The sequence below is a fragment of the Micropterus salmoides genome, unplaced genomic scaffold (genome assembly GCF_014851395.1).
Source record: "Micropterus salmoides isolate LMB-PRFRI ecotype aquatic unplaced genomic scaffold, ASM1485139v1 Ms_hic_scaffold_14, whole genome shotgun sequence".
Classification (NCBI taxonomy): Eukaryota; Metazoa; Chordata; class Actinopteri; order Centrarchiformes; family Centrarchidae; genus Micropterus; species Micropterus salmoides.
The window spans coordinates 16,555,708-16,616,655 of record NW_024040485.1 but is presented as its reverse complement, the minus strand read 5'-3'; the positions used below and the strand labels follow the sequence as shown (position 1 = coordinate 16,616,655).

Genomic DNA, 60,948 nt, shown 5'->3' with positions numbered 1-60,948 from the left:
AGCTGTATTGCCCAGTCTCTTCAATCACTTTCTGGCAAGTGAAATAGCTTACTGCATTTTATGGGTTGTATTGGCCATTTAAAGGTATTTTAAGAGGTAAAAAGTACTAGGTGAGCTATAATCTCTGAAATATAACTCTTTTGAATGAAATCAACTAATTTCAGAAATAACCTTTCAGTCAATAACAAAAGGCTTCAATCATTTTCTGGCAAGTGAAATACTGCATTTTATGAGTTGTATTGGCCATTTAAAGGTATTTTAACAGGTAAAAATGAGTGGATTGGTTGGTAGGCCTACACAGCAAGTAAAATAATGCAGAGTCATAAGGATAATTGCAAAATTGTCTTCATTTTATATCCAAGTTGGCAGTAAGTCATGTTAATTAGGCTACAGCCCGTTTTCCAAATATAAACAAAGATATTACACATAGGCCTACCAAACATCACTTTTCAGCATGACACCTTTACCGACTTTGTCAAATTCATGACATATGTGTCTGATTCAGATGATATCCTTACTTGAATGAGGGATTGTCGTGTCTGTGGAGGAAATGAATAGATCAAAACGCCTGTATCACATGACTAAGGAAACGGCATCACATTTTTATTTTCCCGGAAGTTACCCATGCGACTTGGAGGCGCACCGGCTCCATAGACCAGAAACAGCGCATTATGGCCTCGGTCTGAGCCTCCTGATGCGACAGTTGTGTACATACCTAACCGGCAATCCGTCACCATCGACGCCTTGATCATGGACCTCCGGTCCAGAGGCTTTTTTCGGGGCCATCGGAGTTGTCAATAGTACTCCCGAAGTACTATATTATTTGATTTTGAGCACTGTCATTTTGCACGCCTGGGGATTTAAACCGAAGTGACAGTAGTAGCACTCACCCCATCTGCCGGTCAGCTAACTAGCACGCTAAGTCAATAGCCAAGAAGGGCATCACTTTTCTTTTGGAGTAAAGGACAAGGGAACTGCAACACCACTACTTTCATTAACAGAAGACTGATCAGAGGCTGACTCCCCGAGTTCCCATCTTACAACATATTCACTATTGATTCCTGGTAAGAATAAATCCAAATGACTATGCTAGCTTGAAGTAGACCCGAGCCTGGCTTCATATTTGTGAAAGGCACACATGCTAGCTTATGCTACCTGGTTGAACAGGCCCTGCCGGCTGTCAGTCCACACACTAGGACCGCTAGCCAGATAATCTTACCCGCAATACGAATCCAAACATATTAACCTAAATGTTTTAGCGCTAGTCACGCTGGTTAGTTAATTTTGAGACCTTATTCAGAGCAGAAATGACCAGCTGTCCTCGCTCTCGTGGCTAATCTTCATTTGGTTATCGTTATCACCGTAACGTTAGGCTTCGTGGGGTGACGCTAGCTTAACTCTTACTGTTTCATAGTTTTAAAACGGGTTTCACTGCGTGGCACAGGTAACGTCTGACCGGTAAAAGTTTTACTTTAAACCCTGCTCTTACTGTTAGCATGGTATTGGCTCAAGTTAAATGTCAGTTGAAGGTTTCATTTGCTCGCGGATTTTGCTGGGCCTGTAATTAAATACTCTTCGTAGGACAGGGCTGGGCGAAACCGCTAACATTAACCAACAATAGCTTAACTGTAACCTAATCGGTGTCAAGTATTGCAACATCATTGCTAGGACCGGCTTATTTGCTGTTCTGATTAGTAAACATGTCGTCTGTCGGGGCAGTAAAACTATCAGACTGAGGACTGTGTGAGTTAAGGTTAAATGTGGACTCAGCCACGTAGCGTAACTGAACCAAATGTCTGTGATAGTGGGACACGTATCGTTAGCCGGCTGTTGGCTAACGATTTAACCTGCTCCGGCCAGGAAAGCTGCCTCGCTAGCGGGCCAATAAAATGCCTACCATCCTATAACTTAACTATCCATGACAAGCTTTCCCCAGACTACTTGCCATATTTAATGACTGTTGATGTGACTGTTAGCCGTCTCTGCTGGCCACAACCATATGGTAGCTTTGTACATTGATGCCCTGTCTAAAAGAAGCATGGCACTAGCTAGCAGCTAACGATAGTTCCTGTGTCAGCAGGTGGATGGTGCATGACACGTCTGCTAGTAGTATTCGTCAGTTTTTATTAATAAATTCAGCATGACTTGGCTATTCCAGTACCCGTACAACAATCATTTATCATGATGAGAACACGGCATTCAGTTGTGAAATGGATATTGACTTTACGTTATTTAAGTGGATTATGTGCACATGGAGCTAACACAAGCAGAGGGCATTGAAGCCACTGTTAACACAGTAAATGAACTTTGACCTGAGGTATCCATTTTCTTAAATTCTCTCAAAACCGGACCACTCAAAGTGGTTTGCTGGCAGTCAGGTATGAGCTGGAAATACTTCTCAAAAACAAGTAATCCCAATTGGTGTTTGTCCCCTGTTTGCTCTTTGGCCAGTGGTCATGAGCATTTGGGAATGTTTTTTTAAAATTTATTTTACAGTCAAAGTCCCCCCTTTTTGATGATGATAGCCACCTTCATCTTTGTCTTCTCAAAATATATACTGTTTCGGGTGGAGGTTAAAACACATGAGTCATTGCCATTTCTTCAAGGAATTCACAGATGATATTAACACTAAGTGTTATAGGACTGTAAGCATGTGCCATGCAATTTGGAAGGAAAGAACATTGTGGGAGGTGGTGGCGTTATCATAGGCGAAACCAATGGCCACACCCTCACTGTTTAGTTAGATGTTGCCACGCTGAAGGTTCAAGTCTTCGTACAGTGTTGTCTGATATCCTGTGTGGCTGCAATTATCGTGGGTATTAAATTTGAACTGAATGGAATTTCATTTCAAAGCTTTAGATTAACATTTGGCTAATACTTAATTGTTCTTTGTTGTATTTCCTGCTCCTCTCTTCCTCGGAAAGGCTGGCAACACAACGCCACCCTAATGCAGAACCATAAAAGAACGTGAAATGAACAAACCACCACAGCCTATAACGGGACCCACGTCTGTCCCAAACCCTGCCCCATCCCCTGGATTGACACAGGTGAGAGGAACTGACCTTGTGAAATCAAAGTTGTTTTGGTAGATTTAAGGTTTGTAACATCTATTTTTTTCCACCGTGTTCTCTTCTCAAGGCTGCCTACGGCCCTGGACAGCCTTCTCTTGTTTTTGCCACCCCTCCACCTCCACAAATGAACTCTGCACCACAGCCAAGACCGGTATTGTTCATAGCCTGTTTTTTTTCCCCCAACAAGTATGTGATATGTATTAGGGGTGGGAATCACCAGAGGCCCCACGATACGATATTATCCCGATATTTATGTTGCGATTCGATTTTATTGGGATTTTAAATATATTGAGATATATTGCAATTTATTACCTTTTTCCAACTTCCAATTAGGTCCCTAAAGTCAAACTTTGTCAACATCTGTTTATCTAAAAAGATACATTTCTCTGTTTGGTCCTGTTAAGTTTTCTAGTGGACTAAAAAAAGCAATACATTTTATTAATCTAGTACCAAAAAGTTAAAACTCCCATCTGCAATTTACATAATAAAATATCGATACTTGGCATTCGTGTATCGATGCAGTATTGCCGTGGCAGATATCACGATACTATGCTGTATAAATTTTTTTTCGCCCACCCCTAATATGTATTGCCTTGAATGAGGACCCTCCCTTTCCTACTCTTTCACAAAGATTTCTGACATGGCTTCTTCTGCTATAAGGCTTTGGCTAAAACTTTCTCCTTAAATGTCAATCTTGACTTCCTTCCTCTCTTCTGCTGTTCTCCCAGTTTGCTGCAGGGCCCCGTACTTTACACCAACAGGTACTAACACTTCACTTTTCCTTACATCCCCCTTGTCTCCTTAGTGTAACGCATGCTTTCAGTTCCACATGTTGGAGAAGTAGATGAGAACGCAGTAGTGTGCATTAGATGAGTTAACTTTTGCTGAGGTCCAGTAACATTAAGGTCTATATCTCATTCTAGAAATGCATGTTTCTCTAAATGACATTGTGCCTTTTTTAAGTTGTTACCCTGTCACATTGTTTTAAAAGCAGAGTTTATCCAGGCCTTATTTATTCTTTATTCATCCTGCATCTGCACATGCCCCCTATACTTTACTGTATTTGCAAGACATCCCGTACCCGCTGTCATAATGGCAATGTGAAACCGAGACTGTGAAATGTAAAGTCTTTCAAAAATCGTATATTAAAATATTTTGTCAGGTCCAATTTAAAACAAGAAAATGCTTTACAGTTTAATATTAAAGTTAGTTGATTTTTGGTACCTGCAGGATTCTTATTTTTTTTCACTACCCACATGCCCCTGTCACCTATAACCACTCAAAACTGGGACCTGGAGGACTTCAGGGGATCCTACTTCTATGCAGTCCTGTACAGATTTGCATGTGCCGCTATGGTTGTTTGAGCTTAATGTTCATGGATTAGAGATATTTTGCTTCTGCCTCTCATACTCTTCCTTCTTACACCTTGTAATCTCAACCTTCCACATTGTCTTGTCCTCATTTTCACCTTAATCTCACTCCCTCTCTTGCTCTCTGCTCATGTGTTGTGCGGCTGAAGGGTGGATACAGAGCATTACAGGTAACAGCTTTTCTCTTTGCCCCCCCGTTCTTAACTTGGGCTAAACTCAGTGTAGCAGAGAGACATGACATTCAGTGCAATTTAGACTCTGTGTAACCCAAGAACTGACCTTGCTGTACACATTGGCAGTTGCTGTGAGTGTGACTGCATTCTAACACATGGGTTAGGACTACCACTGTAAATGTGCACACAGATTCAACAGGTTTGCTTGTGCTGTGATACACTGTTTATCCTCTTTCCTTCGTTCTTCCTCTGTTCTCTAGAGTTACTACCAGAACCGACCAGCCATGACCACCAGTGCTCCACGGGTACAGACGAGTAGTGGCCCAAGACCTGTTGGACCCACTCATGTCTACCCGCCCAGCTCCCAGATGATGATGATTTCTCAGCAGCAGCTGTCTTTCGCTGGCTCCCCTCAGGGCTACTTCATCCCACCTGGACAGGTTGGTTCACATTAGTTATCATCAATTTGTTAAAATGACACACATTTTACTGTTCTGCCCCACAAAAATACTGAGTATATGCTCATCATACTCTGGCCTGAAAATGTATTACATTTGAAAGAATTAAGACATTTATGTGTCAACAACCACAACTGAAGAGAGTACCTACTCCTGCAGAGTGAGCTTATTACATTAAGAGAGTGTTGCGCTATGGGTTGGTTGTTGCCCTAATGTTGCTAGGCATAGTTCTTAGCAATGGTTTTTAGATTACCTTTTAGACTTAGATTGTCCTAAAATTGTTTAGGAAGCCCAGTTTAACCTACTGAAGTTTTTGACAGCTGATGTATCTTGTTTTGATGCCGCAGAGAAATTATAATTTGATTAAAAAGTCAAAAGCACCGCTCAGTGAAATGGATCGAGGGCCGAATCATATGTCCAAGAGTCAAATTTGAAAAAAATCCAAGAATTACCGGTGTCACAGAATAACATGACAGGACACCCAGTCTGAACAGTGCTAACAGCCAGAGAAAGTTTTTCTGACTGCTTGTATGAGGCTGGCCGGAGAGTGTGTGAGCATGTGACTGATGGACAAGGAAAAATTAGCTTCATTTGAAAACATATTTATAAGAGCTACACAAATGTAAGAGTTCCTTGTCTTCCAAAAAAAAGGTTTTTGGAACAGGGTGGCATTTTATTCAAGCTTTTGTGTTGTTGTTTAAGCGCTTTAATTTATTTTGGCAGTACCGGGCGCCATATATGCCTCCTACTCAGCAGTATCCTGTGACCAGTGGTACACCAGGCTTCTATCCGGGAACTAGCCCTGCTGAATACCCTACTTATGGTAAGGGTTTCTACCCAAGACCACCAACAACAGCCGAGCACAACCATAAACATGGAGGGTTATCAATTAAAAGAGATCAGTTAAAAGGGGTAAAATCTCAAACAAGAGAAGCCCAAATTTAACTGAGATTTTAAGTGGAAGCATTTAGTCACTGTGCATTTTCGCATCTCTTTGTCCATAAGGTATCACTGGTGGGGTGGGGGTGGCGGGGGTGTCATGGTTTTGCTTGGCTGGATGGTGTATTTAATGACTTTCTGCGTCAAAACACTGCTGTATGTGGTGGACTGCCAGTTGCATGTGGTCTTGTTTGATTCTGCTTTGGCCTGTGTTCTTTCTATCTGCAGTCTCACCTGACACTGCCTTACAGGTTCCATGAAATGGCAAGAAATTTGTTCTTTTGCTGGATGTATGTCCAAAAAAACCATGATGTTGGGTTGGGATTTAATGATGAAGAGGGATCTTAGTTGAATATTAATGAGATTTCAAAATTATCCAGGACAAAGACCAAAATAGAAAGCAGTACTCGCGTATGGCCGCAACCACTATTTGAAAAAAAAAAATGCCACCCCAAACACTCTTCTGACCTGTGTTACTGCTACAAAATGCACATTTGCTTAACAAATGTTCTACAGATCTGTTTTTAATATGTTAGACATTGGGTGGGTAAAACTAAAACATCCAATTATTTTGGCCTATGCCCGACCCCTGAGTTCAAAGTGGTTCAGTAAACACAGCTTTAATCTCTCCATGAAGAAAACTATGAATTTATGAAGATATACACACAAAAAAACTACAAAGAAAAGTTGACATAAAAATAAGCAGCAGGAACACGAGGTAAGAATATGGTAAAAACGTTGTTCATTTCGTGGGACCTTTTAACACCCTGCTTCCTCTGGATCCTCTCATTAACTCATTCTGCATCTGTCTCTTCCTGCCCTCTCTCCTTCTTTCCTCCCTCTCCCGCCCCTCACTCCCTTCCTCTGTTTGCTGCGTTGGTTCAGAGCCCTCTCTTGCTGCGAGGGAGAGGCGGGGTGGTGGGGGGAGAGGGGGCGGGCGAGAGAACGGCCGTCTCTCTCTCCACGGTGCTCCTCTCACCTCCCAGCGCTACCCTGGTGAGTAGTGTGTGTGCTTGTGTGTTGGTCAGCAGGCTTTAGTGGCAAAAATCTCTGTGGCACTTCCTGTCTCTGATGTCTGAAATGTGTGTTTTTGTCTTTTTGGGACACAAAGGTCACATACATCAAAAACATTCATAATGTGTTTTTAGTGAAATAGTCACTACTGCCAGAAAGATTTGATTCATGTGATGACAATGAAATAAATCATGGATTGCAGATTTCTGGATTTATCTTCATTAGCTAGCAAGTAATGTTTGCTGTGTTTATTTACCACAGAGCACTAACATGCTGCCTCTGTCCAACCATCACAGTCTGGATGTGAAGGTTATTACTCCAAAAGCCTGTGTCATAACCAATTTCATGCAAGTTTGTATTTTGTTTATCTCTTGATCCACGCACCTCATGTAGGCTCTTGTGATGGATTCTTGCTTTTGTGTCCCTACAGGAATCTCCACTCTCAGATGTAAATTTTTTATTATTTGTTTCGTGTAAAGTCAAATATCTAAACCCACAGATCCCATAAACCGCCTTGCAGAGTTTTCAGAAAGACACAGCAACTAAAGAATTTTGGGTCACAATCCTGGATGGATTATTTTCGTGTGAAGCTGCGTCTTATGCTCAAGTATAGTTTTCTTTTTTTATTAATGCTGTATTGTGTCATTCTAACCTTACAGCAGGAGCCTACTATCCAGCTCAGCCGCAGTACCCTCCGTCTGTCCAGCCTGCACCGGTAATGCAACAACCACAAGCCCCGCCTCCTCAGCAACCCCCGGCACAGTCACAAGGCCCACCAAAGAGGGAACGCAAACCGGTAGTGTGTCACAACAAAAGGGCAGCGAGCCTCTTGTCTGAGGGCAAAAAAATTGAATGGACTGAAAGTGTTTTGTCCGCTGAATGTGGAACTTTCTCTTTTAGCTGAAAATAACAATAGTTTTTATGATGAGTGGCAGCTATAGATCAGCAGCGACAGGATTTTTCAACATTGTATTTTAATGTTGGTTACATGATTTGTGGAGACTTGACAAATAGCTCACCCTGTCTCCTGATAGATAAGAATACGAGACCCCAACCAGGGCGGCCGCGATATCACGGAGGAGATCATGTCAGGTGGAAGGTCCACCACCACACCGACTCCCCCACAGGTAAGATCGCTTTTGGGAAGTCTGATTTCCATTGACTGATTTTAAACTTGTATCTGAAGCTAACATAGTTGTGTACATAGTTTAAGACAGAATTGCTTTATTGATTGTATTACTGATTGTAAGTCCTGAGTACTAATGATAAGTAATGTTTGTGATAAAGATATAGTTTTTCTTATTTTAGAAATCTAAGTTGTTATCAGCCATTCTGACTTCAGCTACTGTAGGTGTGGAAAATAAAGTGAATGAATGAGTACAGTAATGGACAGAGTTGTAACAGGTGTAGTTTTTTACTTATTCTGTCTACAGAATAATCTGAGAATGCAGTGATTTTTGAAGTTTAATGTATTAAGATTGAATTGCACATAACTGGGTAAAAAACATACAGCTTGACCAGATCCTTACTGTATTATTTTGAAGAAAAGCAATGACATTGGTTTGTATGAACAAAGGACACATTGTCGGGGAAACAAAACACAGTTTAGGAGTTCTTTACACCTCCCAACTCATTTATTTTTCATAGAGATGATTGCATGTTTTCACACTTCTGTGCTAACATCGTATTATGACCACAGCACAAATCTAGCACAGAGTTTTACTGATCAAATGAAAACCAAAGCAAATGCATACAAATATGTTCTGAGCTGTGGTTATATGTTAGCGGTTATATTTTTAGGCTAGTTTGAGCTACATTGAGTTGCTGGTTGGGCAAAACATTAGAAACACTTTTAAACTAATTGGTTGACATATAAAAATCACACTGCAAAAGCACACTGAAGTAAAAATACTAATTGTTTATTTTAAAAAAACACTAAACGCTGTTTTGTGACTGTAGGCCTTCATAGCAGATGCAAGTCCTGCACAGACCAATGGTGAAGTTATACAGTCAGTCACTACAGTGACTAGAAGAGGTGAGTACATTTTCTCACTTTTGTTTACGTAAAAAAAAAAACCGCAAGATGGCTGTGTTCCACATTTTCCTTAATGTGATTATTTCACTGTCCAGATGAAAATATGGAGCCTCCTGCTAGCGCTGAAACCCCACCACCTCCTGCCACAGCAATTACAGAGCCTGTGGTGGAGGCCAAACAGGAAACGGACGACCAGATTACACCACCTGCTGAGTTAGCCACACAATCTGTAACCCCTACAGCTGCTGCTGAGGTGTCAGCCCCATTGATAAAGGACCAGCAGTCTTCATCACCCCCTCCTCCAGCAGCAGCAGCATCTACTACTTCTACTCCTGCTGAGGCAGAAAGTAAGGTTGATACTAAAGTTAGTGACACAGTAGATGCTCCTGTTGGCCCTTCGGCATCATTAGCAGCACAAGAGGCGCCTGTCAAAATGGAGGAACCACGGGTTGCTCCAGCTGAGACGGCACCAGAAAAGGAAGAAAAGAAAACTGAGGAAGTGAAGGAATTGGAAAAAGAGGAGCAGATGGACAGCGCTAAGTTGGAGCCTACAATCGAGGTTGTTGCGACTGTTACCCCTGTTTATGAGGCAAAAGACGAAACGACAAAAATGGAAACTGAAGTCTCTCAGCCTCCCCCTCCTGCACAGGAACCTGCTGCTCCACAGACCCAGAGCGCTGCCCCTGAACCTGAACCTGAACCTGAACCCACACCGTCTGAAACGGCTGAGCCTCTTCTCTCCAACGGCCTTCCTCAGGACATTGAGGATTTGTCAGACACTACACCCCTTGATAAGCCTGACGCTTCTCAATCTCAGGAATCCACACCTGTGGTTAAAACGGCAATGCCAGCCCAGGAGGAGGAGGAGGAGGAGGAGGAGAAGGAGAAGGAGGATGAGGAGAAGCAGAAGCAAGAGGAAGACGGGAAGGAGAAAAGTGTGGATGACCCTCCCACCTCTGTTAGCTGCCCTACAGAGGAATCTACTACTATGCAAGGTAAGGTGGAGTTGATTATCGCTTGTGTTTATGATCGTCATGTGTTTCATGCTGGTCTTCTGTGAGATTTTAATGTCCACCCTGTGTCCTCTTGAAGCTGCTATGTCTGTGCCAAAGAAGAGGAAGAACATGAAGGAGTTCAACAAAAAGGAGGCCATTGGAGATCTCCTCGATGCCTTCACAGAGGTGAGTATCAGTCCGGATGAAAATAAGATAGGAATGAACACATGGTCATGGTGTTTAAGTCCTCAGTTTCAGCTGTATCATTATTTTAACTATAGGTTATTATAATACTTAATCTCTTCCTGTTTTGTTTTGACGCAGGAGCAGGATGCCAAGCCTGCTCCTGAACCTTCGTCCACTCAGGCAGACCCTGTCCCTGTTGCTCCAGCTGAACCTCCTGCTGAGGTTGTAGATGAGACCTGGGAGGAGAAAGAGGACAAGCAGAATGCAGAACCCGACGGGCCTAAAGCCTCATCTGAGCCAACTGGGCAGAAATACCAGTACAAAGAAGGTAGATTGTGACTAAGATTCTCCATTTTCCCTGTGTAGTTGAGCGGTAACAGCTGCCGTGTTGATGTACAACTATAGCCATGACGATGATTTTTAGGCGTCTATGCATCATAAATGCGCTTAAAAAAAACATATGGGCACAATCAAATTTCATATTTTTGTTTGATGTTAATGCAACACTGTCATAAGATTTGCAAGATGTCAAAATATTTTTAGACCATTATATTTCAGAAATGGGCACAAAAGACAAAATTGAAGAAACGTTTACATTAAAGGTAGGGCTGGGCGATAAGGCCAAAAATGTTATCATGATAAAAACATTTCATCTCAATCAATATCGATAATTATCACGATATATGTAAAATCATTATTTGTTTCCCGTTTAAAGGCAGATTTTTGCTCCTGAGTAAAAATTGAAGAAGCCAGATGGTTAAATATGTGGTTAAACTTATCTTTATGGTCAGAATGTGACACTTGATGCCAAACAGTGGATCACTTCACAAGTCTGAGGTAGAACATTCAAAACTGTTATAAATCTTTTTCAACAAATAGGATTAGTTAATCTTTCTTTAGGCCTCTTCTCAACAAAATAAATATTTTAATAAAAAAATAAATGCTTATTTGTTCGTGATTAAAATTAATTAAAGGTTCTATTTTAAATACCTTTCTGTTATAAATGGTGTACATCCCTTGATTTTAAAACAATTTGTACTACAAGAGTGGAATAATAGGGCTTCTCACTATACTGTAGGTTCATGCATGAAGACTGTCAAGCATCCACCCTCTCAAAGTGTCTCATTCAAGACTCGGGACACATTTTCCCTACCATCCGCAGTGCTACATAGCTGTACTAACTCGGAGCATTTTCATGTTTAAGAGAGGACCTGCATCCTTGCATATCAGTTTTCCACACTAAATTTTATCCTCTGCAATCTCTCAGAACAATGGAAGCCGATAGACCCAGAAGAGAAGAAGCGGTACGACAGGGAGTTCCTCCTGGGCTTCCAGTTTATCGGCGCCAGTATGCACAAACCTGAGGGCCTGCCTATCATCAGTGATGTGGTCCTGGACAAGGTAGGTGGTGGTTTGTCATTTTGCTTTGTAGTAGGGCTGAACGATTCGGGGGGGAAAAGTTGTGATTAGTTGCGATTTTTCTACCAGATAGATTGCGATTACAATTGAATTTGCGATTCTTTTTATATATATATATATATATATATATATATATATATAATTTTTGCTAAAGATCAATATTCACTGCCAGTCTATTTTTGACGGACACCACATCAAGCTGCACAGAGCAGATTAACCAGGCAGGAAGTCAGACACAGAACGGCATAGAGAGCCTCCCCTCCTGGTGGGACCTTACTTCGTAACAAATATGTACGGTAGTTAATGGCAAGAGACAACTACTTTTTTGATCCTGTTTGAATTATGCTCTGAATACGATGATGTTCAATTTAAAATATACATTTGAAAGTCAAAGTTGCAGTTTGATGTAAAACTGTTGAGGTATAAGACTGTGAAAATACATAATTACACAAACGCAAAAGTCGCGTATGTGATGTCGTAACTTTTTCTCTCAATGACTGAAGCTAACGTCAAAGAACGTACATGAGAGGATGATGTGATACAATGACTGAGAGTCGTTGGATTAAACACATCAGGTGAGATATATTTCTGTGTGGAACATAGCTAAGTTATCTAGCTAGCAGCAACCAAGCAATGAACATTAGCTAGCATTACCGCACTAACATGTTGGTGACGTATATATTTTGCGAGACAAGAGATGGTGAGGTTTTCACACAAAAAGACATGTAACTTTACTGTTTTACGACAAACTGAAACTTTCTCCTAAATTGACAAACGTGTAATTCAGGGCACAGTTCAAACAGGATCAAAAAATAAGTTGTCTCTCACCATTGACTACCTTAAATATTTTTTTCCTGAAATAAGGTCCCATGGGCTGGAAGCGGAAGCAAGTGACTTAGGCTCTCTATAGAGAATCCATTTGATTTTCAAAATAAAACATCCATTGCAGACTCCTGATCGTACATCAACAATAAACACAGTTAAAACGGACAACAAAAGAAACAATTTAACTATGTAGCCTACTTTACCATGGTAGAAGCACAAAAATAAAGGACAAATAAGCCAAATCTGAACAAGTCAGCAAAATCAGGCAGGTAAAACGCTCTTATTCTGAAATGCTCCATGTGGATGTGTAATGTTAGCCTGCAGAGAGCAGAATGGAAAGGGCTCACAGAAAGCTGTTATCCGTAGTTGAAGTACACAAAATGACAAATTAACAACGTGTAGGCTGAACGCTCCGCTGCTGAAACTTAAGTGTGAGTTGACGCTGGACAAATCCGCGGCACAGCCGCTGCCTCTGTCGGTTCGGCTGGCGCCATTATCCCACACGTTTCCTCCAGTTTCGTTTGTTGTAAAATGTGCACGCCCAACAGGAGGTACATGGAGCTTGTGATTGGCGAGCAGGTCTGTCACACAAGGATGACAATGGATTGAATTTGTAACTGCATGACTGTTTAAAATGGGTCAGATGCACTGTATAATTAACCTACATTTTAATCGCCATCTTCACGGTTAGCTAATCGCGTTCTTTCAAATCGCAATTTCGATTTGAAAACGATTAATTGTTCAGCCCTACTTTGTAGTGTGCAATGGTGATGATGTCATTCAAGCATGACAATAAGACATCATAACTAGTTTTTGAATATATCCTGGTACCTGGTAACCTGACGTACCTCTTCAGTTTTTTGTGTTTGTATGGGCACAGAGGTCATTTTGTCTCTTACTTTAACTTAAGGCGAACAAAACTCCACTGCGGCCTGCTGACCCAACTCGACTGATGAATGTCGGTCCTGATTTTACTCCCTCATATTTGGGGAACCTTGGTAGCAGATCAGTGGGAGGACCAAGAGGCCCGGTGAGTAAACCTTTTTTATAATCGTGAATATGGCAATAACCATAATCCAGTGTATTTGTTTTGTTGAATAATGTTTCCTTTCTAAATGTGAATCCCCTCCCTTTAGCCACCTGGGCCACGTCGCTCCCAGCAGGGTCAGAGGAAAGAGCCCAGGAAAATCATCAGCAGCATGTCACTCAGCGATGACGTGCAGCTCAACAAGGCTGAGAAGGCCTGGAAGCCCTCGACAAAGAAGTCCACTCGCACCCGCGTCGGGGAGGAAGTCGAAGAAGGAGAAGATCCCGAACAGGCAAAGACAAAAGAGCTGTTCAAGCGTCTGCGCAGTATCCTCAACAAGCTGACCCCTCAGAAGTTTCAGGATCTGATGAAACAGGTGTCGGACCTGACGATAGACACAGAGGAGAGGCTGAAGGGAGCCATTGACCTCATCTTTGAGAAGGCCATCTCAGAGCCCAACTTCTCTGTGGCCTACGCCAACATGTGCCGCTGCCTTATGGGAGTAAGTGTGATTGTGTCCTGATTGTGTGCTTTCATCATTTGCTCCAATGATGACTTCGATTTTGGACCTCGTGTCTGGGCCACTGAATGTTCATGATGGTGTTGAGGAACTGATGGAGCACTCTTTATTCAGGGTTTATTTTCATTTTATTGTTAACATTTTTATAATCACATTTTTATGCCTTGTTGTTGTTGTTGTTGTTATTATTATTAGTGAGATTAAAAATGTATATGGGATAACAAATTGTGATCATACTCATTGTTTTCCTCGTTCAGTTGAAAGTCCCCACCTCAGACAAGCCAGGAGTTTATGTGAACTTCCGCAAACTGCTGCTCAACCGCTGCCAGAAAGAGTTTGAGAAGGACCAGGATGATGATGAAATCTTTGAGAAAAAGCAAAAAGAGTTGGATGCTGCCAAAGCTGTAAGAAACATGATCTTTTACTGTGACTGTCCCAACCACCACAGTTTTTGTTGTTTATTCAGACTAAACGGATCATTTTACCCCACCACTAAGCACAAACACCCACTTGTATCTGCCCTCAGGGAGAGGAGCGTGACCGCTTGAGGGTAGAGCTGGAGGAGTCCAGAGACCAGGCTCGCCGTCGTTCACTCGGTAACATAAAGTTCATAGGAGAGCTCTTCAAGCTGAAGATGCTGACAGAGGCCATCATGCACGACTGCGTAGTGAAACTACTGAAGAATCATGATGAAGAGTCTCTGGAGTGTCTCTGCAGGCTGCTGTCCACAATTGGCAAAGACCTTGACTTTGAGAAGGCCAAGGTAAGTAAAGCATTAACACACACAGATGGAAGTCAGTATAGAACACATTCAGCCATCTCCTCGACTGACTTTTGTTTTTATGCCACGTTTCTGGGCCACTGATTATTAGTGGTAGGATTGAGGAGCTTTGGAGACTGTTCTCTACACATAAATCAGTCTGTTATAAATTTACTTGGAGATGGACATTTCGTAGGCATTACTCTTAAAAGATGCTTTTCCTGTGTTGCTGTTAGCCTCGTATGGACCAGTATTTCAACCAGATGGACAAGATCATTAAAGAGAGAAAGACTTCATCCAGAATCCGCTTCATGCTGCAAGACGTCTTGGACCTCAGAAAGGTAAATTTTGATTAAACCAGAACAAGATAATGCGATGAAGAGCTGCTAACAAGCATTCATTGTGGTGACTAATGCTAAGATGTATTACTGGATGAGCAGAATTGTTTTATCTGTGTGTGTGAAGTAATCCATGGGGATTATGAGTCACATGGGAATCATGAATGTAGACATTAAACGACAGGTGTTGGAACAGTTTAAGGTTGTTAATCATCATCCATCTCTGATCTACAGAATAACTGGGTGCCTCGCAGAGGAGACCAGGGTCCTAAAACTATTGACCAGATCCACAAGGAGGCAGAGATGGAGGAGCACAGAGAACAGATCAAAGTTCAGCAACAGCTCCTTTCCAAGAAAGACGGAGGAGGAGGCGGCAGGATGGGAGGGAACATGGGGGGCCGAGGTCCTCACACATCAGGAGGTGGCCGCAATAGCCAGCCTCAGGATGAGGGATGGAACACAGTGCCCATCTCCAAGAATAGACCCATCGACACCACCCGCCTTAGCAAGATCACAAAGGTAACATTCTGACTCTAACACAGACATTTTCGCTAAATTTCATGTTTAAAACCTTGGTCTCTTATACCCCTCTTTGGAAAGAGACCAACTTCTAGGTTGAGAAACCCTGGAATTAAGATTCTGAAATGTATATATCTGAATACTGTATTTAGAATAGTTTAAAACTAGCTTCACCTTGAGGAGCTACAATCGAACATTTGGTTTTTATTTTTTGGGTGCACAGTAAGAAATTGCTGCAGTCAAGAATCTGCTGTATGAAACTGTCTAAAGTTTAACCTGATCTGGTAGTCGGGTAAATGTGTACATAATAAATAAATAAATAAAATAAACTTTTGTGTTTCCATTGTAGCCTGGTGCTCTGGACTTCAACAATCAATTGTTGGCTCCAGGGGGAAAAGGCATGTGGGGTAGCTGGGGCAAAGGCAGCAGTGGAGGAACTGGAGCTAAACCAGCAAGTGGAGAGCAGGGTAAAACACCTTATTCAAAAGAACAGCGTGGTTTGAAGTTGTTTTTCAATGGTTGGAATGTTGATCTATCCTTTTCCTCTTCTAGATTCTGGTCGACCAACTACCCTCAACCGCTTTTCAGCCCTGCAACAGTCTGGTTCGGCATTGTCTTCAGCAGATTCTGATCGGAGAGTTCCTCAGAGGTATTAAGCAGCTGCAGATACTTTCTCGAGCTTTGCTTCCATTTTCTGCTTTACCTCCTTAATGGCTTCTACAAGCATTTCCATATTTAAACTCTGGATTGTCTTTTATGTGTGCATCCATTGTAAATGTGATTATATAAGCCACCAATACCTGATACTTGGATATTTTTAACAGTTGTTTTAGGCACTACAGAGATCTATGCACTCATTAGTAAGCCCACCCAAACAGATAATGGCAGTACATTTTCTAACATGTACATTTAAGTTTGAAAATAATTAGTTACCTTTTGCCCTCTCAGCCACTTTCTAGCTGCTCAAATCCTCCACTTTCATTTGTTTGTTATTCATGAAACCCTTTAGAGACGCCACAGAATCTAACGCTCCTTCTTACTGCACAAACATATGATTACTAACTAATAACATCTACATTGGAGTTGTTCAGAAGTAACATTGAAGACTATTTCCATACTGGCAGTTAGCGTTTTAAAACCAAATTCAACAGAACTTTAGTAGACTTTCCTTTATCCATCATATATACGTGTTTGCACGTGACCTGTTTGAGATCCCCTTTGATGACATTTTGATAAATGTGTGGACCTTCTTGTCTCTCTTTCCAATCTTTAGGTCAAGCTCCAGCCGTGAGCGTGGTGGAGACAGAGACAGGATTGACCGCGACAGGGAACGGTTTGACCGGTTTGATCGCAGTGAGGGACGGGAAGGTCGTGATGACAGGAGTAGTCAGAACCAAATCACCAAGAGAAGCTTCAGCAGAGAGTCGCAGGAGCGCGGCGGGAGGGGTGGAGACAGCCGGGCCTCGACTGATCCTGTGCGTCGCGTTGCCAGCATGACCGACGATAGGGACAGGGGAAGCAGAGACAGAGGAAGCCGGGACAGGGGAAGCAGAGACAGAGGAAGCCGGGACAGGGGAAGCAGAGACAGAGGAAGCCGGGACAGGGCTCCAAGCAAAGATCTCGCAGGTGAAAAACTTGTGGAAGTGAACATTTTAAATAGATATGATGGTAGAAACATGTCCAGGATGATAGGCTGATTGTGTGAGTTGTACAGAGAGATTATGAAGCCAGATGTAAGTGGAATGATGTTTAACTGACTTGTACTGACTTTTTTTTTTTTTTTCTCTGCAGTTAAGCGTGAGAGCGCCCCAACTCCTCCTCCTTCTCTTGCAAAGCCTGCATTGACTGAAGAGGAGTTGGAGAAGAAGTCGAATGCCATCATTGAAGAATACCTCCACATCAATGACTTGAAGGTACAAACATGATACCGTGTATATGATCAGGTGACCAGCAAATGCTTTGAATACGAAACCGCTCTTACGATTTCTTCTTCCTGTGGTCCTGTAGGAGGCGCTGCAGTGTGTTGCAGAACTCAACAGTGCCTCTCTGCTCTACGTGTTTGTGCGGAACGCCGTGGAGTCGACGCTTGAGCGCAGCACCATCGCTAGGGAACACTTGGGCTTGTTGCTGCATCAACTTGTAAAGGCAGGGACATTGTCCACGCAGCAGTACTACAAAGGGTGAGCGTTGTCTAAAGCGTTTTTTCACATCTTGTGCTTACTTATTCATCCCTGACGGACTGATTTGAGAAAATTAAACCAATGAAAGTGTGTGTTTCAAGTGAGATTGAGTGCTGTGTGTTTTTTGGGACCGTAGGCTGGAAGAGACCCTGGAGGCTGCAGAAGACACGGCCATAGATATACCTCACATCTGGCTCTACCTGGCTGAATTCATTACTCCCATGCTCCACGACGGAGGTATCCCTATGGGACAGCTCTTCAGGTGAGCTACATGCTTGGAATCTGCAAAAATGATTTAGGAACTGATACCTTCGACCCATAGCTCTCTGTCCATATGTAGCAGTGGATCCTCTTCTTGCCTTGATTTAATTTCAAATTTGTTTGTATTTTTTGAAGTCAGTGAGACCTAAATAAAGCACCGTTGTAAGGGTGTTTAGCAGTGCTTTGGTGCTAAACACATGATGGAGGAAGACAGAATTTACCATCAGTAGGATTATGGGATGCTGGGATGCCTTATTCTGCTTCTCAAACATTGGAGAGGTCTATTTACTCTATTGTCTGTCATTCTCCTTTCTTCTTTTTGCATGTCACATTCTGCCTCAGTAGGGTTTATGAATATATCTAATACATTAAGGCCAAGAGTCACAATCTACTGCACTCACCGCAGGAACTGAAAGATGCTTTTATGCTACAAACAATCAGCTGACTTTTTTGCCTAGAGTATAACTGGTTGTATTAACAATGGTAATAAATAAAGCACCTGAATAATATAGTTCAAAGAAAGTGCAAAGCCTAATTCAGTGTAATTGTGTCTTCAGGGAGATCTCGAAGCCTCTTGTGCCTCTGGGGCAAGCTGGTGTGCTGCTGGTACAGATCCTCCATTTGCTCTGCAAAGGAATGGTACGTGCTACATAAATCCCTAGATGAGGCTGGATGTCCATATTGAGTTTGAACCGACAAGCTCTTTTCATTACTTCCTGATGTACAAATTCCTAACACATTGTGCAGGTTGACATTTTAGACTCACTGTTTCTTTTTGTTCGTCAGACACCCAAGAAGGTCGGGGCCATGTGGACGGAGGCTGGCCTGAATTGGAGTGAATTCTTGCCAGAGGATGAAGACGTCAACAAGTTTGTCACTGATCAGGTCTGTGTGCTGCAGTAGGACTAGACAGTAAAACAACTGCTAACAGCCACTCGGGCTGTGTTGGGAGATGTGAGGGTCAAACAGGGAGGTGACATAAAGCAAGATTGTAAGCACTCATATGGAGAAAGCAGATTGTCAACACAAATGCCTATATCCACTTAGATTTATGCCCTACACCTGTAACCACATGGCTGCAGAAAAGAAACCTTAAACAAATAAAAATAGAGTGACAGTGAGACACTTTGTTACTCTGTTTTGGTGCTTTTCTTCTGTTAAAAGCAAACAACTTACAAGTTGAATTTTCTTTCTTATGGAAATTTAGAAAGTGGAGTTCACCACAGGTGGGCAGATGGAGTCAAAGGAAGTCGATAAGAAGAAGGCCCTCACTGGAGAGGAGCTCAGCAACCAGCTGGACAGACTCCTCCAGGACAAAGCCGACAACCAGCGTGTCGGAGACTGGGTTGAGGTGTGTGTGACCGTACAAGCGATGTAGCTTGAATATTCCACGCATGGTTATTTATTTAATATAAAAGGTATAAAGAAAAGTTGGATATAGCTTCCAGTCTTCAACTGTTTTCTTCCTTTGTTCAGGCCAACTTGGACGAGCAGCAAACTGCTTCCAACCAGTTTGTACGAGCCTTGATGACTTCAGTGTGTCAGTCTGCCATCATATGTAAGTATGACTAATACAGCATGTAGAAGTAAGGACTATCTGTTTTTGGCTCATCCTATATCTGTGTGTGTTGGTCTTTTCATCACATATCACAGCGACATCAGTTCTCCACTTACACGTTTCAGTATTGCTGATATTCCTACAATGTATAATTAATTGTAGAAATGCAAATGGTTTGGCAGCCCTAGAAACGGAACATTTTTAATGCCACACAATATATTTTAATTGTTTGTCTGAACAAGAGTTTGTCACTCCTCATTTTTAGGTGACAACCCGTACAAGGTGGATGCGCAGCAGATCACCCTGAGGGCCAGTCTGCTGCAGAGATACCTGAGTGATGAACAGAAAGAGCTGCAGGCCCTTTACGCCCTTCAGGCTCTGATGGTGGACATGGAGCAGCCAGCAAGTGAGTGTTGTGCTGTGTGTTGGGACTAAATGTACAGAGGTGGACAAAAAAACAAATACCTTGCGATACAGTAGCCTTGTAACAAATGCTGAAGTTGTAGTGTGAAGCTTGTAATTTGTTGTGACCATATTTGTGGTTTCCCTAATGGCCATATTCTGTTAAGTCAGAGCCCAAATTGTGAGGGTGAAATTTATGCACTGTATGAAAAAATTATCTAAAATCTCAGTTTATTTCTTACTACAGAGTAAATTTACTAGTGTTTTTGCTGGTTGCTATATTAGGTAGAAAAGTAATGGTAAATGGACTGTACTCAACCGACCACTCGGTGCTTTTACATTTCACATTCACACACATACACTGATGGGAGTAGCTGCCATGCAAAGTGCCAGCTGCTCACCAGAAAGGAACTAATCATTCATTCATACACTGATGGCAAAGGCTTCAGTATCTTGCCCAAGGACACTTCAACATGCAGACTGGAGGAGCCAGGGATCGAACCACCAACCTTCTGTTTTAGCACTGAGCCACATCCACCGCTAAGTGATTGGGAAACCCACTAAGTGACAGGGAAACCTGATTAATAGAAAAACAATAATAGAAGAACGCAAAATCATCATGAATACAAGTTAATGACAGCTTTGTGACATGACACAGAAAGTAAGAGGAGATGGGAAAAGCTGTTTTTTCATTGAGAGAGATTGGAGAGATTGTCTTAAGACCTCTCTGAATACTGACACTTGGTGCTACTTAGTATTCGAGCAATGTTTTTTTTATTTTTGTGACTATCTGTAGTGTAACCCTTTCTCAGTTGCAAGTACAAAATGATGTGATGTGACCAGAGAAAAGTCCAAGTCTAATGATCCCTTATGCCAAACACAGGACATGTGCATTAGTATAAATTACTTTGCACTGACGGCCTCAACAACAATGTAGTTCTATTAACACCAAACGCAGCACCAACTAAACAATGAGTTTGCATTTACTGCAGGGCTGTTGTATCGTAAGGCTTGTTATATGTTTTTCCTCCTCCTCTGCAGCAAACCTTGTGAGAGGTGAGACTGCAACAAAACCATCAGATCTTTCATTACCAATCAATGTTGACCTCTTGTCTTCTGTCTCTGCAGACCTGCTGCGGATGTTCTTCGACGCCTTGTACGATGAGGATGTCATCAAAGAGGAGGCCTTCTACAAATGGGAATCCAGCAAAGACCCTGCGGAGCAAACGGGAAAAGGTGTTGCCTTGAAATCAGTCACCGCCTTCTTTACCTGGCTCCGTGAGGCAGAGGAGGAGTCAGACAAGGAGTAAAAGACTGAACTGAAAGCTGCTGCCCCCCTTTGGCAAGGCGGGGGCTCTGCAGGCGGCTGTGGAGAGTCATGGACTATATTGCCAGAGAAGCAGACTCAAATCAATCCTCAATGAGGATCTTTATTATGTTTTCTTTTCTTTGAGGGACGGACTCAGAAAACAATCATTTCTCTCTACCCTTCCTCTCTCGCTTCCTCATGATTTCCCCACATGCTTGTGACAGCAAGTGTCCTCATCAAATAAACTTGAAAACTGATTCAGCAGGATTGCTTGTTAACGAGGTGTGAAGTATCCCACGTCACTACATAACGTTTGTCACAATAGTACAAAACCAACCGGCTGCTTTTTTTTATGGTTCTAGATCATTCTAATCCCTAAAATCAGATCTGCAAGAATAAAAAGCAGGGCGTGTTGTGTAGTGGGTTCCCTGATACGCGGGTATCATCATGCCGTCGTGTGTGTGTGTGTGTGTGTGTGTGTGTGTGTGTTCAATCCAAACTCAGCTCTTATGTCTTTGTCTCTTACTGGAGTGTGCAGCATGACTGAAGTGTGTTTCTATTAATGATTCAGTGGACGAAATGTCGATAGACAAATGTACGTGAACTAATCTTAATTTGATGGGTGGAGTTTTTAAAGCAAAGGTTGTCTATTTTCTCTTGTTTCCCATCATGAACTTACAAAGGACAGAAACACGGAGTACTGATGTTGACCTTTGACCTTGACTACTGGGGGTTGGTCTTAATGCTTCCTCTAAGCCATCCTCTCCCATCCCCAGTAGTGAACCACACTGACTGACTCTATATCTTTACCTCTTCTGTACTTAAACCTGAGCTGTCGTAGAGGACACTTAATGACCCAATCACCGTTAAAACTTGAAATCTACAGAAAAAATTGACTTGATGAAATATGTAAAGTTTAAAAACTAAAAACAGAAATGATCCGAAAGCCTTTTCTACTTTAAGTGGAAACTTGTTTCAGGAGCGTTCTGTAAATATATAATAGTAATAATAACGATAATTACAAAACTTTTTTCAGTTTTATTTTTCAGAAATGATAAATTGCTGATGTAATTGCAGTGTCCTTTTCCAATAGAAACCGCAGTTGTCCAGATGCAGAGAGGTGCTTTAGATAATCCATTGATTATTAGTTGTATTGGAATTTTGTAAATATTTTTTTTTTTTTGCGTTCTTTATTTAAGAAATTATTGCTTCTTTTGCATCGGAAACTGGAAAGATGAGGTAATGGAACATTGCAAATAAAGGACTTAAGTTGCTGAGCAACGTTTTGCATGAGTGTCTCTGAAACGTGTCGGACGCCGTAAGAGCTGGGTGAGTATCTGTGCCAATGCTGACCTTACTGAAGTGACAGGTTATCAGCTGTGATGTCACCAATCTCTATTAAATGCAGTTTGTCAAGAACCTAAAAATCCAGTGCCTCAGTTATGAGTTTCAATCAGTCGATGCAGCACAGTCCCAGGTCTCATGTTCTTTACCTTTTACGTTAAAATAATTCCAATGTGTTGCATTTAATTTGTAAATGCAACACATTTAATTTTTAAAAAACTGTTGGATTGGTGCCTCTGTACAGGTTGTTTCATGGCTGGAGTAACCCACTAGGTCACCCTGGTGAAGGACTGAACAGTACACCCCCAAGTGATCCCTCATATCTGTGAGTTCTGAATATACTCCGATCCCTTTAAGTGCCCATACAGTGCACACAGCAGACAATACATGATCGCTTCATTAAAATTTGTAGGGCTGCCACCAAGAATTATCTGCAGTTTTATATTGTTCAGTCCATAAAATGCCCACAAGTTCCTAGAACCAGAGATGAGGCCTTCAAATTTAATTCAAAAGCAGTCTTAAAAATACCCAAACGTATTCAATATACAATGATACAAAATGAAGTATGGGAGCAAATCCTCACATTGTAAGAAGTTAAAGGTGGATTTTTTGATAAATTACTTCATTATCAAAATGGTCTACTGATTAATCAGCTAATCACTTCAGCATTAATAATTTGCCTGGTGCCCCAGATACAATCCATACTGGTGTGCTGAAAATGTGGCCACAGGTTAGTTGATTTAAATTAGTTTGTGGTATTTTGATTCAAGTGAAAAATAGGGGGCTTTAAAATTTTACACAAGACTACTGTATAAAGTCACTGTAATTTTGATTTACCCACCCCACACACACACACCTCTGCCTCCCCATTTAGCATTTATAAGCAGTAAATAAGAGGATTTGTTTATTAATGTATTTTCCAGAGCTACAACTCGTGAAAAATCCACAATGGCTACTTGCAAATTATGAATGAAAAAAGTAAACAGTTGTAATAATAGACTATGTCTAAGTAATGTTAAATTGCTGAAAATACTGTAGCCAAATAACATGTCTTTATATCTGTTACATTACAGTGTTATAAATCACCTTAAGTGTTTATATAGTGCTTTTAAATGCTAAATAGGAGGGTGTAAAGTGTTACCCAAAACTGATTTCCAGTAAACCAGCAGACAGACAGTGAACATGTCTTATTTTCAACGCAAGTCTCTTGTGAATTATAATGCGGGCTACGTAATATATAAGGTCAAATTGGCAACATGGCAGTCTTTATTTTTCTATCACAACATGTTTTTTTGATCTCTCCAGCATTTTCTCGATACTGCAGTAGCCTAAATTTCCACATGCGTGTCCAACCTGCACGCGTCTTTTTGAACCTGTTTACCGGATGTTATTTAATATATTTACACAGCCTACTATATAAATGACAAGTGAAACCAGCTGCAGTGCTTCCCAGGGTCAAACCTGCAGGTTGCTGTATCTTGATCTAGGCGGCGGAGGGAGGGAGAGGGGGTGACACCGCCTTGCGTTGATGACGCTCGCCATCGGGAGACATTTGGGCAGCCTATGTAACCCATATACCGAGCAACAAATGTGCTGGAGAGCTAATGCTGGAGTTAGGAAGATGTTTCCGCCGACTGTGTGGCATTACTGATCTGCAGCAGGAGGACAAACCGCGCGGTGTCATCTGTTGATCGGATTGGAGACTATTAAGCGCATTATCATGAGCCCCTGCGGTCCGACTACAGGTAGGTACCGCGAGGGGAATAATGACAACCACGCGAGCATCTTTAAGACATGCACAGGTGCATATGAAGGGCAGGGGGCTCTTTGCATGTCCGTGCTGTTTATCCGATGCATGTACGGAGCTATTGGTATGCAGGTGGAGACTTCAGTGGTTGCCAGGAGACCCGCTGCAGCATCCGTGCCTCTCTTGCGCTATTTTCCGCGTAATTGCAGGCTACAGGCCTCAATGGTGGGGTGATGTGTTATTCAGCCGTCAGCGTGTCGCTTCTGTCGCTTGAAATAAGCCAACAAGAAAAGAAAAAAAACATCACCACTGCAGTTCCCTCCATTCATGACACAGACTCAGAGCTAAAGATGCTGCAGTAAACTGGCTTAACACGATCCCACTTGTTGGTCCTATAAGTCACATCAGTGGGCTCTGTTTATGGCCGATCGTCCTGTTAGACATGTTTAGTCATGACTGAGTGTGTTCATGTACAAAGAAAGTACACACCAATCTGTCTCTGCAGGGACTGGATAAAATAATCCAAATACCTCATGAAAGAGGACTTTCAGCAACTTAATTACAACTGCAAGCGATGCTACACAAGCAGGTTGCTGTTAGGAGGAATGCCAATTAGTAGCATTTGTCAGCTGCAAAAGAGGGCTGGCAATCAGCATGTTGAAGTGTTGTTTTTTAAAAAGCAACATCACACCATTAACAGCTCCAGAGAGGCCAAATCATGTGCAGGTGCATGCTGGTTATAAATAAAATGAAGCAAATATCAAAGGGAACCCTCTTAAAACCCTCCTTGTTGATTGATCTGTTAATTATTCTTCTATAAATCATTTATTTTTAAAATAGTGAAAACATTTATCACAATTCTCTTTGGGTCATGTCTGCAAATGGTTTATTTTGTTCAGCAGACAACACCCCAGAGATATTCAGTTCATCATGATAGATTAAATAGACAAACTGGACATTTGAGAAGCTGGAGCCAGTAAATATTTGACATTTTCATCTTAATAAATTACTTAATTAATCAGTTATCAAAGTCATTGTTGATTACATTTTTGTAATCTGTTGACTTATAAACAGATCTTTTCAGCCCTAAAACAGATAATATGCATCAACCGACGAATAGCGTTTAAACCAAATACCAGTGATGTGACCTACATACTGTTTACAGCAGTGGCCCACAAAACTGGGGGTTGGGACCCCTCCATTGGATCACAAGCTAAATGTGCGTGGTAACTACAGGATTAATTGCATTGGAAAGAGGACAAAAACACATTTTTCTGCTATATCTATTTATATACATTTTTTCTGACTTTTCTCAAACGTCGAAATGAAATAGTTACAAACATTTGGAGGAGAAAATCAATATTTGTCAGAACTCATATATGTGACCTGTGACAAGGGATACTGCTTTGTTTTTAGGAGGTTGGGAAGAGAACAACTGGTGACAGTGTGTAGGTGGTGACATATGACCTAATACAACCCACATTTCTAACAGCGCTTGTGGTCGTTATTTAGTTCAAAGTAAAAGCTGATTTTTAATAAGTGAGTCTTATTTTGTCTACATTAAGAGGTGAGCTCTCTGTGGTGTTGACATCCTTGTGTCTGAGCTCCACATGCTGAACATGTGGTGTGTTTTTCAGAGTTGAGCATGAGTGACATCTGCGGTGCTCGCAGGTGAGAGTTTTGTAGCTGAAGCTCTCCTTTTGAGGAGTGTTGAACGTCACCCGGGCTGTGAGAGCTGTTGGCACCTTCATATCGCCCCCTCCCAGGTCCCTACATACCTGTGTGCTTCTGACACACACTCACTGTCATTTCTGACTAAAATGTAAGCCTTTAACCGCAGTCGGGTGCCTCTTCTCTTTTAGCCCCTCTGGGAGCCAATCTGCTTAAGGATATCTATCAAGTCATGCACGTGCTCAGAGTTTTGATCAGGCAATATGCTTCCTTCTTGTTGAAAGACTCACCTGCCCAAAAATCATGGCACAGTCCAAGCGGCTCCCATGTACTGCAGACACAGATCCAGCTGACCCACCAGATCTACTAGGTGCAGACATGTATGCATTTTTGTTTTTGGGAGACATGGAGTTAGTTAGGTAGCAGCTTTGGGGTGAGCAGGCTTGGCAGGAGCTGCTTTCAGGAGATGGTCACACACCATATGTTTGCCCAGTCGCATATGAGCCTTGACTCCCTTAACCCCAACCATTCTAACCGGTTTCACCGGCTTACCATGGCTTTAGCATCTGTGCAGTAAATGTAGGGCATAGCTGTTTGCTTGTCTGCCCGGTGGTTTAAACTAGTAAAACCCAAGCTGTGACTTTTAGTTGTGTCAGTCTGCTGAGCTGGGACACCATCTCCACATGCCCACAATGAGGCTGAGGTCCAGGGGTAGAGAAAGAAGGGAGAGACAAAGAGAGGATGAGGTAAGTTTTTTCTTTCAAGCAGCAAGTGTAGATCTCCTTTTGGGATGAAGCATTTATTTTGGCATGGAGGCCACAGCCATGTGTTTGTCAGTATGTTTGTCCTGTGATTCATATTTGAATTTCAGCTTTTCATTTAGATGCTATTAGAACGTTTCCCACAAAAAAATCGACAGTGTAAATATTGGCAGACTCCATTAAGTAAACATTTACTGTTTTTGGGAAATACTGAAATAGCCGAATAGTGCTGGATGTGACACACTAATGTGGACTAAACAAGACAAAACATTTTCTCCTTTTGTGCATTGAGTTTTGCTCAAAATCCAATCTGTCTTGCAGGTGAAATTTGAGGAGGTTGAAATGATTCCAAAGTCAGGAAAATCTCCAGCAGACTCGAGGAAGAGTGTCGGCATCCATGAGTTTGCAGCACTTGCCAGATCCTCCTTAAATGGTAATAGCCTTTTAACTTGTTTTTGCACTTTGATGATGAAATGTCTTGAATTTCTTGAGTCACAACTTCAGACTCTACCTCTCTCTCCGTTCAGGTATCTCTCAGGCCGTGAGGGACCATATGACAAAGCCTACCTCCCTGGCTCAGGGCCGGGTTGCCCACCTCATTGAGTGGAAAGGTTGGCCCAAACCTGCGGACCCACCACCGGCTGCCCAATCCCACTTTAACTCCTACTGCCATCTGACTGAAGGAGAGAAGGAAGCCCGGTTTGCTGCAGGTATTCATCTCTGTGATTTTGTTTTGAATCCAGGTTTTCCTGTGTATCTAGCTGGTGTATGTATGTCACTTGTCTGTTTGTGTGGGCACCCTCTTACTTAGCTTGATTTAGCTCCAGCATCATCTCCTGGCTGGCTCCCACCTTCAGTCAGACACCTAATCCCCTAAAACTCCTGCATGTCAGCGGCTTGCCCCGCCCACCGTCTCTTGGGTGATGGCTTGTCTTGGCAGCAGATGGTGGCCTATTAGACACTCTCCCAGAACACTTCACTGCCCACCAATGGTACAACAGCTCCTGTTGTTTTGCTGTGACTCATCCTCTCTGGCGCCGGTGACATCGGCATGGTTTGATCAAGTGAGAGAATGAGAGAGAGGGGGGAGGAAGTAAGGTGCATAGTGAGTGTACATCATGTAATGTACATTATAAAGTCATTATCTTTTGTCTTCACATTGTAATCTATGTGTCCTGCTATGTAAATTTAAAAAAAGCTGGCGACAAGAGCTGAAAGAATAAGTGGATTCATAGCAATATAGAAACAAAAAAACACCAAAAAAGAGGTATAAGAAAGGACTGCAGTATTACTCCAACCATGTTTGATATAGATATTAATGCACTGACAAATGCAATACAAATTCAGAGATTCCCATCACCTTTAATGAGTCATGTGACAAATATGAGGCATCAATAGATAATTAGCAGGTTACATAACAAGAAAAAAAATGTTTTTGCTTTTTTTAAGACATTCCTGTAATCTTTTACATCTTAAAATTGAAGGAAAGTATTTGGTTTAACTGCTAACAGGTAGACATGTACTAGCATTCAGCCATTCCTTCATTTTAAGGCATCACAAGTCAAATAAACTGTGAAACCACTGCATTCATTTATTGGACTTGTGTTCCTGGTAGGAGTGGCTGAGCAGTTTGCCATTGCTGAGGCTAAGCTGCGCGCCTGGGCGTCTATGGATGACGAGGAGGAGGAAGAGTCCAACAACGACGAGGACTCCAACACCAACGAACAGACGCACACCTTCTCCAGCCAGAGCTCAGGTATTGCCGCCATTTTGTCCATTTCATCTCATTTCACTTTTCACTTTTGCATCATCACTGAAAAAAATGCCTCATTTTCCCATCCCCTCCCCCAATTATCCATCCATCCCCAGGTGTTCTGATTTTTTGCTCCTCCCTCAGACGCCGCCACATCCAATCCTATCACCGGAGCACCATGCCAGCCTGAGGGTGATGGTGGCGAGGCACCGCCCTCCGACAGCCCCCTGGGCTGCAGCAGCAGCGGCAGTCTGCTCTGCGGTGGGCCTGCATCTCACAATGACCCACATTCATCCCAGACCAATTCACCTACTTTACCCAGCGACTGCATGAGTCCCTTCCTGGAGGAGGAAGAGGAGGAGGAGAGGCTGGATTGTCACGAGGGGCAGCCGGCGCCTTTGCGGGAGCAGCACAGCGAGGTCTGCGTCCACCACAAGTCTGAGTGGAGGCCTCGGATCAGGAGCAGCAGGTTCGACTCCTGCTACTCCACCTCTCACTCCGAGTCTCCCGGAGAGGAGGATGAGGAGGATGAGGAAGGCAGCGTGTTTCACGAGGTCCCAGTGTGGCACTGCAGCCCAAGAAGCTTCTTCTCTGACCGGGCCTCCTCTGGAGTAGCGTCATTCGATGAAGAGGAGGAGAGAGATGAAATAGAAGAGAAGAAGCAGGAAAAAGAGTTTTTGATGTGATGTGTTGTCCATCTTTATGTCTGAGTCCGTGTTGATTCTGGATATGACATGATCTATTCTGCTTTCACTGTTAACCTTGCTCCGCCTCCTCTTCTTCTCCACCTCCTTCTTCTCATCTCTCCTCCATTCGCCTTCTGTCTCTCATCCTCCGGGCCTTTCATGTGCTGATCTCGCTTCACCGTTTATGGCTGCTGTAAACAGTGTATATCTCAGAGAGTTCAACCAGAATGTAAAGCTGTTGTTCAAACTGAGTTTTGTACATTTTGGTGAAGAGTCATGTGTTGCATTGGTTTTCTATGGATATTTTGTAGTGTTGTTTTTTCTGGGTCATGCTGTGTCATGTGGGTTGGGCTATGTTTGATACTGAATGTCTGAATGTTCTGCATATATAAATGTTTTTTTTGACAGAAGATTTTGTCTTTCACTGCCCCCCACACACACATACACAAACTGAACACACAAGGAAGAAACACAACTTCTCAACTCATCTTTTAAAGATGTTTTTATATTTTTTTTATTTTAATCATTCACTCATGTACAAAAACAATTTCATGTTCTCTGAAAAATAACAATGGCTGTTGGGTTTCAAATGCATAATTCTCCTATGTACAATAGCATGTAAGTAGATCTTATCCGTGTATTTTCATATGTACAAAGCATATACAGGCCAGTGCCATATAAAGGGAGATACTACAGACTTATTGCTTAACTAGATACGCTGCAAATTAGCTTATACACTCTCTACATTTAACTCCTTATACGTTATCTTATATGGCAAGCACTACTTCACATTCTATATGCAAACAGAGAGTTAAGACGTTAATCAATCGTTGCACAAATGTTTACAGGGACAAAAATGAGCCAGAGTTGGTGGTGCGGCGATGATATCACATAAGATTGAAATGTGGCTCAAAATTGTTGCATGAAGCTAAAATACTTACATCCATTTGAAAGTTGTAACAAGGACTCACACACACACACACTTTTCTCTACAACAGTTTTTGAACTTGTGGGTATCACTGTGCTTCTTACAGTAGTTACATTTCTCAGCATTGCATTAGAGGCCAGGCTGGATTAAGATACGTGTAACATATCATGGTGTTAATATCTACAGGCCGCATACGTGTGTGTGTGTTTTGTGTGCTCTGTACAACAACCAGTATCTTCCTTTCACTCGGAGTGCAAGTGCCTTTCCTTTATCATGCTAGAAACACGTTAAACACAGTAAATTCACATAGCAGAAAATGTAGAGGCAGTTCAAGTGACAAGACTCACAGCCTTCATTGCCCTTATTGAATCAGCCCCTGTAAAGCCAAACAAGGCTACATGTGCAGTAAATTATACTCATGGTAATTACAATGTGCTTCATCATTATTTATTTGGAGCCCTGTACTAAGCTTAGGGGACCGTTGGAAGCTGCCTTTGTCATCATGTGAACAGTAGATCCCAGTGGGGATTTCTGGGGCTGATATGGACACCAGTATTTGGTAGTAAAATAAAAATACTGATGATATGATGTAACTTGTAAGTCTGAGTGCTGTAAACAATGGAATCTGGACAAACTAATGACACAGTTGGTATTAAATCATCTTTTACTGCATTATTACTGTAAATTTATTGCATATCAGCCAACATATAACCAACACCACTTTATCTTATTATTAGCCATTAATCCTTGCCATCTGATGTATTTGTCCAGCGGTAGTGAATAGGTAGTAGTTTGAATTTATATCATGTGCTCTTTTCCACATCTTTGTTCTCCTGTGCTTTTCTTCTCTATTATTTGCTCCTTTTAATTCCCCCTTCTGTTATTTGCGTCACTTGTTCACACCTGGTTATGTTTGAAGTTTAAAGGTTTACAGAATATTAATTTGGCATGAAGATTCAACTGACATTGAAGAGTCTGGACCAGATTTGAGCATGGCAAGGAAAGTGTCAAAAAGTGTCTCTCGCACATGTGCGCGGAACACACACACACACACACACACACACACACACACACACACACACGTACGTTTGTTCCTTTATCTCCGTGGGGACATCTCATTGTCATAATGCATTCTCTAGCCCCTTATCGTAACCTTAACCATCACAACTACATGCCTAACCTCAATGCTTACCCTAACCTTAACCTAATTGTAACCTGAACCCTAAATCCAAGTCTTAACCCCCAAACAGCATCTCTACCCATGGGGATCTCAATTTTTGTCCCCATAGCGTGCATTCAGGTTAAAGTCCCCATAAATCACACACACACACACACACTGATGAAGCTGGCATTTTTCTATATTTTTCTTATTGTCAACAAATCTCATGAGCCATTAGCATGTTTTAATACTGAGTCACGTCTTCCGTCACAATACATTTGGGTACTATATGAACAACATACATAGTCCTGGTGCTGTAAATACTCACTGGAGTGAAAAATATGTATTAACCCATGGCTGAAAATAGTCCCCAACTGTTGCACTATTTACTCTTGTTTGAGTAATACAACATACAGTGTCCAGCTGTTTTAGGAAATTATTTGGCGATTTTTTATTTTTATGAAACTACACCTCTGTCTGTCAAGCAATACAGAAGTATCTGCTGTCGTACCACTAGACTACAGAGCAGCTCAATAAAAATGGAGACTCTGCGATACCATGACAACTCAGCAAACCCTGTCATGTGAAATGATGCATCCAAAACAGATATTAAATTGACCTTGTGGTGAGATTGTTCCGTAAACTGCTGTTTCCAAGGCCAAGAATGTACTTTCAAACTCAATAAACTTCATATGTTACTTGTTTTTAAAAGAGAACTTCACTGATTTAGTATTTTACTCCTATAACAGTGTCTGCCGAAAACAAGGATGTAAATTCATGTAGCAGAACCAAAGATATTGTCTTTTCCAGTCCACACATTCCTCTTTCTTGTCAAAACCTGGTGCCTACATTACCCACAATACAACTTTTCCGGGCGACAGTTCGGTCAGAGATTAAGGTGTGTTGTGCTAGTAGCGGTAATGTTGAGCTGCTAGTCTCAGGCAGAGATGAGGTGCGGGCTACAGGGGTCTGGTAAGCTCATTCTGTCTAACTCACATATTTTTATTTTCATACATCTTCATCTAGTCTTCCTCCCCCACTGACACTAACTCAAGTGACATCACCTCAGGTTATCTTCACACAGCTCCCCCTAGAGCCAAAGAAGGCTTTCTACGACTTTATTCACTTATGGAGTAGCAGTTCCAAAGACCTCTAAACATACTTTGATGTGTAAAATTAGTGGAGCTCCCCTTAAAAAGATCTATGTCTATAATAGGAGTGAAACAGCCACAAACAGGGCAGGGAAGTCAGAAAGTAATAAACAGTCAAACACATTATTGAACCCAAATACAGAATAAAACCAGCTTGATCCATGACAACACGCTTTATCCAGGCATTTGAACATTTTGAAACACAATACTAAAATTCACATCTACGCACGCTCATTCTCACTCACTCACTCACGCCACAACAACGTTAGAAACACCGGTATCTAGACTGGACTTGTAGGTGAGAGTGACCCCTACAAATGTAAGAAACGTCAACATTCATGAGGCGATAGTATGGATTCCCTCTGATCATTTGGATTGATCCTCAGTGTGGGCGGGGCTACCCTCTCCCTCAGGTTCTGATAGATCCTTGTTCAGAGATGGACTCCCCTGCTCTTGCTCTGTTTCGTCCAGCTCAGGAGTGTGGGTGGGGGGGTCATAGTCACAGGCCAGCTCTGATTCCTCAGTGTGGGAGGGGCTGCAGTCAAAAGTGAACTCTGATTGGTCCTCTGTGAACGAGGGGCTTTCCTGGAGCACCGACTCTGACAACTGATTTGTGATGTCACCGGGGCTGGTTTCAAACTGCAAATTCGATTGGTCCGAGAAGTTGACAGGGATCTCTTTGTACGGGAGATCTGGATGGTCCTCCACGTCAGGAGGGTTGGGTTCCCGTGGTAATGAGAGTCCCCTGTGGCGGATGCACAGCTTGTGTAGTTCTGTTACCTCAGATACGTTTGTGCTGTTCCCACAGTCACGGAAACTGGCCAACGGAGGGCGCACTTTAACCCCTGTCACAGTCACTGAGCCCTCTATGGCTTTACGCAGCTGGAGATACAGAGCCACAGCCAGTAGGAACAAAACCAAGACAGCAGAGCCAGTGGAAGTCAAAAAATGAGGTAAAAAAAAGAGAAAAGGCAACAAGCATTAGTGATCATATACAGAAAACATTCTCATATCAGAAGCTTTAACAATTGAAGGAAACACACCTCTTTGAGAGAGACCACTCCAACCAGACGCCCCATGCTGGTTACATAGGCGTGATCCAGACCCAACAGAGAGAAGATAGTGTGAGTCTGTGGAGGAAGAGGAGAGGTGGGTCATGGCCTGGATACAGACTCAGAGAAGGGTTTCCTTTGCATTTTGGATCAGGATTATGGAAAATGTTAGACCAGAGTCAGACAACATAATATTTTTTGCATTGTCAGATGGTCACTGTGTCAGACTAGGCGGACTACACTTTGGACACCAACCCACCCTTAGGTAATAACAGTTTTATGAATGAAAGTGAAACTGAAACCATTTAAGGTTCACTCTGCACTGGAGGTGGGCTTTGTGTTTTTTCCTTTCCAGTTGGTAGAAATAGGGTGAGCGTGCAACAATCAGAGGTTGTGATTTATTTGGAGTAATGCTCCTGACCCAAGAGTCACCGTTAAATGGTTACAAGTACACTAAAATTAACTTTCACTTCACAATGTTCACAGGAAAAGTGCTTTGTACTGTTGGTAACTTCACAAAAAGTCAGTTTGTGTAGCCCGCTCTGTCTAGAAAAATGATATGTCTTGTTAACAGCGGAAAGTGTCAGCTACACATCGTTATTTCTAACTGTATTTTATTAATTTCCCAACATGTATTGCTTTCATTTTTCACACACAGTTCTGTTGAATCCTCTCTTAGAGCTTTCCTGGCACAGAATGGAAAGCATAATCAGTAACTAGAGGTGTGTCTCTGTCAGCTGCCTGGCTTGCTCACTCTCTAAATTTGAATAATAACCTATAATGCATAACAACGACCATCTGTATCAGTGTTTTACAAAACACTTCAGCATAATATTTCTATAATCTTATTGTATGACAACAACAAGCGCTTCACTAAAAGTATGCTCTGTGTGGGACGCACACTCCCTACACATCAAATATGGGAAGGAGGGCTGATTTCAGGCGCAACTGCTCAGTTAAAATGCCCAGCAGCAAACTAAAATGGTCACAGCAGTCTGATGGCAGAAAATCATGTCTGCTTCCATAATCACTGCTCCTCCTGCTGGATAGATAAAGCATTGCAGTTGGTTTCCACACATGGAGCTCAGGAGCGTTAAGAGTTGGGGCTGCGTTGGGGGGTATATCAGTGGTATATAAGTAGCTAAATTAGCCCAGCTGCAACAATAAAAGTGATGTGCACATTAATACATCTATAATTATAATCCATTATTATTCTGAATGTATAGCTTTTACTTTTTCTACACTGCGGCATTGCTACTTTTACATAAGCAAAAGAGCTGAGTACTTCTTCCATCACTACACACTCATGGGATGAAAAATTAGCACCTGATGCCCTTTTTTGAGTCATTAGCTACGCACATTCGTTCAAAGAACTGTCGACCGTTTACATACTCAACAGGCTTTCATGGACCTCATAACTTTCATGGACCTCATAACACCTGCAGTGTTAGTGCCATGTCACATATGTTAAGCTGTAACACCAGAAAGGTTATAGTGGTTAAACTCACAATGAAACTACATATGAAATGTCCACCTGTAACAGGGCTCAGTGAGGTAACTGCTAAATATATTGTCAGAAATTAAAAACACTGGTTAAAATAGATAGGGTTGGCACATTTTATGGGAATTTATTGTTTATTATCATATATGATGAGGAAAATAGGATTCTATGGTAAAAAGGTTAATTTAATCTTACAGTTTGTTCAGGGCTTTTCATTGATGTTCTACCTTATGCAGGAGATGTTTGTTCCACCAGCTGGAAGGGGGCGGGATCAATCTTGCAGTTATTGAAATCCACCGGCTCATCGAGCTGCTGCTCCTCCCACTCTGCTATCTGCAACCAGAAGGATGACAAGACACTGAAGCTTCTGAACTTTAAATTGTAAAACAAATTTTTGCATATTTTCTGTTAGTGTGGAGTCTCACGTCTGATGGGCTCATGCAGTCTTCCACTTCAGTAGAGTCCTAAAAGACAAAATGCAGTAAGACATACATTGTCCCTGTTTATACACACAAAGGTTTATATACAGAAAGTGCGATTGTACACGCAAACTCCACACAATTATGTACACTAAATATTCATAGTGTACCAACACATACACATTAACACATGGATCTGTCTATTTGTTGGTGTCAGTGTGAAATACAGAGCTGTAACCTAATAAATCACTTTCCGCTTTTCCAAGGTAAAGGTGAGGAAAAGTTTGTTTTATGGGTCAAAAGTAAAAAAAACTAAGAATAAAGCACCTTTAAATAAAATACAAAACAAATTCTTAAAGACACATAATCACACACAAAACAAGCACAAACCATCAGTCAAATCAGTTTATAGTGAAAGCTGATTTGACATTTTGTTTAACAAGTTTATTTTGAAAAGACAAAACCTTTCCCACTTTCTCACACAAACACTTTCTCTCGCTCTCTCTGCAAAGCCACTCTAATGCTCTGGTTGGTGCACCACAAATATTTTGGCCCCGCACTCATTACGTGTGTGTCGCAAGGCAACGGTTACTAAGCAACAGTCTCTAGGCGGCAGACAATCTTACCGCCATGGAGATCCTCACTCGTTTGGGCTTGAGCTTTCTTTTGTCAGGAGGAGCCGGCCCAGCCGGGCTCTTCCAGTTGGGGAGAGAAGGCATCAACACAGCACAACATTAACATAGCATCAGGTACTGGACAGTTTTAGCCCCTTACATGTTGTCACCGCAACATTGGATCCCAGTGTGACTTCTACTGGGAGAAGTCCCTGTGATGTGAGCACAATGTTGCTGAAAGGGTATAATTGCTACACCATAGATGAAGGTGAGGGCAGAAGATCTGCACAAGAAACCCAATGTTAATACAACATTGGATGGTATACACTGCCAGAATAAAGGTTTCTGAACACCTTACATTTTAACATTTTTGTTAAGCACTTTGAGCCCTTGTGTTTTCTCTTTAATATCCCCTTAAAGGTTCAGTGTGTAATATTTAGGAGGATCTATTGACAGAAACTGAAACTATGTTTTCAGTGGTAGTGAACCGTTATGTTTTATGTATTACCTTAGAATGAGCCATTTCTATCTACATACACCGCGGGTCCTCTTACATGGACTTCACCATGTTGCGCCGCCATGTTTCTACAGTAGCCGAAAGGATAAACTGCTCTTCAGAGCGTGTTTTGTCACTACGTTGAAAACGTATGAAGAAAATGAGAATACCAAGTAGTAGTAGTAGTCGTCTGGTTAGACGACTTAGAAATTAAAGAAGAGGAACTTGGACAAATGGAGAACCACACGTATTATTTAGCATAAGAGCTGACAGACGTGTCAGTGTGGCTTGTCCTGTTCTCTTGCAAAGGGAGGATTGAGCCGTTAGTTGCAATTTGCAACCCTCACCACTAAATGCCACTAAAACTTACACACTGAACCTTTAAGTAGCTTTAAGGTTGAAAAAACCCATCATTTTCTACACTGACAGGATCACACACACTATTAAATCAGCTTGTTGCAGCTCTTTGCTGAACCATTGTTTTTGGTTTCTAGTGAAATGTCTCGACAACTATGGATTACCATGACATTTCATATATATATATATATATATATATACAGTGAGGAAAATAAGTATTTGAACACCTTTCTATCAGCTAGAATTCTGACTCTCAAAGACCTGTTAGTCTGCCTTCAAAATGTCCACCTCCACTCCAGTTATTATCCTAAATTAGATGCACCTGTTTGAGGTCGTTAGCTGCATAAAGACACCTGTCCACCCCATACAATCAGTAAGAATCCAACTACTAACATGGCCAAGACCAAAGAGCTGTCCAAAGACACTAGAGACAAAATTGTACACCTCCACAAGGCTTGGTTGGGATAACAGCAGACCAATTGCACATGACTGCTATGACCGGTTTGGACCTCTCGTAAATTGTGTTTGTGAAGCAGAGTTGGCACCGTGGCCTGCCAGCCTTAAAGTTGGGGTGCGTAATGTTAGATCAACTAGCAAGAGACTGCTAGATTTTGAAAGTATCCAACCAAAAAAAAACCCAGACCCTGTCCCTGAAGCCTCGACGACAGGGTGTGCGCAGGTAGGCAGATAGACAGGCAGAAGGATCAGCCTATCACGAACAGCATGAAATAATTATAAAATGATTGGCTGTGCTTATTACAGTCCTGCAACAGCCACAGATACCGGATTTTTTTTATTCAGAGCATTTGTTTTATTGATTGCGGTCTGGATGTACAGCAAATTTTAATAAATATAACAAAAATGCTTCTGAAATAAATGACCTACTACAGCTTTATTTAATAAACTCAGATTTGAGTTTATTCAGCACTGTTTTGTCCGTTATGTATCTTCCATTTAGCCAGGGTCTTAACACTGATGGTTAGCATTTAGCTCAAAGGACAGCTGCGCCAAAGTACAGTCTCACAGAGCTGTTTGTGTGGCTGAAGACTCTCAGTGCTGTCCATTAACACAACAGAAACTAATGAGAAACGCGTGCTAAGAAACACAGCGTTGATAATCCCTGATAATGTTTTAACAATGCATTATACCGCCCATGACCCTGTCGTTGGATCACAGCTTTTCCTTCCTTGGACCACTTTTAATAGGTACTGACCACTGCATATTTGGAGATGCTCTGACCCAGTCGTCTAGCCATCACAATTGGGCCCTTGTCATACTCGCTTAAATCCTTATGCTTGCCCATTTTTCCTGCTTTTAACATCAACTTTGAGGACAAAATGTATACTTGCTGCCATGACAGGTGCCATGGTAACGAGTCGTAATCTTCAGGCTAATCTGTGAAATATTTAAACCCTAGACTTTTTTGGCTGCATCATTCCATCAAATGGAAATATTGTTTCCCCCAAACTGGTCCTGACATACAGTATTTGATATCTGTAAACTTTGGGATCTCTACTAGAATTAGAATAAAGTTCTGCAGGTTTGATCAAAGTTTAAAGGGTTAAAGATAGACAAAATATTTTTTTAACCACACTCCATGACACCATTACGCATTGCTCAAAATGCAACCCAAAACGCTAAAAATGTAGGATGTTCAAAAAGCATTTGACTAGCAGTGAATGTGTTGTGGACTGAGGGGGGCAATGACTCACATAAGTTTTAAAACAAATATCCACGACCACAGCATGAGATCACACAGGAAAACCCTGCTGCCTGTGGGTGGAAGAGGAGGAGGAAGAGGAGGTGGACGGCATATGTGTGGACTCAGAGAGAGCACACACACCCACGCATACGGTACGTCACATTCACACAGTACACTTGCACCCACACATATATTATATCCTTATCTCTTTCTTACTGTTGCCCTCACCTCCAGCAGCTCCTTCTCTTGGTCAGCACAGGAGAGGGTCTGCGAGCCTCGGGGAGAAAACACAAATCAGTTTTCATTCGATTTGGATCTGAAATACAACTTTTTTAAATCAGTTTTTCTCAGTATCAGTGTTTATGCAGTGGTGTAAAGTACATACTATTTGGCGTCTCTGTGTCGCTGATGGCAGACACAGTTTTCAAAGCTGATTTCAGAGGAAGCTGAACATTGGAAACCACTGGGCTGAAGGAGGAAGACTCCTCTGTGGAGATCTACATGGAAAAAATATTAACAGAGGAAGCCAGAAACAAGCATGCGCACACACACACACACACACAGCAGAAAAGACAAATACGAGCACATGCACATAAACAGGACAGCACAGGTAAAGGCACAGACGACATAGACACAGAAGACATGTGTTAATGTAAAAATAAAGGACATTTACACACAGTTTGTTACCACTTACCACAACAGCTGTCCAAAAACTCCATCTGTGCCTTTACCTACTGCTACATGCCTCACACATGCTGTGTCTGATCTACTTTTACTCTACTGCTACAACCCAAACCAAGCCAGACTTCGCCCCAGCCCAGCCCTGGAGCCCCCGTACGCCTCACACCTGTTGGGTGCTCACCAGGAAGCGGACCACTTGGCGAGTGTTGGTGTTGGGCGAGGCGTTGATCTGGGTGTGGCCGCATGGGGAGCTCGGGGTGCTGTCGGTGGTCAGGCTGGGCAGGTGATCTTGGGTGCCGTTGTCCTGGGCCAGCTGGCGGAGGTACTCCAGCCTCCGCTGATGGCCCAGCTGAAGAGAGAGCAGAGACTGGAGCTGCAGTCGCTCTATGGAGCCCAGCAGGATCATGGAGTCTGAAGGAGAAGGAGGGAAGAAATGGCAATTTGTAGGGAGTGAGACAAAGGTGGCAATGTGGACAAAGCTCATAGAGGTAAAAGTGGAACTTAAAATAACTGTTATGAAGGCATTGTGGCAGTTTGAGTAAGCATTTAGAACTGCATATACATAATTACAAGTTTATTAGGTACACCTAGCAAAAACAAATGCAGTCAAGTAATATATCCTCCCTTGATCAAGGTTTTTGTTGAAACTGTTATATACTGATTCAACTGTGTGATCATTTTGGATGATGTTTGTGAATCTGTACAAATGTATTGTGTTATAGTAAAATGTCTTATAGTAATATAATATATAAGAAAAAGGGGCAATTTTGTTTCAACTGCTTCCAAAGCAATTAAATAACTGAATCCTCTGTCATGAATAGGGATGGGTATCTAAACTGTAAATGTGAGTTTTCTTCTGGACTCATTAATGGAACAACAGTTTCAGTTCACTTGGTCTATTTTATTTAGTCCACTTGTGTTTTGACACAATTTAAATTGATCATTTTGGCTTGTTATGTTTAAAAAAAAAAAAGGAATGTCAAGAAAAATATGAATTATTTTCATATTATAAAGTCAAGTTTTATTTTGGTTTCTGTACTGAAATGCAGGTATTATATCAGCACTAGCATCAAAACATTTCTAACAAAACCAGCCCTAGTCCATTTTCTGCACTAGTATCAAGTTGAACCATGAAAGATGGATTTTCTTATATACCTCTGGATTCAACCAGGGCCAATGTTTTGAGCTGACCAGTCAGCAGCATCTCCTGCAGGTCTCGATAGGAAGAGTTAAGTGTGATATAGCGCACGTCCCTGACCATGATGTCCTCCACACGGATATTGTACTTCCTGAAACATGGAAGAAGGGATGAAGAAGATAGAGGTTAAGTGAAGAGAAAGGGGAGTGGGAAAATGAGGAAACAAGAGTGGGAAGGAAATTAAATGCAAGAGAAACTTTTTTTTTACAACAAAATAAAGAAACAAGAGACAACTCCATCCTCAGCATTTAAACAAACAGGTGGGTAATTTTAGCACTGCAGACAAAGACTCACTCATGATGGCCCATGCCCAGTTCAGGCAGATAAGGAAGTTTCTTGATGCGGATGATGGAATCGTACAGAGATGGTTGGAGCGACTGGGCCACAGCGTTGGCCAAGATCACAGCGATCATCACAGGCAGGATGTGGGAGATCTGACCAGTCAGCTCAAACACTATGACTGCTGTGGATACAGTGTGGGTGACTGCTCCAGACAACGCTGCAGCTCCTGTGTAGGAGGGAAGTGAATTAAAGAAAAATCTTTCTCTTATGTCTAGTGTCTTTAAAGCCATTTACGTGCAGTTAATAGAGGAGGAATTAGTGTGTGATCAGGAATGTTTTTAACAGAGATTAAAACATTTGATTGTTCAGTATGCAATATTAAATGTGCTAACTAAGTGTTATTAATCACACAACAGTTTACTACAAGTCAGCAAATCCAAACAAGATGTTCTCCCCGGATGCCATTCTAATTCATAACATTTAACGCCATCCTGTCACACTAACCAGTGAGTCACAGCCGCGGCAAATTAGTATTCAACGTTTTTTTTTTTTTACTTCCGTCCAAAATGTGGTGTTCAACTTAAGTGGAATCAGTTTTATCAGTCACATTCTATAAGCTGGTATGAAGTGATAAAAATGGCTACAGCTTTGATGTGGCATCGATTTCAATCACAAAGGAGACAGGGAAATGTGGCCTGAAAATTTGTTATCAAGGCAAATTAGATACAAAATGGTGAATAAAAGTACAGTGTGTAAATACAGATGTAGAGCAACTCACCGACTACAGCGTAACCACCAGGAACTATGGGATACACACTGCCGTCAGCATGTATGCCATCAGGAAACATGGATGCCATAATCTCTCCAACAAGTCTGCCAAATGCTGCACCTGTATGTCAGACACAGATTCAGCAGGAAATTATTTCAAGGGGCTCTTACCTCTGCAGGAGAAACATAGAAACCACAGTCGATTTAATTCACCGATTAGAAAAACTGGCATGAAGGCCCCACATGGGACAGGCATGGTGGTGGCCACAGCGGACATCCAGAACTGAAAAAGAGAGACGGCGAGAGTGTGTGACAACTCGTAAAAAGTCACCCAATCCTGCACATTTTCTGGACATATTTTGAAGGCCTACCTTCATGATGATGAAGAGGATGAGTGTGATGAAGACGTTGACCTGGGGGTGTTTCCAGGCGTGGTGGTGGCTGATGTAGTCAAACTCCTCTGCCACGCCCTGACGGCACCACGTGCGGTTGTCGAACAGCGCGACCAGAGACTCATGCTGCGTCAGCTGACAGGTCAGCACAAGGAAAAAAAATCGTCTTTGTCTGTTTTCTATATTATGTCCCATAAGGACTCCCTTAATGATAGCATTATTGGCGCAAGTGTATTATCCTGGGGAAATAAAGCATTGAATGGAGTTCAGCCTTACTTGTCATCATTGCACTGTGAAGATACTCAATTTAAACTCATCATCTCAACTCGTCATTTTGGGTGTAATTTACTTTTAAAATTCTTGATTTTCCAAAGCAAGTGAAAAAAACAAGTTCAACTATCTTGATGCCAGTACAGCAAGCTGTCTTGTATCCTATTCTGTTTTGTGTCAGGATTTTGCCATAAATGAGTGTCACCCTCTGAAAACAAGGATAACAGCACGGGGGGGGGGAGATTATATTGTCTCAACCCACTGGCAGATTTTCCCCCTTGTTTTGAGAAACTGAAAGGCTCAAAACTTAAATGGCTTGCAGGACGATTTTGCAGCGCGGCACAAAAATTGTGTGCTCTGCAGATCTGCCTAAAAAAAACAACCTCAAACTAAATTTTGCTTTGTTGTGTCAATTGTTAAATGTTTCCAATGGCAACACAAGTTGTCTGCATCCACTTAATTTGAACCAGAGGCTTGGTTTTATCTGTGTACAGATAATGCTATGTTGCTTCTAACACATCTTTTATAGTAACTCTTACCATTCATCAACTGAGAACCATGAGTATAAAAGCCTTATTATAAAATGATACTAACATTATGACAACAAACATCAATTTTCTGTTGGTTGCATTTGTTTAAAAAGAATAAATAAAAATAAAGTAAATAAATATTAGTTTTTTATTTTGATAACATATTTTAAGAATTTATATCTACACATATGCTCTTTCAGTTGTGACTCGGTCATTATACTAATCTATATCAGGAAACATGACAGCTATTAAACAGCTCATGCTGTCATATAAGAAAGGCACAAAATGACCCAAACATGACACCAACTCTCACTTCATTTAAAATTACCATCAATCATCTAACAACAGTCATGACATGCTTTCATACCGCCATAAGAGTGTGAAAGAATTTTCTCACCTGTCCAGCCATGAACTGCCCAAAGCCTGGAGGGAACGTGAGTGTGGAGATCAGCAGGGTGACGAGTGCGGGATACACCAGACGCCTGACAGGAAGAGATGGACTGCAGGGTCATTAATGGGTGAGCCTGTCACACTGTATGTGCATACTTGATTGCTGGGTGGTGAGGATGGAAGAACTATAAATAGCTCCTTGTGATGTGTGGAACTGACCCAATTCATACAAGGACTTCACCTAAATTCCCCAGTATCACATTAACATTGTGACATAAGACACCAAGTCGATTTTAAATACAAGTTTAGGGGCACACAAGCAGGATTTTGATCCTTCTTGGGTTTAATTACAGTTTAACTGGTTCCTGTGTTGCATTTCTAGATGCATTTTGCATATTTATTTTAATTTTAAAGGGAAAGAAAAATCAACATTTTGGTAAATACATATATTTCCTTGGTGCAGAGAGTTAGATAATAACAACAATAATAACAATTATTATTAGAGCTAGATAAGAAGATCGATACCACTCTCAGCTTTGTCTGTTAAATATGAAGCTAAAGCCACCAACCAGTTAGCTTAGCACAAAGACAAGAAACAGCTAGCCTGGCTCTGTCCAAAAGTAACCAGCACCTCTAAAGCTCACTAATTAACACATTATATCTTGTTTGTTTTATTCTGTACAGAAATCAAACTGTAAACGGTTGTGGTTTTTACTGGGGTTCATATGATAACTTCGAACACAGCCAGGCTAGCTGTTTCCATCTATTTCCAGTCTTTTCCTTGCCTTTGTGCTAAGCTAAGCTAACGTCTCTGGGCAGTAGCTTCACCCTTACCGTAAAGACATGAGATTGGTATTGATCCTCTCATCTAGATCTTGGCAAGAAAGCAACAAAAAATGTCAATCCAATAAAGTGTAAAAGTTCTGTGTAACATCAGGGATCAGATACTCACTTCCTCAGCAAGAACTTGTTGATAGTCTTCTGTTTCCTCATGCACTCTACAATCAACCGGTTCAGGAAGACAAACAGAGCACCACCAAAACCACAGGTAATCCTGTAAACAGAGAAAGACACACATGTTTGGTCTGTTGGTGAAGAGCATCCTGGGACACAAATCTACAGTTTTACTGTGCCTGGGTAAGTCAGTCACTTTTCTGGGGTTCAGAAGCCAGCCAATGTTAATGTATTATTTTTCTCTATTAAAACATCATTCAATAATAAAATAATAATATATATATATATATATATATATAATAATAATAAATATTCAATCAAATCATCAAATTTGGCACATGATGATCTGGATACAGCCTCTACTTGTTATCAACAGAGTAAAAAGTTAATTTTCAACATTCAACGAATACAAATCAATCTTCAGACTCGACAGGAATGTGAATGTGACTGTGACTATGAGGAGACTACAGTGAGAGAGAGAAAGATCTCTTCAGTAACTTCAAACAGCTTTGGGATCAGTTTCATGTGGCGTCAGTCCAGAGTGCTCACCCGAGGATGGCGAACGCTGGCAGCTCCTGAAGGTCAAACGGGAAATCCAGACGGAAACGAGTCTTAAAGAGAGCAGTGATGGTCTCTGAGGAAAAAGAGTATTGTTTTCATCCTGTGCAGACCGTACAGCAATATGTCAAATATATCACACTGACTTTTGAAAGGAACTGGACATTAAGCGCTAAATAAATGTTTATATTGGTATACTGTATTAAAATACCGGTTTATAAATACAGAATGCTATAATCACATGGCAATTCAAACAATATTATTATTAACTAATATCAACCTTTGTCCCATTGAATTGACTAATAATATAAAGTATAACAAAACTAAACATTTCCAGTAATATTCCTTAACTTTTGCCAGATCTATTTTTGAGAGAAGACAGATAGCATCAAAAACACATCGTAGCACGGGTAAAGTCAGACACAGATGTGGAATAAGGACTTTTACCTTCCTCCTGGTTCCACACAGCCAGCACTCTGAATATGAAAGCACTGAAGGTGGCAGCAAAGAAGCCCCTCCAGTAGTTTCTCACCGCAAAAAACGTTGAAGTGACCTCAATACTGAACAGCACCCCTGCACCACACAAACAAACACACTTACTAGACATTTCCATTCAAAAACGTTTTTCAAGAAATGGTTTAAACAGCAATTTCAGAACAGAAAACTTGTCCTAATAGTGGCTAAAGGTGACTAAAATGATAAGGGTCCATTACTGTTTACAGCACAGTTTTTAAGGTCAAGAATTAACATTTAATTTTAGCTTTTAGGACAACATGAACAAGAAGTTGTTCACTAAGAAATGTGATGAAAAGGATTAGCTGTTAGGATTCATCATTGGAATCATAATCCCTAAAATCACAGATGACCACCGCAAATTAATTTATCTAGAAATCTTGACATGGATCTAGGTTTGGATCAAAGGTCATTTGATGGTCGACAGTGGGTGGCTCTTTAGCTGGCAAGTGCTCCACTATTGCCTCTTTTCATGGTACCAGCTCGACTCGCCTTGACTCTACTTTTTTGGTTTTCCATCGGGGAAAAATTGGACCTGTACCTGGTACTTTTTATCGTACGCCAGCAACAGAAAGTTTTATATTTTACAATTTTCATATGGTATTTTATCACCAAATCCACTTCTGAGAAGTTTTGAGGCGAGAAATCAACTGGACAAAATTTGGGATCAGTTTGGTGGTTTTTAACAGTAGCATTTTATAGGTAATTTAAAACAAAACCTAATAGTGTATGTACTCCATCCAATCAATAATCATTATCATAGACCGCAACGCCCACTTCAAAGTCACGTTGCTCGTGGTACTAGACAGCTCAGCAGACTGTACATAGCTCCACAAGCTGCGTTCAGATGTTCAGCTGTTTTCTTCAGCAACCTGTTCTGCAACTAAAAGTAAAAACACTTGTCTGTCTGGATTAAAGTTTTGGATAGCGTTCCTTTATCGTTTTGTCGCCATGGTAACTATCACACACACACACACCCACACCCACCCACTCCGTTGGCACTGCGCTAAAAGTCAGTCAGTTATCCAAAATCCAAAATGAAGTTAAAGCATGTCATGTCATTAGATGAAATAAAATTGACTTGCAAAAATTCATGAGTCGCCTTACAAACGAATGTGGAGGATATTGTCATTTCACTGTAAAGTTTTGATGGCGCCATTTATTTATAAGGAGGGCAACACTCCAGTCCTGCAGGTGGTGCTAATGCACCTAAAACGGTTTATTTATGTATGCATTACCTGTCTGTGTTTTTTTTTTTTTTTGTAAAATATGTATGTAAATGTAATGTACGTAATGTAGGAAAGGAAACGTGGAAGTTAAAATACTGAAATAAATACTGATAACAGTGTGCGTTTTGGTGGCTTTTGAACAGTTTTTTGGCTGGAATTCAGCTGGATCTGGCAACACTGCCCTCTGGTCCCACAGTCACACAGACCACTGCAGCCAACGCACAGGACAACTCCACCAACAACAGCAGAGGAAAACACAGCTGCAAGACTTTCATATGGCTTATCTGTCTTTACATTCTGAGTATTGTTGAAACATTTTAACTTAAATCAAGAGACAGCTGATGGGTGTGTGTCATGCTTTAAATTACATTGCGGCAGTTGTGTGTGCCGTTGTTATGACGACCAGCTACATACTATCTCTGGGTACTATCTGCAATGGAAAATGGAGGCGGACCAAAAACCGGTCGAGTTGAGCTGGTACCAGCAATGGAAAAGAGACTAATGTTTACCAGCTAGTTGCTGTCTGTCTGATGTTTGCTGATGGGCATGTAGTGTATAGTGGGGTTTTAGGGTTTTTTTACTGAGCAGTGGACCAAAACACTAAAGTTGCAGGTTGTGCAGATAAACGATGAGCTCAAATTCGCTGCCACAGACTCATGAGATATTTCTCTTTAGGTTCATCACTACGAGCTAACTTGTAACTTTAAATTAAATTGTTTTCACACGCATTTGATACAATGTCATTATAAAAAATATCGATCGGTACTTTAAAGTGTTGATGATACTATGACATGAATATTCATGTGAATCTGACCACATTGCTCTGAATCACAGCATTATATACATGGATGGACTGACCGAGATTGGCACCCGCTCTCCTGCTAGTGGGGTAAATATTCTCCTCTTCTAATTAGCTCCCATAGTAAGACAGCATTCAATCAGAGGCTGCAGCCATGCTGTCTTACCTCCAATAGGGGCAGCAAAGCAGCAGCCCACACCCACTGCACAAGCAGCCGACAGCATCTCTGTGTTCCTCAGCTCGTTCTGTCCGACAAGAATCAGATATACACACAGACAAATCCCAACAGGTGTCCATGTACGTGCAAATGCCACAAACACACAATACACATCAAATGCATTTCTCGTGAAAACATCAAGTCACCTGCTGTTTACAAATGCAGTTTTACTGTAAAGCTACTGCTGGATCTTTTCACATTCAATGAGATTACATATATAAGCAGGGGTATACATGGGAGGCCATAACTGAAAAACCCAGGATTGAGTGTCGAAATCATGGAATGAGATGTCTGTATAGAAGCAAAGGCAGCACAGATCAATGCCTCACTGTGACGCTTCACTGAACACAATCAAACAGCACAGACAAATGGAAAGGCATCAATCTATCTCAGCTTCTGAAATGGATGGCATGGATTATTAATGTTGATGAAATTGGCAATAAAGAAACTATCTGACTCGTGCATTCATACCTTGCTTCCCTCAAAGGGCTCTTCCTTTAGCAGGGAGAGTGAAAAACAAAAAGAAAGAAATATGTTTGAGTGCAATCTGTGCGAGTGTAGAGGTTACCTTTAATTTCTGCTCCTGGAAGACATCCAACTTATTATCCAAACCAAACAAAAACCACACTAGCAGAGAATGAGCTTCTGCAAACAGTCTTGAATCCACAGTGAACTGAATTCACATTTTTCACCAGACTGATTATGTTTAACGATTGTCGAACCCTGGACTATTTCTGTCTTTCTAACTGTGCTGACATGAGTTTTTCTTCCTCCACTCCTCAATGCGGGCTTTCTTCCTCCATACTGATGGCGAAGCCGGTGCTGTTGGTACATGGAGGAGAAGCACAGCACACTGTCCAGTGTAGAAATAGACACAAGCCCACGTTGTGGTCTCACATGAGTGGAGGTGAGAGTGAGTCCTGGGGGGTGGCAGAAAGTCAAAGAAACATAGAAGACCTTTTAAAGAACAACTGTGATTGTGTGTGTGTGTGTGTCTTTCTTGCAGCTTCACACATCTGAGTGCCCATCCTCATTTTTTTCCCCAGCAACTATGGAAAAAATATCAACCCTAAAACAACAACATAAATCATCAGTGGTAAACGTTGCGATTTTGGTTCTTCAAGGTCAACGGAAAGAGTGTCTTTAAAGAAACCATAATTTATAGAGCATAAATGGAGCAGCTGTGGCCCAAAGGTTATAGAAGTGGGCTAGTGAAGTGATGGTCCTTAACTCTGACAATGGCAGCTGCTCCATGTTTGTACAGGGTGGCTTCCTGGTATGAATGTGATTAAATGTTTAAATAGGGTGATCCTGAAAAAGATAGCTTTGGTCATAATGAGATTTCCCTTGAAGGTTAAAATAAGAAAAAGATGTTTTTAGGAATCCTGGTGATCGAGGATGCCGACATTCCATGTAGCCGTGATGATTTATGAATTTGTGTCATCTCATTGTTGTTGGTGTTCAGTGTCGCTGAGTTTGAACTGAAGTGATTAAGTTTGAAGACATTTTGACGTCAACAGGACAGGTACGACCCCACAAACATGATTAATATTCATTCATGATTTAAATGTTCAGTGTGTAGGAGGATCTACTGATAGAAATGCAATATAATATACATAACTATGTTATCAGTGGTTTATAAAGACCTTACATAATGAACCGTTTCTATCTACATACACTGCGGGTCCCCCTTACATGGAGGTCACCATGTTGCGCTGCCATGTTTCTAGAGTAATCAGATTTTTTCCCCCTCCTTAAATCTTTATTGCAAAAAGAGCAATGAAGTGTACATGGGTGATAAATAAGTATACAGAACAGTAGTTTTGTAGTCAAGACCGCCCAAACCAAGACAAGACCAAGACCAGACCAAGACCAAGGGAGGGTGAGACCAAGTCAAGTCCAAAACCAGTTCCCCACATTACATGACACAAAATGTGGAACGAGATCATGGGTATTTCTCAAATTGATCTGAAAGATCCACATTCCCATTAAAAACACCCACATACAGACACTAAGAGCAGAAATCAACATAAGCATCTTTATTGAACACTCCTTTTCCATGCTTACCATCATGGGTAAGGGAGACAGTTGTTAACGGTAACAACACATTTTTAATTAGGGTTATTGGTTGCATTTGAAGCAATGTGTTTTACATCCAATCAAAGTTAGGATGTTAACAAATAAATCAGACAATGCAAAAGCAGTTTATTAATATTCCCAAAGTTATGGTCTTGACTGGTCTTAAAATAAAATCCCAAGTACTCAATGTCCGAGACCAAGACAAGACCAAGTACAAATGCGGTCGAGTCCAAGACGAGACCATCAAGAAGTGGTCTTAAGACTGATCTCAAGACCAAGACCAGTCTCGAGTACTACAACACTACAGAACAGTATACAAATATATAAGAAGACACAAAGAATGAAAACGTAGTCTGTATTTTATAAGGAAAAGAGGACCATTTGTTGACAATTTACAGAGGCTTTTTGTAGTTGGATTTAGAAGTTAAATTGATATAATGTACTACCTAAAAAGTACAATTTGTTATTCTACTGCTGAATTTACAATTGCCATTAGAATTAATACTTTTATTTTAAATACTTATTTCATCCGAGGAGCAAGTGAATGCACGATGAGCCATTTGTTGCAATTCACAATCCTCACCGCTAGATGCCACTAAAACTTACACACTGAACCTTTAATCTCTAAGTGATTGCATTTTAGTTGATGGTGAATGTTCCAATTCTACATAATCTGTAAGGGTCCTTAAAGGTTTAACAAGGCAAACATGTTTGAATGTGTTGTATCGGTGTGTTTGGAAATCTGTTCCTTTTTTAATGTAGTTACCATTCTCACCGTGAAAATCCCACCGAAAAGAGCAGCCATGAATTTGCTCAGGAGAGCGGCACACAAACTGGCAACATGAACGAAGGGTCCCTGAGAGGAGGGAGAGAGATAAGGATGTTAGGTGACAGGATATTTAGGAGTAGGGCATGCTGCACTCAAGTTCAGGAGCATTAATCAGAAACCTTGAACGATTAAACCCTCCTCAGATTCAGATTCAAACAACCTTATTACCCTCTAATGGGAAATACAAGTGTCATTAGCAGTAAATCACTTTTTTATTTTCCCAGCCATGGATTTTATATACTCCCAACAGGAAACTTAAAATACTGTCAAGCAATCTGTCTGTATATAATTTGCACACCCAAGACGACTGTAATGGAAAGACATGAATAAAGTATAAACTCTCTACCTCCTTCCCCAGAGGCATCCCACTGCCCAGAGCACAGGTCAGACCAATGACTTTGGCCACAAACGTCTTAAAAGTCAGGTACTCCTTCAGGACCACCCCCCTCAGTATAGTCTTCATCTCAGGAATGCCTGAACCTGGGAGATGAAAGGACAGAGGCGCCAGGTGGGATGATGGAGTGGAGAGAAAAGATGAGTTGAAAGAAAGCAATTACAGAGAGAGGGATGAGGAGAAAAAATGAAGAGTAAGGGGGGTGGGTGACAGGAAAGGCTTATTGATATTCATATAGTTTTCTGTATGCACATGGCATCTGCGATATCTTATGGATTTCCTGCAGGCGTGACCATTAAGAGATGTACAGCATATGTCCTTGGAGGCCTTGGTGCAGGCCTCCAAGGACATATGCTGTATGTCTATAGAGCTAATTATATTTTTCAAACATGAATACGTATCTTTATGCATAAGTCATGTAACTGTGTGTTTCTGTCTTACCCACAGCCTGAGGTGACAGTATCTGTGTGAATCCTGCTGAGAAAGTGATGAGCACTACAGGGTAGGTGACCCAGGCGATGTACTGCAGAAGCATGTTGCTGTCCAGTCCACCGTACATCCACTTCTGTGCTGCGCGCGCACACACACACATACACACACACACACACACACACACGTCATTTCCTCAGTATAATGCAGAAGAAAAAAACTCAACCATCCACCACTTATCAAGATGTATCTGTTGTATACAGATTCACCTGATTTCTATCTTCTTCATTTCCTCCCTTTGACCTTCTCTCCATATTTTTTTCTTGCATCTTAGTCATACTCATGAATTTTTCCTTCATCTTCTAGCAGCTCAGTAGCCTCTTCCTCCTCATTCATCATTGCAAGATTGCAATGATGAATGAGGAGGAATTCTGATGAATGATGAATTCTTGCGATCAAATTTACCATTTCATAAAACACAATAAAGGAAGTGTTTCTTGGATCTAAGGGAAATATTAATGTCCACAAGTGCATCATTCCACTCTCTGTCCACATTATGCCTGTCTGCACCTAAAAGCATCTGAGGAGTGGTGGAGGAAGAAATACCAATACAACTATGTAAAATTAGCCCATCACAAATAAAAGTACTGTATTCAAATACCTACTAAGGCAAAAGTGCAAAAGTATAATCAAAAGATATAGTATCAAAAGTAAATGTATGCAACTCTTTACTGACTTTATTAGATTGTTAATGCAGATGCAACAATGTGGAAATAGCATTTTCCTGTTGTAGCTCCTCAATGAGAAGCTAGTTTTAACCATTCTGAGTACAGTTCAGTATTTTAATCCAGGGCTTCTCAACCTAGAAATCAGGCTCCTTCCAAAGGGTCACAAAATAAACCTGAGGGTTTGTCAGATGAGATTATTAATGGGAGGTAGGAAAAAAGTTCTGCTACACAAATTTGCACTTGTTTCTTGGGATTTGGTGAAATATTGGATTATTGCTTCAAACTGTTTTTTAAATCTGTAACACTTATTTATAAGCTTACCATGTGTTTTATGTATCAACCTAATTTGAAAACTAACTAGAAAGTGTCAAACAAATGTAGTAGAGTAAAAAGTACAATATTTCCCTCTGTGTTGTAGTGGTAGAAGTATTAAGTAGCAGAAAATGAAAAAAGTAAAAGTAGCTGAAATGTTATGCAGTGCTTGAGTAAGTGTACTTAGTTACATTTTTTATTACTATGGTAAAGAATAAATGAAGGTTTTAGAAAATGATCAGTCAATGCAGGTTGGTGTTGCAGTAAAAAATAGAAAGCCACTTTCTGCCACCTCTAACCTTCTCTATAAGATCACTCATTTGACATGTCAATACAGGAGTTGTCATTCAGCTGTTAGACGACTTTGTGGTCATAAATAAGTGATCTGACTGGATGTCTCTGTGCTTTGATATTGGGTTGATCATTTCAGAGGATTTAGTTTTGAAAACCACCAATCAGCACCTGGTAATTTCAAGTGTCAGTGTTGAGATCGGTGCATTTGACGCTGTGTGGGAGTAAAAATCGTATTTATTGATCCATTAAATATTAATGAAAGCCACTTTGTTAGCTTCTGTTCATGATCAATATAACTCAGTGGCAGAATGCCAGTCAGTTTGTATTAATATTTTACCATCTATCTTCCTTCCTGACTGCTTGTTAGCTGTTCATTATGAGGAAAGACTCCTTGTGGATTCATTCTGTCACAACTTTGCTGCCTCTGTGAGAACAGCCCTTTATTCACTATCCATCTATCTGTTGTTGTAACTCTTTCCTCTCTCTTTCTGGCTCTCTGTCTCTTTCCTACCTTCTTGGCAGAAGGCGATGGCGTAGTCCATGACCCAGCTGACCAGAGCCATGAGCAGCCCCAGCAGAATGAGGAAGATCCAGTCCTCCCCCACCCGTGAGATCAGGAACTTCTGGCAGCGAGACGCACACACTAAGGACACACAGACAGAAAGAGACAAAGGAAAGCAAAAAAGTAAAATCTCTGAAATAAATCTTCAAGGTGTGAAGGACTGAAGAGAGATATTTGTTGGTGAGAGATTGAAAAGAACCAGAGGAGGGAACAGAAAGAAGCGAATATGTAGTGAGAGAGAAGGGGATGTGTTCCCCTGAAGTGCTTCATATACTGTAATGCATTCAATAAACCCATATAAGAAAATAATTATATTAAAACACCTGTAAAAGGATACAAACCAAAGAAATAAAGAACTTTTAAAGATAAAATTTAAAAAAAAGATATAAAAAAGGTTAGGCAATGTAAGGATAGAGACAGTCAGATATACAGTTTATTTATATGATTTGAAATGGTAAATTCAGCCAGGACTTTTATACCCATTGCCCATCTCTAGCGCAGAGTGGAAAATAATGAGTGGTTTAAAGTCTGCTTCACTCAAATGGGGTTTGTTTGTTACTTCACTCGTTCACATGATTTATATACTCACTTTAAATCTGATTATAAAACACGTATGTATGAGCATGACAGGAGGAGCAGATGTCATTTCAAGAATTTTCAACAAGGTAATAGATTCTTTGTGTGAGAAAACCACATCAGACACAAATGGAGAGGATGTTAAGGTTCAGTGGAAGACAAAAAATGTTTTACTTAGATTTAAAAAGGTAGCCAAAGTAGGGACAAGATTTACATCTTCGACGTTTGCTGTGATCATTGCCAGATTACCTGAGAGGCCAACATGTTTTATGTAGTAAAATGTTTGATAAATGATTGGAATAATGGAATTATAAACATAAGTAGAGTGGAGAGAGAGATATTATCCATTTACCAGTCGAGAGTCAGCAGTGAAAGAACAGTAATAGGCTAAAGGAGGTTATTATGTGGTGTATAGGTTTACAGTGAGAGAATCACTTCACTATCTTCATCCTCCTCAAATAGAAGAATACAGGGACAAAACAAAGTTAGGTCATGGTTATAAATTCTACCATTACATTATAATCTATAACTCTGAGCTAGGTCAGCTAAAAGAAGCATCACTGGACTAATTTCATCTCTCATGTCTGCGGACATTGCCAAAGCCTGGAATTCACTTCAACATCCAGAGCATTCATAGATGTGCCTGTCCCTCGAGAAGCTAAAAATGTGCTACTAACACATTTACCAGATCTATATTTCATACTAACGCTACAGTCGTCACATACACTGACACGGCCACAGAGAAAACTGTCACATTTTAGGAGAAACCAAGAAAGCAACAGATGTGTGGATGACTGTAAAACAGCGAGACAGACACAGGAAGACAGTGATCAGACACACAGTACTGCTTAAAGGAAATGTTGGTGATAGTAGTTCATTTTCCTTGTTGTCCATGAAAACACCAAAAACAATGAAAGCCAGAGCTTATTACTTTAAATCATTGTTTAAAAAAAAACATTAAAATATCACTCACTGATAATTTGAACTTTGCGAACAGATATTTTCTTCATCAGTTATCTGCCAATTGTTTTTTGTCACAATTTTCTAGAGCTCAAGGCAGCACCATCAAATATCTTATTGACCCACCAAGAGATACTGAATTTTCTGTCACGGAAAAGATGGAAATGTAGCAGAATCTCCTTTTTGAGAAGCTGGAACAAATGTTCGGCATTCTTGCTTGAAATATGACTTAATTTATCTGCTGATCAATTTTCTGTCAATTGTCTAATTGATTAATTGACTAATTGTTGCAATTGTAGTGACATGTTCCTTTTATCCACTGGACATGGACACCAACACATACACCTGTGGATTAATCCACCGAGGGAAATAGTCCTCATCAAAGCATTTCTTGTTATTTGAATAACCTTGCTACTCTATAGACAAAATAAACGATACAATAAATGAAAAAAAGAGAGACATCGCAGCAGTCTTTCTGGTGCAGGATTTAGATAATGGGGCGATGCTGAGTCTCTTGAGGGTGGAGGGGCACAACTGTGTGCATAACGGGGGCAAGCTGTCTGGCAGCCAGGCCACCTGCTGGATGGAAAGCTGCCAACAGAGAACGTATGCATGTGGAGCCAAAGAGCAAACACAAAGACATTCATGAGCAGATAAACCTGTCACACCGTGGACAAAAAACAAGTTAAAGCTGGGTTAGGCAATGTTGGAGAAACTAGCAACAGACAGCTAGATTTTTAAAGTATTCAACTGAAAAAATCCCAACCCCTCCCTTCAGTCCTCCCTCTAAAGCCACTCCCCCAAAACACACTCGCAGTGAGTGCACGGACAAAGTGCACACGGGTAGAGTGCGCACAGGTAGGCAGGTAGGTAGGCCAGCCAATCATTGTTTTGAGCTTATTACAGTCCTGCAACAGCCACAGACAGTAGAGTTGTTACATTTCTGTGTCTGAGCAGTTGATTAATTGATTGCTGTCGGGATATAGAGAAATAAAAAAGGAACATGTCAGAGAAATATTTAACCGCTTAATTGTCACGAATTAGCATCGCAAATCTTCCTTTCAGACTGCAGATGAGACAGCATATGTATTCCCTCAATGCCTGTTTGTGCATATTCGATACGTACCTAGGAACCTTTTGCAAGCACTGGTTTCTCTTTTATGCTTGTTGTCACATCATACCTACATCATCCCTGAATTTATATCTTTTCTATGTTCTATAGACAAATTAACAATTTCCACTTAATTTAAATCAGCTTGAAAGCAAATGAAAACAGAAATATATAGTGAATAAATTCAGGCGTTAAGGGGTCAAAGAGACAACTATCTGTGCAGATTAGACTGCCATGTGCCATTCACTTTATCTATAATATTTATTTCAGTTCATTGGATATTCCCATTTGAGCTGCTTCTCTTTCTTTATTCCTCTCTCTTTCACATAAACACACACACACACACCTCGTCTGGCACCTGCAAAGCCACATACTTCCGTGTGCATCTTGGCTCACGCTCACATCCGCAGGCTCAGTGGCGTTCACAGATGTCTTCTCCTGATCCCATAATAAAAAAAATCACACCCAAACGCCAAACATTTTCTACACCTCTGCTTGTCTTGCATTGCGTCACCTGACTAGCTGTAATCAGGAATAACAGTAAAAAAAATCATGAGATTTTTCACCCATAAACAGTTTATTCAAACCCACTGAATGCAAAGCTAAACATAACATGTGTCATAATACATTAATGCTGATCCTCGGAGTAACTAGCAGACAGAGATCTGCTATGAAATCACTGAAAGATTCACTCTGTGAGTCAAAATAAACACAGTGAAGCAGTTTTACGTGTTTTTAGCTCTCCATCACTACCGGTAGCAGAGCCTTGTGTAGGCTGCCTTGTTCAAAAGCAGCGACTCCAGTTTACTGATCTGAACCGAGGCACACACTCGTAGTCCATCACCCACAGAGATGATGTTCCCACACAAGATACATGAGAGGAAAACACTAAAACTCCCACTTCCACCAAATACGAAGCTCCTCTTCTTACACATTACTTAACAAGACAACAGCAGAATCCGTCCAGCCTGATGGTCTATCTGAAGACAAGTCTAAAAATACAAACACCTCGAGTTGCGAGCACACGCGTCGCACAGACAGCAAGCATACAAATCACTGTGGCTGGCTCCTGATCTGAGAGTGATTGTTTTAAATGGCTTCCATTACAGTACAGCAAGCGAGCAAGGCTAGGCTGATATAGTGTAGCTTTCACCTATAGTGCAATCTATCGAGCTTTAATCAGATCCCTAGTCACAAGGGCAAAGAGGCAAAGACAGATCATGGAAAACAGCCACACTGACTCACTTGTGCAGGCACGTGTGAAAAGCTCTGCCATTCTCTTCTTTTTCCTTTTCTGACTTTTACTGACATTATTTTATATGTTTCAAGACTTTTTTGATTTTTATAGCTAAAGGGTCTGTTTAACCAAATCTGCTGCTAACAATTATTTTCATTTCAGCTGGACTGTCTATTTTCCCCCAATTAATCCATTACTCATTTGGTCCTTAACAGGGGAAACAGCTGCAACTTCCACATTTCCCATCATTTGGGGATGTAGACGGGAAGTATAATGTTGCCATGGATTCAGTGAGTTACACTATATATAAAACTTGAGCCGTGTTAGCCTATTTTTGTTTACATTTTGGCAAATTGCCACCTTTAAAAGTATGCCAAATTAGCTATTAGCAGCTCCTGTTTGCATTGTGCCCATGGCTGTACAGACAACTGGATTACTTTGATAGTGAAGAAAACTTTACAATGTGATGATTCTCAGACTAGATATGAAGAGCATTTTTTCAATGATTTTATGGGTTTTATTATAACCTCAGTATTTAGTTTAATATCATAGAAGACCAGCAAATTTTTATATCAAGAAGCTGGAACTAGTGATTTTGATTATTTAATAATACAAATTATTTCCTGTTCATCGATTAATTGACTACAGATTTCAGCTCTAAATCGCACACACATACGCAAAGACCCAACATATTTTCTCAATCTCCTCTTGCAAAAATAAAAAATGTAGCTGCGAGTTGCAATGATCGGGGTCAAGCAAAAAAAACACAAAATATGTATATAAACAATGAAAGAATTTCGACTCGAAGCCAAGCCTTTTAAGATAATTGCAAAAATGTAAACTTGATTGCTACGGCGCCACTTCGAGATCAGTGAATGTCATTTTATGTGACTTTTAATCTTACGGTTTAGTGCCACACAATTTTAGCAGGAGATTGGGGAAAAGGAGAGATTCCAGCAGGAATACCCCTAATACAAACATTTTGGGGATGCAAACACACACACACACACACACACACACACAGAGGTGCCACTGCCTTATCAGCAGTCATCAGGGAAGACTAGACATAAAATAATCTGACAGTTCAGATCAGAGTTCTGCTCACACAAACAAAAAATAAACACACACACACACACACACACACACACACACACACACAGACACTCGGCAAATCAAACATCTCTCCATGCACACAGATGTGTACGCAGTGGGCCACTGGCAGCCAGCAGAGGGGGCTGTCTTTGTCTGACATTGAGACAGCCCTTGTTGGCTGGAGGTCATTGCTCAGATCAGTCACACGTAATCGTGCTCAAATCCTCTCCTTTTCCCTTGTGTCAGGTAGGTATGCTCTGAAGTCAATGTTTTCACACAACTTTCACACTTGCTGGGACACCAGTGTGTGCTGCACACACACACACAATCCCCCTTTTTTTTTTTACGAGTATTGAACACTGCTTTGCTCTGACCTCTACAACACGTCCGAGCACTTCACTACCTACACCCTGCAAGAAGAATTAGGGCTTGTTGCTTGATCAGCACTTACAATGGCACTTTGCACAGGGGTCTTTCTCATACTCCAGCAGGTCTGCAGCACGACTACGAACACTCGTGTTCCTCCGCAGTCCTCCACCATCCCGCACTCCTCCGTCCCGTAGGCGGGCCGCTTCCTCCTTGGCATACACACCCAGCTCCTGGGTGTACCGCCCATACATCTGCGTATATGAAAGACAGAAAAAGAGAGCTTTTATACAGGTGGTGCAAGTGGGAGGCAGTGAAAGAGATGTCAGTGTGATGCACTATGTATTTCACATAAAAAACAGTATCAGGTCACAGTAAAGATAGTAACCTTCTTTAAACACACTGAGGTTCAGACTTAGAGTAAACAGAGCCAGGTGTCAGGAAATTCACTGTGTGCAGCTCACAGCTCCACACAATTCACAGTGGTTTTCAAGGAATATATTTTTTTTTTGAGAAAAAAGAATCCACTCAGCTTTGACTCAACAGTCGTGTAATGACTTCTTTTCAGACAGATGAGCAGACAATAAGCTCCACCTGTCAGCTCCCAGTTGATTATCTCTGCAGGGCTGCCACACAATTGACTCCTAACGATGAGAGGCGGAGTTCTTAGCAAACTCCACACAATCAGTCATGTATTAAGCCTGCGTCTGAGGCATAGGTTCTGTGTTGCATTTTTGGCCAGTGTGTAGTTACTAATACCATAATGGAGCCTGTTCAGTGTCTGTTTGGTGTGGTGGTTCTGCTTGTTGGTTTGGCTTGTGAAGTTACTGCCCTGCCTCACTGGACGCTACCTCCGATGAAACCTCCTCTTCCTTCGCAGCAACTGTCAAACTTTCCTCCACCTGCAGTTTCCTTTGATAAGTGCCAGGTGGAGGAGGATGAGAAAATCCAGTGTGGGACCCAAGATATCACCGCTGAGCAGTGTGAAAACATAAACTGCTGCTTTGTAGGGCGGCACTGCTACTATGGAAAAGCAGGTATCTGTGGTCTCATGTGTAGTCTCTAGTGCCTCTAATCCAAATGCTACATGGTGGTTGCAAAATATCAACTACTGCAACAGAACTTCATACATCATTTTCTTCTCACCCAGTGACTGTGCAGTGTACCAGGGATGGCCAGTTTGTGGTGGTCGTGGCTCGAGATGCCACGGTCCCCCACATAGATGTGGGTTCAGTCAGCCTGCTAGAAACGAACGACAACGCCTGTGCTGCTGCTGATGCCACCTCTGCTTTTACAATCTTTCAGTTCCCTGTCACGGCATGTGGTACTACAATCAAGGTGGTTGATGCAGTATTTGCCTTAGCCATGTGACAACTTTAAGTCTTTGCCTAAATAACTCATTCTAGAAAATGCCCTGCACAGGCTTCCCCAAGATAACTTCAAATTGTTTGATTACCAATGGTCCAAATCCCTAAAAATCCAACTTCCAATTACTTAAACCTGGAAAAATAAGCAAACTCTCATTTAAGAAGCTTAAAACAGAATATTTGCCGTGTTCTTGCATCATAAACAACAAATCCTCTTCAATTTTGTTTCAGTGGTATAACACACTCTTTCCACCTGTAGGAGGAAGAGGATTATGTGGTATATGAGAACCACATGTCTTCCTCATATGAAGTGGGAATTGGACCCAGAGGTTCAATCACAAGAGACAGCCATTTTGAGTAAGTCTGTCTAAAATCAATCTCCTTACTGCTTTTGTGACCCACTGAGTTTTCCTGAGCCGTAAAGTCCTCTGCTCTCTCCAAACAGGCTATTGTTCCAGTGTCGGTATTCTGGCAGAGCTGTGGAGGCTCTCGTCATGGAGGTGAAGGATGTTCCTCCTCCTATGCTGGTCGCCGCTGCAGGACCCCTCAGAGTGGAGCTGAAACTGGGCAACGGACAGTGTCACACAAAGGGATGTGTGGCGGGTGAGTGGTACAGGAGCCTTAAACAATGCCAGCTGGTGCAGAATCACTGCTGTATACTAAAACTACATTATATTGATTGCAGAAAAGGCAGCGTATAACTCCTTCTACACTCCAGAAGACTACCCAATCACCAAAGTGCTGAGGGAACCCATCTACGTTGAGGTGAAAGCCATGGATAGGTCTGACCCAAAAATCATCCTGAACCTGGAGCACTGCTGGGCCACATCCACCCCTAATCCTTACAGCCTGCCACAGTGGGACCTTCTGGTTGATGGGTATATAAAAACACATTCAGTGATGGACTTAATTACTTGCTTGTGTAAAAATTGTTATGTGTTTAAACATGAGCTCTTGTTGATTCCAGGTGTTCCTACAATGATGACCGCTACTTAACCACTGTTGTGCCAGTGGACGGCTCCTCAGGGCTTCGTTATCCAACGCACTACAAGCGTTTCATCATTAAAATGTTCACGTTTGTGGATCAAAACACCTTTACTACTCAGAAAGATGCGGTACATTATTCACTAC

The 60,948-nt window shown here is 41.4% G+C and overlaps 4 protein-coding genes and 2 non-coding genes across 8 annotated transcripts in view; 5 read left to right on the top strand and 1 right to left on the bottom strand.

Moving 5' to 3' along the window:
- Positions 1-622: 622 nt before the first annotated feature.
- On the top strand, positions 623-22,636 carry eif4g1a (eukaryotic translation initiation factor 4 gamma, 1a). Of its 2 annotated transcripts, XM_038718035.1 has the most exons (31): positions 623-1,064; positions 2,925-3,047; positions 3,139-3,222; positions 3,800-3,832; positions 4,875-5,054; positions 5,796-5,895; positions 7,685-7,821; positions 8,060-8,152; positions 8,985-9,060; positions 9,156-10,055; positions 10,153-10,241; positions 10,380-10,569; positions 11,509-11,642; positions 13,396-13,515; positions 13,622-14,014; positions 14,290-14,436; positions 14,559-14,795; positions 15,029-15,133; positions 15,365-15,649; positions 15,999-16,116; positions 16,202-16,298; positions 16,923-17,275; positions 17,441-17,562; positions 17,657-17,829; positions 17,966-18,091; positions 18,648-18,729; positions 18,877-18,975; positions 19,298-19,441; positions 19,567-19,648; positions 19,914-20,054; positions 21,179-22,636. In XM_038718035.1, the coding sequence occupies exons 2-31, from the start codon at positions 2,973-2,975 to the stop codon at positions 21,358-21,360; spliced, it is 5,097 nt and encodes a 1,698-aa protein (XP_038573963.1). In that variant the 5' UTR covers positions 623-1,064; positions 2,925-2,972; the 3' UTR covers positions 21,361-22,636. The 2 variants fall into 2 exon arrangements, with proteins under 2 accessions (XP_038573963.1, XP_038573964.1); XM_038718036.1 differs by lacking the exon at positions 3,800-3,832.
- Positions 14,056-14,132, top strand: LOC119903048. Its single transcript, XR_005444409.1, has one exon. It is a non-coding gene; the product is annotated as a small nucleolar RNA SNORD66 (small nucleolar RNA).
- LOC119903049 lies at positions 14,852-14,928 on the top strand. Its single transcript, XR_005444410.1, has one exon. It is a non-coding gene; the product is annotated as a small nucleolar RNA SNORD66 (small nucleolar RNA).
- Positions 22,637-24,133: 1,497 nt separating the features above from the next.
- On the top strand, positions 24,134-29,731 carry fam131a (family with sequence similarity 131 member A). 2 transcript variants are annotated; one of them, XM_038718030.1, is made up of 5 exons: positions 24,134-24,448; positions 27,204-27,315; positions 27,410-27,592; positions 28,498-28,638; positions 28,780-29,731. In XM_038718030.1, exons 2-5 carry the CDS (start codon positions 27,225-27,227, stop codon positions 29,319-29,321), a joined length of 957 nt encoding a protein of 318 aa, XP_038573958.1. In that variant the 5' UTR covers positions 24,134-24,448; positions 27,204-27,224; the 3' UTR covers positions 29,322-29,731. The 2 variants fall into 2 exon arrangements, with proteins under 2 accessions (XP_038573958.1, XP_038573959.1); XM_038718031.1 differs by lacking the exon at positions 24,134-24,448 and adding an exon at positions 26,451-26,867.
- A 2,314-nt stretch (positions 29,732-32,045) lies between these two features.
- clcn2a (chloride channel, voltage-sensitive 2a) overlaps positions 32,046-60,948 on the bottom strand; it is a 44,484-nt gene continuing 15,581 nt past the window's right edge. The window contains 25 exon segments of the mRNA XM_038718028.1: positions 32,046-33,441; positions 33,603-33,689; positions 35,340-35,348; positions 35,350-35,445; positions 35,538-35,576; positions 36,158-36,226; positions 38,929-38,975; positions 39,086-39,197; positions 39,548-39,792; positions 40,537-40,670; positions 40,874-41,087; positions 41,640-41,750; positions 41,843-41,912; positions 42,001-42,156; positions 43,219-43,303; positions 44,164-44,265; positions 44,715-44,799; positions 45,171-45,296; positions 47,431-47,509; positions 47,953-47,976; positions 50,327-50,416; positions 50,736-50,869; positions 51,225-51,353; positions 53,058-53,189; positions 58,536-58,704. Of these exon segments, the coding sequence (XP_038573956.1) occupies positions 32,926-33,441; positions 33,603-33,689; positions 35,340-35,348; positions 35,350-35,445; positions 35,538-35,576; positions 36,158-36,226; positions 38,929-38,975; positions 39,086-39,197; positions 39,548-39,792; positions 40,537-40,670; positions 40,874-41,087; positions 41,640-41,750; positions 41,843-41,912; positions 42,001-42,156; positions 43,219-43,303; positions 44,164-44,265; positions 44,715-44,799; positions 45,171-45,296; positions 47,431-47,509; positions 47,953-47,976; positions 50,327-50,416; positions 50,736-50,869; positions 51,225-51,353; positions 53,058-53,189; positions 58,536-58,704 (3,060 nt within the window). The 3' untranslated portion in view covers positions 32,046-32,925.
- The window catches only part of LOC119902097 (zona pellucida sperm-binding protein 4-like), a 2,445-nt gene continuing 676 nt past the window's right edge, over positions 59,180-60,948 (top strand). Inside the window, exons 1-6 of the mRNA XM_038718029.1 lie at positions 59,180-59,487; positions 59,601-59,788; positions 60,077-60,174; positions 60,263-60,420; positions 60,503-60,695; positions 60,785-60,932. Coding sequence (XP_038573957.1) covers positions 59,214-59,487; positions 59,601-59,788; positions 60,077-60,174; positions 60,263-60,420; positions 60,503-60,695; positions 60,785-60,932 — 1,059 coding nt within the window. The 5' untranslated portion in view covers positions 59,180-59,213. The remainder of the gene's footprint in view (positions 59,488-59,600; positions 59,789-60,076; positions 60,175-60,262; positions 60,421-60,502; positions 60,696-60,784; positions 60,933-60,948) is intronic.

Bases quoted from the DNA above. Each gene is read 5' to 3' on its own strand.
- eif4g1a (XM_038718035.1), top strand. From the start codon at position 2,973: ATGAACAAACCACCACAGCCTATAACGGGACCCACGTCTGTCCCAAAC. The intron at 8,153-8,984 runs GTAAGATCGCTT...TTGTGACTGTAG, and splicing joins CCACACCGACTCCCCCACAG to GCCTTCATAGCAGATGCAAG. The intron at 9,061-9,155 runs GTGAGTACATTT...TTCACTGTCCAG, and splicing joins CACTACAGTGACTAGAAGAG to ATGAAAATATGGAGCCTCCT.
- fam131a (XM_038718031.1), top strand. From the start codon at position 26,805: ATGCCCACAATGAGGCTGAGGTCCAGGGGTAGAGAAAGAAGGGAGAGA. The intron at 27,316-27,409 runs GTAATAGCCTTT...CTCTCCGTTCAG, and splicing joins TGCCAGATCCTCCTTAAATG to GTATCTCTCAGGCCGTGAGG. The intron at 28,639-28,779 runs GTATTGCCGCCA...CTCCTCCCTCAG, and splicing joins CTTCTCCAGCCAGAGCTCAG to ACGCCGCCACATCCAATCCT.